This window comes from Podarcis muralis, chromosome 14 (genome assembly GCF_964188315.1).
Source record: "Podarcis muralis chromosome 14, rPodMur119.hap1.1, whole genome shotgun sequence".
Classification (NCBI taxonomy): Eukaryota; Metazoa; Chordata; class Lepidosauria; order Squamata; family Lacertidae; genus Podarcis; species Podarcis muralis.
The window spans coordinates 55,538,432-55,608,949 of record NC_135668.1 but is presented as its reverse complement, the minus strand read 5'-3'; the positions used below and the strand labels follow the sequence as shown (position 1 = coordinate 55,608,949).

Genomic DNA, 70,518 nt, shown 5'->3' with positions numbered 1-70,518 from the left:
TCTGTGTGCAATGACAACTGCTATCCTGGTTACAGCAGGAAAAAGAAGGAGGGAGAGAAATTTTGCTGCTATAATTGTGCTCCATGTCCAGAAGGGATGATCTCTAACCAGAAAGGTAGGAGTTACAGATAGGTAGCCGTGTTGGTCTGCCATAGTCAAAACAAAAAAAATTCCTTCCAGTAGCACCTTAAAGACCAACCAAGTTAGTTCTTGGTATGAGCTTTCGTGTGCATGCACACTTCTTCAGATACACTGAAGAAGCCACAGTCAGTCAACAACTAGCTCTGGTCTAAGCACCTGTCTCTGGGAGTTTTCTGATTGGCAGAATGAGCAGGTGAGAGCTTTTGCACCATCTGGAGGCTGACATCATTGTGTAGACATTTTCTGAAGAGTAAGTAGTTGCTACAGGGTTTAAAGAGAGAGAGAGAATGCAAAACTGGGCAAAAAGTAACAAAATGAATTTCAGTAGGAACAAATGTAATCTTCGACTTTAGATACAGTAAGCAATGCTAAGGATCTGACTTGGTATAGCACGGGTTCCTATCTTCCTAGTCTCCATCTAGTATTTTCATAACATACAAAATAAAAATGTTGTTGTTGTTGTTTAGTCGTTTAGTCGTGTCCGACTCTTCGTGACCCCATGGACCAGAGCACGCCAGGCACTCCTGTCTTCCACCGCCTCCCGCAGTTTGGTCAGGCTCATGTTTATAGCTTCAAGAACACTGTCCAACCATCTCGTCCTCTGTCGTCCCCTTCTCCTTGTGCCCTCCATCTTTCCCAACATCAGGGTCTTTTCCAGGGAGTCTTCTCTTCTCATGAGGTGGCCAAAGTCTTGGAGCCTCAGCTTCAGGATCTGTCCTTCCAGTGAGCACTCAGGGCTGATTTCCTCCAGAATGGAGAGGTTGGATCTTCTTGCAGTCCATGGGACTCTCAAGAGTCTCCTCCAGCACCAGAATTCAAAAGCATCAATTCTTCGGCGATCAGCCTTCTTGATGGTCCCGCTCTCACTTCCATACATCACTACTGGGAAAACCATAGCTTTTACTATATGGACCTTTGTTGGCAAGGTGATGTCTTTACTTTTTAAGATGTGAAAATAATAAAACAAAATAATACAAAAACCAAATAATAATACCTATCATTTATAGAAAAGCTTTTGGTTTTTCATTGCAGCACACACATTATTCTAGAACCTTAATACAAGTGGCCGGTAGCCAAGTTCAGGTGGGTGGGTGGAGTCTGAAAGGAGAGAAGACAGGAATAAGTGGAGAGGAGGAAAAGTCAAAGCTGGTGGAAGGGCAGAGATAGGGGGCTGTTGGACAAAAACTTTCCACTGGTTAGCATGAATATAAAACTCTAAAGGCTGAATTTTCTAATTTTGCATACCAGGCAATTGTAATGGACAAACACATGGTGCTCTTTCTCCTTTTAATATTATTACCGTATTTCACCACTTAATGGTCGCCACTGCATAATATTCGCACCCGCTTTCTTTGCTCCCTAAAATCAGTTCCAGAGCATTAACTGCATAATAGTGGCAGGACATCCTCAGCGCGCTTTCTCTGTGCCAGCCAAAGGCACAAGGGGAGTGGGCGGGGTGTGTGTGTGTGAAGCTGCCATTAGCAACATAAACAGAAGTCTGTTCATGAATAAAAAATGTTTCCTCGCATAATGGTCGTGCCTCAGGTTCTTTCTCACGCAATTGTCGCACCCCCCCTTTTTTGTAAAGAAAAATCAGCATGAAAAATGTGGCCATTATGTGGTGAAATACTGTCTTCCCACAGCATTTTTTTGGGAGGGAGGGAGAATCCTAAAGCTGGGTGAAAATTTTGCCAAAACACACATAGAAAATAAATGAGAGTTGTCAGTTCTGAATCAAATATTTCCTGGCTTATAGGTGCTTCTAATCTGCTCAAATTCAGTTACTCCCTGAATCAGCTGAAACATTTCTATGTGCCATCCTTTTTTCAGACATGGATGTTTGTTTCATATGTCCAGAAGACCAATATCCCAACCAGGATAAAAACCAATGTATTCCCCGGATTCTAATCTACCTCTCTTACAAAGAACCTTTAGGAATCTTTCTCACCGTGTTGGCCGTTTCGTTCTCTGTGATCACAGTTTTAATACTTGCAGTCTTTAGGAAGCACCAAGACACTCCCATGGTCAAAGCCAACAATCGGACCCTCACCTACATTCTCCTCATCTCCCTCCTTCTTTGCTTCCTCTGCTCTTTGCTCTTCATTGGGCAGCCTGGAAAGGCAACCTGTCTTCTCCGACAAATGGCTTTTGGCATTGTTTTCTCCTTCTCCATTTCCACTGTTTTGGCAAAAACCATCACTGTGGTTCTAGCATTCATAGCAACCAAACCAGGATCCAGGATGAGGAAATGGGTGGGGAAAAGACTGGCGTATGGTATTGTTCTTTCTGGCTCATTGATTGAAGTGGCCATTTGCATGGTTTGGCTGGCTCATTCTCCTCCATTCCCCGATGCAGACATGCACTCTGTGAATGGGGAGATCATCATGGAATGCAATGAGGGCTCCGCTTCCATGTTCTACTCTGTCCTGGGATACATGGGCTTCCTGGGCCTTGCCAGTTTCACCGTGGCTTTCTTTGCCAGGAAGTTACCTGACAGTTTCAATGAAGCCAAATTCATCACCTTCAGCATGTTGGTGTTTTGCAGTGTGTGGCTGTCCTTTGTTCCAGCATACCTGAGCTCGAAAGGAAAATACATGGTAGCTGTGGAGATCTTCTCCATCTTGTCCTCCAGTGCTGGGTTGTTGGGTTCTATTTTCTTTCCCAAATGCTATATCATTATTCTGAGGCCTGAGCTGAACAGCAAAGAACATTTAATAAGGAGATCATAGTTGTTGCTGTTGTTTAAGTGGCATTGTTTCTGTATTCTTCATTAATACATAGTTCACCGGACATGGCAAATTGACCATGGAGATCATTACATCTTTGATTGACACCAGTACTTCAAGCGCTTAAAAATAATAATATTGCTATTATATTAATGTAGAAAAGGTTCAAACTTGTATGAGAGTTTCTTTCATCTGTAAAATAAAGCTTTAACACATTAACTTTTGCAAAATAATATTTCTCAAAAGCACATTCTTGAGTTAAGACATTTGTTCACAGAATCTAAGACAGTTTAGAGAGCCAGTGTGGTGTAGTGGTTAAGAGCGGTAGATTCGTAATCTGGGGAATCGGGTTCGCGTCTCCGCTCCTCCACATGCAGCTGCTGGGTGACCTTGGGCTAGTCACACTTCTCTCTAGTCTCTCAGCCCCACTCACCTCACAGAGTGTTTGTTGTGGGGGAGGAAGGGAAAGGAGAATGTTAGCCGCTTTGAGACTCCTTCGGGTAGTGATAAAGCGGGATATCAAATCCAAACTCTTCTTCTTCTTCTTTCTGAGCCAATTGCAGACATGGGCAAAATTTGGTCCAATGAGGGACAGGCATCCATATCAGATGAGGACAGAGCTGATATCTCAGACTTAAGAGCTTAACTTGAGTTTCATTTGAACCAGCAATGAGGACTAAATTGTGCATATCGATGCCTATCTGAATGTGCCATTGTATCCCATGAAATTCACAAGTAGAAGGCTGCTTCTCCTTTACTGGCTTGGGAGAGAAATAGCCTTTGCTGGTTTAAATACCTCATACTGTGCTGAAAGCTGTTCCCAAATTTCCTGGTTTTATGAGTCATCTGTGAAAAAGACTCCTGTCTTCTCCTCATTACTGTTTATAGTTTTCTCCTTGTAATTTTCCTTTTTAATTCAGAGCATTTCCACATACTTCATGTAAACAAACTTGGGTTTGGTTCTGAAAGTATGCCAGAGAGGGGATCACAAGGATCTTGGCTCATAACAATGCTTTGCAAATTCTGGTTTGTAGTCCCTTATCAATAATGATAACAGTAATTTATTACTTGTACCCAGCCCATCTGGCTGGGTTACCCAAGCCACTCTGGGTGGCTTCCAACAGAATATAAGAGAATACACAATACATCAAACATTAAAAGCTTCCTGATCCAGGGGTGCCTTCAGATATTTATGGGAGGTCATATAAATGCTTATCTCTTTGACTTCTGATGGGAGGGCACCACTACGCATAAGGCCCCATGCCGGGTTCCCTAACTTCATTTCTTGCAGTGAGGGAACCGCCAGAAGGCTCACAGAGCTGGACCTCAGTGTCCAGGCTGAATGAAGGAGACATTCCTTCAGGTATCCAGGGCTGAGGCAATTTAGGGCTTTAAAGGTCAGCACCAACACTTTGAATTGTGCTTGATCTTTCAGGACCAATGTTATATGGTCCCAGTCACCAGTCTGGCTACCACATTCTGGATTAGTTGCAGTTTCAAAGGTAGTGTAGTGGTGTTAGGAAATCAACTAAAGCATCCATGACAGATGGCCATCCAACCTCTGCTTTAAAAGCTCCAAAGGAGGAGAGGAAGTCTGTTCCACTGTCAAACAGAGCTTACTGTCAAAATTTCTTCCTGATATTTGGTCAGAATTGTGGAGAGAATCAGAACTTACAGGGTTAAGAAGTTCTGAGTGACGTCTCACATTCTGAGGCGTGGCTTTGTCCACAGAGGGGAGTGTTTTCTCTGTGTTCATTGTTGTTTCGCTTTTGCGGAGAGAGACAGCAAGATGAGCGCTCTCTCGCCAGGGAAGATTTAAGAGTTGTTTTTCTACACGAATAAAGACTGGAAAGAGATAAGAAGGAACGCTTGCGTGCAGCCTGATTTATTCCACACACACACACACACACACAGAGCAACAGTTTCTACGCTGCGTACACTCTGCTACAGGTAGCTGACGCGAGTGCTGAGAGGAGCGCGCAGAGAAAGCGTGTGGACCGCAGCAAAAGGCTACGCACATTCCATAGGTTATGGACGATCAGAAAACGCTTTGAAGCTGTTGCCAAGACGTGCCTGTGTGTGTTGAAGCCAGCTGAGAAGACGCTGGGAGCCAGCTGGAGTCCTGCCAAGTGTTTGAAGGCAGTGGAACTCGCTGGAGAAGCTGATCTGCTGAACCGGGCGCTGGAGAGCTGCTGCTGTTTATGTGAGTACGCTGGGCCCCGGGGGAGAAGATGGCAGACAGCCATGAATCGTTCGCAGTCCCATTTGAGAAATTGGACGGAAAGAACTGGGAGGAGTGGAGTAGGAAGCTGAAGGCCTGGCTGGTAGCCAAGGGTTTGTGGGAAGCAGTCCAACAGCTTCCACTACCCCCACCAGCGGCCGGTGCTGCGGCGGCAGAAGTTGCAGCTGCACACGCTTCGCAGAGAAAGAATCAAAAGGCCCTGGGAGCTATCGTGCTGAGTTTGGAGGGCTCGCAGCTACCTTTGGTGGAGGGGCTGGAGACTGCTTATGAAGCTTATCGGGCACTGGAAAGAGTGCACCACAGGACCACAGCTGGGGCAAAGATACATACTACCAGACGCCTGTTTGAGATGAAGCTGCGTCCTGGAGACAGCATCAGAAAGCATGTAACTGAGATGCTCTCTGTGTTCAACCAGTTGAGGCTGTTGCAAGTTAACTTTTCTGAGGAACTGAAAGTTTATATCTTTCTCAGCTCTTTGGACAAAAGTTATGACAATCTGTGTCTAACTTTGGAGTCGATGGATCCGCAAGCGCTTACGCTGTCGTATGTGACAGGTCGTTTGAGTGACGAAGAAGAATGGCGTATCAGAGAGGGTAAAGCTGGCCCAGGAGGCTCCTCAGGTTGCAGAGGGGCCAGGCCAGCGGAATGCTCCGTTCAGGCTTTTTCCACTCGTCGCTGCTACATTTGCAATTCTCCTGACCATCTGCGTCGCTCCTGCCCCCAGAGAGCGAAGGAGACTGGGCAGGAAGCTTCCAAGGTCGCTTCCCATGGGAACCAGCCAGGTTTCCATGGCAACCAGTCCAGGAGGGGAGGCAGGCGTGGGAAACCTCAGAGAGTACATGACTCAGAGGGTGAAGACGGCGCTTATCAGCTAACTGCATCCATGGCGATTTTAAAGGACAGCTCCAGTGAGGACAAAGTGATGCGCTGGATTGTAGACTCTGGAGCGAACAGGCACCTAATTACACCTAGAGACACCTAGTGTCGAGATGTGGAACTGCAAACCTGTTTCAGCTGGGAAAACAGTTTGTTTTGCAGATGGGTCACAAATGCCTTTGTCTAATGTTGGAAATGTTTATGTTTCTGTTTTGCAGGCGCAGCTGGAAGTCTTCGTGGCGCCAGGGATAAAACATTGTCTTTTATCTGTACCTTGTCTCTTACAGGAGGGGTATAAGGTTTGCTTTGAAAAGAATGTCTGCACAATTTCCAGAGGGGGGAAGCAACTTGTCAGTGTTGCAAAAGGGCAGAACGGCCTCTTTGTTCTGGAAACACCTCTGGAGGGTGAAGGGAATGCTGGGAAAGCACAGGCAAAGTGTGCAACCGTTCACACTCATGTTTCATGTGCTTGCGTGTGGCACAAGAGAATGTCACATGGTTCTTGTGAAGATATCCAGATGTTGCCGGAGTGCACTAAAGGATGCAAAATAGAGGAGTGTGGCAGATCCCTAAAGTGTAGGGCATGCAGAAAAGCAAAGGTAAAAGGGTACAGTTATCCCAGGGTGGAGAGGGTAACCACAAAACCTTTTGAGCTTGTGCATGCAGACCTTTTTGGGCCCATGCCAAAGCCAAGTCTGGGCGGGGCCAGGTTTGTGCTGACGCTTTCAGATTATTTTACCCAGAACTCATGGGTATACACACTGAAAGCTAAGGAAGAGGCAACGCAACTGATCAAAGATTGGATTGCGGAGGTGGAACAACGGTTCTCCACCAAGGTGCAGGGGTTCAAGAGTGACCGAGGTTCAGAGGTCACTGGGTCTGCTCTAAAGCGTTTCTTTCACCAGAAAGGGATACGTCACAAGGTGACTTCTCCTCAGGAAAAGGGAGTGGCAGAGCTTAGGAGTAAAGCTCTGGTTCAAGCAACAGAGGTTCTACTGTATGACTCTGGTTTGCCTCAAGGTGTTTGGGCTGAATCGATTAAAGCTGTCAATTTCACGAATAATAGGTCCGACAATTCAGTAGTAGGTGAAACCCCGTATTTTGTACTCCACGGAGAGAAACCGCAGGTGCATTTCCTCCGTGTGTTTGGGACGAAAGCCTTGGTGCTGGTACCAAAGTCTCTGCAAGAGCAGGGTGGTCCAAGGGTCCAGAAAATGATCTTCAGTGGGTATGAACCTGCGACAAAGGGGTGGAGGTTTGCATATCCAGAAGGTGATCAGACCAAGCTTATGATCAGTAAACATGCTGAGTTCTGTGAGCAAGATGATTGGGCAAGGCGCAAAGCGAGCACTGACGTTCACTCAGATTGTCTGTCTGATTCTGAGGAGGAGGGAGAGCCAGAGGCTGAACCTGATGATGAGGACCAGGTCCATGACCAGGGTCAAGAACAGGATTGGGCGTCTCCACAGGTTGTTAAAGGAGAGTCCAAGAGTGAGCCTTCATCTCCTGTTAGCATAATGCAGAGAGCTCACAGACAGGTCAAGTCAGAGGGGGAGTCGTCTGATGGAGAAGACACACTTGCTGGCCCCAGTGGGTCAGAAGGAGCATCAGAGTTTGTGCCCAGGCGATCCTCTCGGGCAACGAAGGGGGTTCCACCTGAGAGGTTTCAGGTCACCAATGCGTGGGTTGGTTTCGCACAGTGCGAACCTGGGAGTTTTGAGGAGGTTCAACAATTGCCTGACAAAGACGCCAGGAAGGGGCGAAAGGCAATGGGGAAGGTGTTGAACTCTCAGAGGTCTGTAAATATGTGTTCACAGTTCCCCTCAGAATGCAAGGCGAGAGGGGATGTGGAGAGAATCAGAACTTACAGGGTTAAGAAGTTCTGAGTGACGTCTCACATTCTGAGGCGTGGCTTTGTCCACAGAGGGGAGTGTTTTCTCTGTGTTTATTGTTGTTTCGCTTTTGCGGAGAGAGACAACAAGATGAGCGCTCTCTCGCCGGGGAAGATTTAAGAGTTGTTTTTCTACACGAATAAAGACTGGAAAGAGATAAGAAGGAACGCTTGCGTGCAGCCTGATTTATTCCACACACACACACACACAGCAACAGTTTCTACGCTGTGTACACTCTGCTACAGGTAGCTGACGCGAGTGCTGAGAGGAGCGCGCAGAGAAAGCGCGTGGACCGCAGCAAAAGGCTACGCACATTCCTTTCTTGCAGCTTGAGTCCGTTGGTTTGGGTTCTAGCCCCCAGAGAAAACAATGTTGCTTCATCTTCAATGTGACAGCCCTTTAAATATTTGAAGTTGGCTATCATGTCTTTTCTCAGTCTCCTCTCTTCTAAGCTAAACTTCCATTCCTCATCAGGCTTGGTTTCCAGGCCCTTGGTCATCTTGGCTGCCCTCCTCTGCACACCTTCCAGCCTGTCAACATCCTTCTTAAACTGTGGTGCCCAGAACTGGACACAGTATTCCAGGTGTGGTCTGACCAAGGTGGAATAGAGTGGGACTATGACTTACCTTGGTCAGGATGGTGTGCTTCTGTTGATGCAACCTAGAAAAGCATTAGCGCCTTTTTTGCTGCTATGTCACACTGTGGACTCATGTTAAGTTTGCAGACCAATAAGTCCTCTGGATCATTTTCACATGTACTAGTGAGCACTCTTTGGGTTTGGTCAGTCATCATCTAGTCCATATTTTACCAGCTTATAGGAAAGAATATTATGGGGGACTAGATACACTATGTCCACAGCATTCCCCGGTCCACCAAGCTTGTAACTCTATTAAAAAAAAGAAATGAGATTTGTCTGGCATGACTAGTTTTTGAGAAAGCCATGCTGGGTCTTAGTAATCACAGCATCCTTTTCTAAGTGCTCCCAGACCAATTACTGTACCTGTTCTAGAGTCTTTCCTGGTATCGACATCAAACTGACTAGTCGGTCGTTATTTGAGTCTTCTTTCTTCCCCCTTTTGAAGAAGGAGACAACATTTGCTCACCTCCAGCCCACAGAAACCTCACCTGCTCTCTAAGAATTCTCAAAGATCATAGATAAAGGCTCTGAAATTACATCTGTAAGCTCCTTTAGCACCCTTCTGTGCAGCTCATCAGGTCCTGGAGATTTACATTCATTTGAAGTAGCTAGTTGTTCCCTGACCACCTCTTCTCCTCTCTTGGCCTACAGCTGCCTCCTTACATCATTAATAAGAATAGTAGTAGTAGTCGTAGTAGTAATAATAATTTATTATTTGTACCCCGCCCATCTGGCTGGGTTTCCCCAGCCACTCTGGGCAGCTTCCAACAAAGATTAAAAATACATTAAATTATGTTATCATGAGGTTGGGCACTGCTTTCCTTTTGGGTGAAGAGAGAGGCAAAGTAAATGTCAAGCACTTCTGCCTCTTCTCTGTCACCCAGTAGAATTTCTTCATCTTCTCCACCCAGAGAGGCTCCCAGTTGCTTGTTCTTCCTCTTGTTTCAGACATAGCCGAAGACACATTTATTATTATTTCATTTATTATCATTTTTAACTTCTCTTCATCTAGTTATGAGAGTTTGTTGTTTTCTATGGCAGCAGTTATCAAGATGAATGTATTGCCTAGAATGCTATTTTTATTTCAAACTTTGCAAATCCTCGACAAGATGGATTGTTTTAAGAGGTGGCAGAAAGACATATCGAAATTTGTCTGGCAGGGCAAAAAGCCCAGAATTAAATTTAAAATCCTGACAGATGCTAAAGAAAGAGGGGGATTTGCCCTGCCGGACCTAAAACTGTATTATGAAGCAGCAGCGTTCTGCTGGCTGAAAGACTGGATGCTCCTCGAGAATACAGACATTTTGGACTTGGAGGGTTTCAATAATGCATTTGGTTGGCATGCATATCTATGGTATGACAAAATTAAGGCACATAGGGCCTTTAAGAATCATATTGTCAGAAAAGCACTGTACAATGTTTGGTTAAGATATAAAGATTTGTTAGAAAATAAAACCCCTAGATGGTTGTCACCCTTGGAGGCCAAGGCACTCAAAAAGCCCAATATGGAGGCCAAATGGCCAAAGTATTGGGAAATTTTGGAACAAGATGGAGACAAATTGAAATTACAGAGTCATGAGAAAATGAAACTTAAAGTACGTGATTGGCTCCATTATTATCAAATAATGGAGGTTTATAAACAAGATAGGAAAATTGGCTTCCAGGTGGAGAAATCAAAACTAGAAACTGAATTGTTAGAACCCAATACTAAGAACTTGTCAAGAATGTACAATTTGCTGCTGAAATGGAATACGCAAGATGAAACAGTTAAATCGGCTATGATTAAGTGGGCACAGGACATCGGTCATAACATAATGTTTGCTGACTGGGAATGGTTGTGGAATACAGGTATAAAATTTACGGCCTGTAATGCTTTAAAGAAAAATATCATGAAAATGATCTATAGGTGGTACATGACCCCAGTCAAGCTAGCAAAAATCTATCACCTGCCTGACAATAAGTGTTGGAAATGTAAAGAAACTGAAGGTACTTTCTACCACCTTTGGTGGACGTGCCCGAAGATTAAGGCTTTCTGGGATATGATATATAATGAAATGAAAAAGGTACTTAAATGTACCTTTCCTAAAAAATCAGAGGCCTTTCTCTTGGGCATTGTCGGCCAATTGGTGTCAAAGAAAGATAGAATTTTCTTTATGTATGCTACGACAGCAGCAAGAATACTTATCGCAAAGTACTGGAAGATACAAGATCTACCCACTCTGGAAGAGTGGCAAATGAAAGTGATGGACTATATGACACTGGCTGAGATGACTGGCAGAATCCGCGATCAGGGGAAGGAGACAGCGGAAGAAGAATGGAAGAAATTTAAAATTTATCTTAAGGACTATTATAAACTTGATGAATGCTAGAATGTTGAGGTTATGAGAAAGAAAGGGTGACAGTGATATAAGATTAGACTGAAGGAAAGATTAAAAGGACAGAGGCTTGACAGAAATATTTAGAAGTTGCTAAAAAACTCTGGACATTGGGATGCAGAAAGGGGAGGTATGGGGGAGTCTGTGAAATAAGGTTTAGGAAAAAAAGGTTACGAAATTATACACGTTTGTATGTCTTTTTATATGTTTGTATTGTTTTAAAAATATTGTAAAACCAATAAAAAATTTTATATATATATAAAAAAAAGAATTTCTTCATCTTCTCCACCCAGAGAGGCTCCCAGTTGCTTGTTCTTCCTCTTGTTTCAGACATAGCTGAAGACACATTTATTATTATTTCATTTATTATCATTTTTAACTTCTCTTCATCTAGTTATGAGAGTTTGTTGTTTTCTATGGCAGCCTAATTGGCATTTTATGGAGCCTTTCACTCCAGTGAATTGATGCCAAACCGCAAGAGGTCTCTGGCAGAGCTTTTTGGAGATGTGGTGATCACTCCACAGGGGTGCAATTGCATTGGAGGCAGACTAAGGCCGACCAAAGCGGCTTGGGAGCTACTGTTGAGTTGGCCAGTTGCCTACACCCCTGTATTTGTAGTGACCATTAAGGGATACGCTGACTCAGCCCGCGGGCAATGGCCCCTTCTTAATTCAGGTGGATTGGTCCCCACTTACACAGCACTGGCTTGTCTGTACTTAGGAGGGCCTGGTTGGCCGTGGACAGCAACCCGAGATCTTACAGCAGGCACTCATTCTGAACTGGGGCAGCAACAGTTGCGGCTCAGGCCAGGTTTTCTGGCCAAGGTATTCAAGCCATTGCCTTTGGCAGTAAGCAGCCTTCAAGAGTTATGCTTGCTTCTATGATCTATGGCTGTTAACGGTTTTCTTCACTTCAGCTGATCTGCTGGGGCTGCTGAACCTTGCCATTATCTTATTCTTTGGCCATTCAGTTTTGTTTTGGGCCCACAAGCAAGCTTCCATGTCTGAGTTTGGGATGCAGTTGTAGTTCCCTGTCCCAGAAGTGGTAGTAGTGATTATTATTATTATTATTTATATGTCACCCATCTGACTGGGTTTCTCCAGCCGCTCTGGGTGGCTTCCAGCAAGTGAAAGCATCAAATGATGCTGTTTTGGTCTGAGCTTTTGGGAAAGTGGGTCTGACAGGGGCCCCATCGCCCTAATAAGGCTGAGGGAAGGAAGATCATACATAGGATTAAAACTTGTGTTCCAGGAGATGGAGTGCATACATTTCCCAAAGCTGCATTAAGTTTGGGGTTATATTATGTTGTTCACCTGTCTGTAGAGGATAACATTATTTTTCTGGAGGCTCTGCAAAGAGCTCTTTTTGAGCTTTTGTATCTTTGTGGGTGGAGGAGAACAAGCAGAAGCTGATTGCCTCCTGTGGTGTTTGGTCCAGGTAGGTGAATTTTGGATATTTTGGGAAATATCTAACATCAAGCTGCCCAGACTGGTGTTTGGGCCTGTCAGGGACATCGGGGTGAATGTTCCCCAATGGGGCCATGGTGCACATGTCAGGTTCATCCACCCCAGGAGCACACAGTGGGGGGAGGAGTTTCCTCAGACCTTGCTGCAGGATCACAGCTGGCGCAGGAGATGGGAGAGTTGGGATCCTCTTTGGCTTCGGTTAATTTGGTTGAATGATTCTGATTGCACATTCTATAGTTGTTTTATTTTAATCAATGTAACCTGGAACCCATCCTTCTTGTCTCGAGTCTTCTTGGGTATGTTGGCATTTTTTTAAAAAATATAGTTTATATTGGTGGTAGGGGGCGCGAGAGATGTACCACTCAAGCACACCACTTCGGTTTCTCTTAAGCTTGCTGTGATTTATTTATTTGGCCAAGCCTTTGGTAGGTAAGTAATTATCATGATCACCATCATCATTAAAATTTGCATGCCACCTTTCATTCATAGCTCTCAGGGCAGTTCACAACATAAAAATGCAATATAAAAAACACAGAATACACAATAAAACCAAGAACAAAAGCAAACCCATAATGCCCTTCTCCTCACCCCCTCCCATGACACACTATTTTATTGTATTGTATTTACATGTTACATGCTTCAGTGGTTAATGCTCAGACTGTTGACCTGAGCGAAGGCTGTGGGTGTGGTTGCATGTGTGGGCATAGGGGCATCCATTGAGAACCTTGTTGAGGAAACCCCAGCTTTTTAACATCTTTATGCGCCCCCTCGCCCAGCTTGTCCGGAGTTTTGGGCTGGGCTGCCATCAGTATGCTGATGACACCCAACTCTATCTGTTGATGGATGGCCATCCTGACTCGGCCCCAGACACACTGATCAGATGCTTGGAAGCTGTGGCTGGATGGTTACGTGGGAGCCGGTTGAAGTTAAATCCTTCGAAGACAGAGGTCCTTTGGCTGGGACGGGATGATATGGGAATGAGGGGGCAACTCCCATCTCTTGCGGGGGTGCAATTAGTGCCAGCACCGTCCGTTAAGAGTTTGGGTGTAATCTTCGATACCTCCCTCTCCATGGAGGCGCAGATTGCAGCTATTACAAAGGCGGCATTTTTTCATCTCCGCCAAGCTAAGCAGTTGGCTCCTTACCTCTCTCGCCCTGACCTAGCTACTGTGATCCACGCGACGGTCACCTCCAGACTGGATTATTGTAACTCGCTCTACGTGGGGCTGCCCTTGAGACTGACCCAAAAACTCCAGCGGGTGCAGAATGCCGCAGCGAGACTCCTTACGAGGTCTTCGCTTAGAGATCACATTCATCCGGTGCTATACCAGTTGCACTGGCTCCCGGTGGAGTACAGGATCAGGTTTAAGGTGCTGGTTTTAACCTTCAAAGCCCTATACGGCCTAGGGCCCTCGTACCTACGGGACCGCCTCTCCTGGTATGCCCCACAGAGGAACCTACGGTCTTCAAACAAAAACACCTTGAAGGTCCCAGGCCACAGAGAGGTTAGGCTGGCCTCAACTAGAGCCAGGGCCTTTTCGGCTGCGGCTCCAACCTGGTGGAATGCTCTGTCACAAGAGACAAGGGCCCTGCAGGACTTGACATCTTTCCGTAGGGCCTGCAAGACAGAGCTGTTCCGCCAGGCCTTTGGTTTGGGCGCAGCCTGACTCCCTCCTTTGGCAACCTTTACAAAACTTTATGGCTGCCATCAATCTTGATTTTAATTAATTTTTATAATGTTTTTAATGTCGCACTATTTTGGTGTTGTTAGCCGCCCTGAGCCCGGCTTCGGCTGGGGAGGGCGGGATATAAATAAAATTTATTATTATTATTATTATTATTTTAATGTAGATTAAATGGAATGAAGAGAAGCAAGTGTCAGGGATGAGAGGCTCAGGCACAGAGAGCCAGTTTTTGATGGGAAGAGACTCTCCTTTTTCTTTTCACTTGAGTTAAATCAAACTAAATATGGAAATCATCAAAGCCCATTGCTATCTCAGTTCAGCAAGGGAGCACCACAACTGGAAAGAGTTTTCACTTGCACAGTTAGTATCCCTTTGAGGAAGATTATACACTGTATGTTAAAGCAGTGTTTCCCAACCTTGTGCCTCCAGATGTTTTTGGCCTACAACTCCCATCATCCCTGACTAGCAAGACCAGTGGCAAGGGATGATGGGAATTGTAGGCCAAAAACAGCTGGAGGCACAAGGTTGGGAAACACTGTGTTAAAGGGATAAAGCTTTATTTCATACATGAAAACATATGAAAAGGGGGGGGGGGGAGTAAGACCCAGGTAACTACCGACCAGTGAGCTTGACATCGATAACAGGGAAGGTCCTGGAACAGGTAATTCAACAGTCAGTCTGTGAGCATTTAGAAAAGGATGCTGTGATTACTAAGACCCAGCATGGGTTTCTCAAAAATAAGTCATGCCAGACCAATCTCATTTCTTTTTTTGAAGGAATTAGAAACTTGGTGAATCAGGCAAATGCTGTGGACATAGTGCATCTTGATTTCAGTAAGGCCCTTGACGAAGTCCCCCATGATATTCTCGTGAGGAAGCTGGTAAAATGTGGGTTGAATGAGGTAACTGTTAGGTGGATTTGTAGCTGGCTGACTGAAGGAACCCAAACCCAACTCATTAATGGTTCCTCATCATCCTAGAAAAAAAGTGATAAGTGGGGTGCCACAGGGTTCTGTCCTGGGCCCGTTGTTGTTCAACGCCTTTATGAATGACTTGGATGAAGGAATTGAAGGGAGGCTCATCAAATTTGCAGATGACACCAAGCTGGGAGGGGTAGCTAATGCCGCAGAGGACAGAATCAGAATTCAAAATAACCTGAACAGATTGGGGAACTCAGCACAAGCTAACAAGATGAATTTCAATATTGACAAATGCCAGGTTCTGCATTTAGGCAGGAAGAATCAGATGCACAAATATAGGATGGGGAACACCTGGCTTACTAGCAGTACATGTGAAAAGGATCTAGGGGTCTTGGTAGACCACAAGCTTCACATGAAGCAGCAAAAATTTATAAGCTTAAATTCTTTACTTTTCTCTCCTTGTCAAATGTTCCTTGTTGTTCAGCTCAGGTCTTAAGATAATGATGTAGCATTTGGGGGAAAAAATGCAACCCAGCAATCCAGCACTGGAGCATAAGATGGAGAAGATCTCCACAGCCACCATGTATTTCCCTTTGGTGCTCAGGTACGTTGGAATAAAGGACAACCAAACACTGCAAAACACCAACATGCTGAAAGTGATGAACTTGGCTTCATTGAAACTGTCAGGCAACTTCCTGGCAAAGTAAGCCACTGTGAAACTGGCAATGCCCAGGAAGCCCATGTATCCCAAGACACAGTAAAACATGGAAGCTGATCCCTCATTACATTGCACGATGATTTCCTCTTTCAGGGAGTTCATGTCCTCATCTGGGAACGGAGGAGAAGTAATCAGCCAAATTATGCAAATGTTTGCTTGAATAAATAAACCAGAAAGGACAATGGAATTGGCCAGTCCTTTCCCCACCCATTGTCTCATTCTGGATCCTGGTTTTGTGGCCATGAATGCCAGAACCACCGTGATGGTTTTTGCCAAAACAGAGGAAAGGGACAGAGAGAAGATCATGCCAAAAGCCGTTTGTCGGAGAAGGCAGGTTGCCTTTCCAGGCTGTCCAATGAAGAGGAAGGAGCAGAGGAAGCAAAGCAGGAGGGAAATGAGGAGGACATAAGTGAGGGTCCGGTTGTTGGCTTTGACTATGGGAGTGTCCCTGTGCTTCATGAAAATCCCAAGTACTGAGGTTGTAATCAAAGAGAAAGAAACAACCAAGATGGCCAGAGTGATTCCTAAAGGTTCTTTGTAGGAGAGGTAGCTGGACACCTTGGGAATGCACTGATTTTGGTCTTTATTTGGGTACTCCTCTTCCGGACATTTGACACAGGCAGCCATGTCTGAAAAGAAGAAAGCGCTATTAAAACATTTCAAGACTTAACTGAATTTGAACACCGTAAAATGGTCACATGTTGGACTGAGACTAAATTATTCAGATCTGAATACATCCATGAATGTTCCAGACCAGATTTGACAAGACATTGCCTAAGATTCTCCCCATCTGATGTGGGAAGAATAAAGCTGCCATAAGCAGAAATAGAAGCAGTAACACAATCACAAAAAGGAGGAAGTTTTGTTGTTGTTTCTATTCGAAAGCTACTTCTTCCCCAGCAGGGGATGGTCTTGCAAAATTTATATTAATAGTTGCTCCCAGACTTTGAAGGTTCATTCCTAGAGAAGTTAGAATGGCTCCCTCCTAGTCACTCTGCTGGGGGGTGAATACTTTTCTATTCTTACAAGCCTTTGGGAAATGACAGGGTTTTTTTCTTTTTAACAAATTGCTTTTAATAGTGCTGTGCTGTTTTGTTTTTATTATCTGTATTTTAATAGAATTGCAGTTCACTTATTTGCAATGATTTTTTAAAAATATGTTTTTAGCTCTTTGCATTTTATCTGTCTTATTTTCATTTGTGTAAACTGCCTTGAGTACTGATCTGGGAAAGAGGCGGGATATAAATAATAAATAATTAAAATAATAATAAATCAAAGGAAAACAGCAAAGAGCCTGTTTGCTCCTCCAAATGGCTAAAGTCGAAATATATAAATAGAACTACCTAATGAATCTATGAAGAATTTGAAGAGTTTCCCTTCTGTATTTCATAATAGCTGCCATGGTTCCTGATGTTCTGATTCCAAAGGTTGTGGATGAAACTAAAATATGCATTTGTCTCATACGACTTTGGCCTGATCCATGAAGAGCGCATGGTCACCCCTCCTGCTCAGTCCATTGCTCTAAGGAATTTTTGTAATGCCTACCCATACAGATTAGCAGTTACAATTCTGATTTCATAGCCCTATCCATTGAAGTGCTTGGGAGAATCAAGAATTCCCCATTGTAGAAAAGGAACATCTCAGAGGCAGTTTAGCTGTGTCACCAACAACAGTTTGCAGAAACTGGTGGCTAAAGACATCTAACTCCCCATGCTGCATAAAAAGCTTTGTTTTCTCATTCTGCATACCAAAGTGTTTTAAAAGTGGACACTCAACAAGGCTAGATTATTCTTTTTCTGCCCATTTCCCCAGTTACTATACATTATTCTCTTACCCATCTGGTGAGAGATCAACCCTTCAGGACAAGGAGCACAATCATAGCAACAAAATTTCTCCCCTTCCTTCTTTTTCCTGCTGTAGCCAGGATAGCAGTAGTCATTGCACACAGAAAGGGGCACCACCTGTCCAAAAACATAAAACTGAGATCAACATCATTTGCCAGCACACCTGGAAGAAGACTCAAGAGACTCCATCATGGTGGAAATGTCTATATTAGATATAAGAGCTGGCAATCCGATAAGCTAGTTATTTAAGTATAGGCAGCTGTTTTGAAGTACCATCTAGGAGCGAAGCACCTTCCAGCCCTAGGCATGTAACAGACACATTCTGCCACACAAGAATTATCTCCCTTCTTGCTAAGTGAGTCTTACATCTGTGAACCCAACATGCACACACAGCCCCCACTATTCAGCATTCACAATCCAGGACTAGGGAGTAGCCCCAAGGGACCCCCAAATGCTGCAAAAGGTGACTCTAGAGTAGCCCTAGACAAATATTGCCTCGGGGTGCCTATCGATTAAGCGCTTAAATTCCCTACCTGAATGTCAAAACAAAAAAGTAAACACACAAAAAGCCAATCACAGACCCTTACAGTGTAGAGCAGGCAAAAGGGAGGGATCCCAATGGCCGATGGCAGCATCTTTTGGCAATTCCCACTCTGCCCCCATAAGGGGAGACCAGTAAGAAAAACCCACCCTGGAGAGAGAGGTAGGATGGGAACTGGAAATGCTCAGGAGAAGATCGAGAGGACAGAGCTGCCCACCAAAATCCCCAGACACACACACAACCTCTGGGGAGAGACCAGCTGGTGTCTTCTCACAAGAATGGGGTGTGTTTGGGGGGGAGCAAATTTGCCCCCACTAGGAGCAGAGGAGCATTTTTTATTTTTCTCCTCATGACCAAAATTTCTAACTTTTTATTAAAGTTTATTCAGAAAGAAAGCAGAATTTGTTTTTGCTTTTTGCTTTGTTTTCAATAATCAGTTCATGAACTAGCAGGTATTTTGAGCAGCCTCAGTTCAGGAGTGGTCTCCTAAGCATTGCTATTGGCCATAAAAGAAAATACTCGATTTTTGGAGAGGTCAGGACTGCTTAGATGAATTTGTTGCATTGTTTACTGAGACTTGTTCTGGGAATGTGATCTATGTTGCATGAGGCTGGGTTATAGTCCGGGCTTTTTATCAGCCAGAACTCACAAGAACTCAGTTCTAGCACTGCTCAGGTGGGCCCCATTGCCCTTCGAAGAGAACAGGGAGGGCGTTCAGGGTGTGTTCCAGTGCCACTTTTTCTAGAAAAACAGCACTGGTTGTAGTACCTCCTCACTGCCCACAGCTGGTTTACCAAGAAGGAAAGAAACTGTAGTTTAAAAATGCAATGCTACTCAGAACAATTCAGCACCTGAAGGCAATAAGAAACCTAGATGCTAAAAATGGAACGATTACTGGTTATTTCATACATCCCAGCATCTGCAGCTTCATCTCACCTGGTTAAAACTTCTATGCCACTTGATTTGCTCATCATTAATTGTTAACTCTTTGCCTGAAGGATCCCGAGGAGCCAATCTTCCAACTTTTACTCTAACGAAAGATCCGTTGGGGAACGTGACCCAGTTTGTTACATCAAAATCTGCAATCAGTTCTCCATTTTCATCAAAAGCTACACTCTCGCCGACGCTGTTGTTGAACAAGATGCTCCCTATATAGTTATGCAGCTTGAGTGAATGAGAAAAGGAAACACAATGGGAATAAAAGGTTAAAAGCTCTGCAATGAAATGGGCAAATGTCTAGCTTCCCTAACTCTGGATTGTTCCTGATCAAGGTTGTATCTGGAGCCGGCTTCTTCTCCCACCCTGACCCCCTCCACACCCACTGGAACAGTAAGGAACGGAGTATGAAAACCCCCTCCCCTTGTTCCATGGCTGATCATGAGTTTGTACTATATTACCACAGTCATAGTGAGTAACCACAATGCAGGGCTAGGAAGAAGCAGTGATTCAGGCAAAGAACTGTGAAACTGATGCAGTAATTTGAGGAGAAATGGCCCTGTGAAGTTGTCTTAAAAATAAATAAAATAATGCATCATTGAGGTGTTGTTGTTTTTGCAAGACATTATCTGAAGAAAGTTAAGAGATGAAATCCCAGCATAAAACAATGCTTTCATATTACATCAGATTTAGCAACAGAGTTACATTTGATGGCACCCTGTGACTTGATATTAACAGGTATATTGGTTCTTGGTACTGCCATTCTAAGGAGAGATATTTTAACTGCCCTGTCCATTTAGTCCAGTGTCCTGCTTCCCACAATGGCATCTGAGTGCATCACAGCATGTTTTGCGGTCAATAAACTTTTTCAGATTTTTGTCTCTGCACCTTCAGGATATCCAGAAATCCCAAAATGTTTGGTGCCACTCTGTGATGGACCCAGAAGACCATGCTTTGCTCACAGATAGGTATTCCCCATCCATCTCCACTGCCTGTATCCACTCCTCTTGGATTTTCAGAGGAGAAGATATAGAAGCTGCCAGGCTCTGGAATGAAGACATGCCAAGCTGCCCAGAGTCAAGCCACAAGGAACTTTGCTACAACAGTCCAGGATTTTTGCCATCCTGATGGCAGAATACAGGGTGTTTCTAAAGTCCTTGTGCAACTTTAAATGTTAACAGAGTGGCAAGGTGTGCCACCTTGCTGAAAGAAGGTGCTACTATGATGTTGGTTGTTTAGTTTCAATAATTATTTATTTAGAAATATAATACCCAATGTTCTTCCAAAAATGGAAATAAGCAAAGTCAGATTCAAGATTAAAGTTTTTCTAATGATTAGGCAAGATCAAGAAAGTTTAAGGATATACTCAAGTATATTTTATGGCGTACTTGAAAGTTTTGAAAACTAGACTTTTGCTTTCAATGTGCAATTACCTGCCAAGGCTGCAAACTTTGATATGTCAGCCTCCCTCCTTCCACTGAACGACTAGGCTTGGGACTGGATTCACGTAGGACATGCAAAGCATGTGCCACAGCATAAGCAGCATTGTAGACATTGTAGCTGTGGCCAGTCATGCCCATTTCAAAAAGAGTACTAGGAAGACTCTCCAACTTCTCTTGGCCAGTGCAGGCTTTCTTTCCCTCCACATTCCCACCAGATTTTCTTAATGAGCAGCTGAATGACTGCTCCCAGAAATTCTGAATGAAGCCATCTCCTTTTGCCCAAGAAGGTTCAATGATCTCAAGAAGACTTTGGAATCCAAGTGGCTCCCTTGAGCGAACCGTGATGGATAGGGTACCATGGAAGCTTCCAATATCCCAAAGCCTTTGCATAGATGTTGCACAGAAATCCCATTGGGATGTAACAATCCAGACTTTTCCCACTGGTGGCAATTCATACAATGTTGCGAAAAACAGCAACATTCTCAAAACTGGCATGGCCGGATCCTCTCCATATACAAAACATGCACTGACTTTTCTATCCTGAAGAATTGAGTATTTTTCCAGTTGTGCTAATACCATGTTCATCAGCTCTTCCATAAATGTCCTCTTTGCTGTTCGCAGTATGAAGGCATAGCAGATGCCATTCTGATCAAGCAATGGAAGCACTGTGTGCAAAAACCTGTCCCCATTGTCATCATCCACAGCAAAGAGCCCAATCCATGTCCATCTGAAATGGCGAAGGAGCCTGACTACCCCAATGTACTGGTGGGCTTCCTTTGGGACCATCTGATATAAGGAAGAAAACAATGTTTTGTCATCCTGCACTGGGGTAAATGATCCATATGTGAGCTGAAAGGAAGGAGGGTGTGTTGTATGGATTAAAAAAGCATAAAAATATGAGCCATTGTTGTAAAATGCCCATGCATCAATGAATATGTCTCACCTGTGGGATCTTGTAGGTGGCAAAAATGCTAGCCATGTTGGCAGAGGTTTCAGTAGCAAGTCCGCCAATGACAGCTATCAGTTTACTCTGAGTATCACACTTGTAGTTGGGAACAAACCTGTGTTGTGTGGAAAGGAGGCTCAGGCTGGCTTTGTATGTCTTCCTTGCCACATAGTAGCTGTTGAGGATGTGGAAACCCAAAGAGATGTTGGGTAGGATTTGGGGGTTCTCATTGATCTCTTTGACAGCAAGCAGCAAAGCCAGGATGTGCTGGTAGTTCTTAGGAACGGACCTGGAATGAGATTTACAGTCTGTTTCATGAGGCAAAGGAAAGGGCATTTCTTGCTTTCACTGTTACACCTCTGACTACTCTCGTGGTTGAGCTGGAACTTTAAAAAGTCTGAAAATGCTGGGATATACAGTTATTGGAAGATATAATCTATTAGCAGGTCCTTTTAGATGAAATATATAAGGAAGATTTCTTAAAACACTTTTTCCTCTGTATGAAAAGATTCTGAGTAAAGAGCCATTGCCTGCTACATTACGGGGAACTAGCACAGTATATCTAGACCAGGGGTGGCTAACCTGCATCATGTTGCCAGGATCTAGCCCAGCATACTGTTGGATGTTGTCTGAAAGACAAAGGCATATCTTGATTTCAGCCTCACACCACCCACTGCTTTCATGATTGAGCTGAAGTTTAAAACATTATGAAGACATGAAGATAAGGGTTAAGTAGGGGAAGGGTTAACGAAATATGGAAATAAGTGTCTGAAAATGGTTGTAGCTCCATGGTAGAGAATATGCTCTGCAACGTAGAATTTGCTTTCTGCCTCCATTCTGTGTGACTGGACCTGCACTCAGTCAGGAAACATTGCTGGGGTGAAAGCTTCCTGAATAATAGCTGAGATTAGCTGAGATTCCTGCATTGCATGGGGGTAGGACCAGATGACCATTGGGTCCCTTCCAGCTGTAAGATTCTATGATTCTTATACATTACAGTATTGTACAATATAATCTTATGAAATGAATCATTTATTTTTTAAAAAACACCCATATGGACTGATGTGAATGGAAGAGATAGCTGAAGCTAAAGGCAAGAGTCAACTAATGGTTGACTGGTGCCTCAAAGACTCACTAAGGTCACAATTCACTGTTGTCTTGTTCTAGAGACGTCCCCTAAGTTCCATTCATGTCCATCAGCCTTGGGTATGAAATATTCTCATAATGTAAATAAGAGGCAGGCAAAATAATTGTTTGGCTCCAGTTATTTCTGGAATAGAGCTTTCCTCACACTGAAAAGTGAATCTTACTAATGAAGCATCAAACCACATTATAATCTAAGGTAATAGAAGACATGGGAGAAATAAAGGGTTCCTTACACAGGTTCACCAATGGACATCTGCGTGGGCACTTCTGTGAACGAGGGACTGTCTTGAAAGAGGAAGACCTGAGAAACAATCTCTCCGATGACAAAATCACCCGGCTGATAATATTTGTGAGGTATAGGCAGAGGATCATCATATAGGCTGCAATTAATAGAATGCACCTTGCCCACGCTATAAGGGAGCATTACAAGAAGCAGCACTATTGCTGCTGTGATCCTGGTTAGGAAATGTGTCCTCAGGACGGAGACGACCACAGTTTGCATTCTCCCCTTGATGCATTCTTTGGAAGCATGAGTTTCGTTGCAGGCTTTCATGAATGGCGGAGGACTCAGCATGTACAGATTGAAAGCCTGGTCTCCACACTTAGGCCCCTTTCAAATGGGCAAAAATGTTCCAATCCCCGCCTTGCAAAATATGGAAGTAGCAGAAGAATGACCAGTATGAAAAGTATTACAAAACACTAGTCCAAAATAACATGGGGGGCACTAAGGTGTACGTGGCTGGATTTGAGATGTGTTATCTCCAAACTGGATGGTTAGCTGCAAAAAAAGAAGGAATGGGGCACATAATTACTCACTGTGCAATCTTTTTGTTTTAGATTATAGCAGAATCAGCTGGCCAAAGCACACCCTAACATACAAGGAGGCAAAAGACAGAGCACTTTGTAACCCCAGCCTCATTTATGAAAAACATGTGGAGTTTATAGTATTTCCACATGCTGTTATTGTTGATCTTGTTAGTGGACTCTGGAAATCTACTGAGATTCAGGAAGGAAAGCAGTAATTTTGACAATGATTTTGTGAGATAATCACATCCTCAGTGGATTGGTAACTTTTGAGGTGTCACAATAAGGCGACAGAGGAACCAGAGACCAAATTGCAAACATGCGCTGGATTATGGAGAAAGCTAGAGAGTTCCAGAAAGACATCTACTTTTGCTTCATTGACTATGCAAAAGCCTTTGACTGTGTTGACCACAGCAAACTATGGCAAGTTCTTAAAGAAATGGGAGTGCCTGATCACCTCATCTGTCTCCTGAGAAATCTCTATGTGGGACAAGAAGCTACAGTTAGAACTGGATATGGAACAACTGATTGGTTCAAAATTGGGAAAGGAGTACCACTGTATATTGGCTGTATATTGTCTCCCTGTTTATTTAACTTACATGCAGAATTCAGCATGCAAAAGGATGAATCCCAAACTGAAATTAAGATTGCTGGAAGAAATATCAACAACCTCAGATATGCAGATGACACAACCTTGATGGCAGAAAGTGAGGAGGAATTAAAGAACCTTTTAATGAGGGTGAAAGAGGAGAGGGCAAAATATGGTCTGAAGCTCAACATCAAAAAAACGAAGATCATGGCCACTGGTCCCATCACCTCCTGGCAAATAGAAGGGGAAGAAATGGAGGCAGTGAGAGATTTTACTTTCTTGGGCTACATGATCACTGCAGATAGTGACAGTAGTCACGAAATTAAAAGATGGCTGCTTCTTGGGAGAAAAGCAATGACAAACCTAGACAGCATCTTAAAAAGGAGGACATCACCTGGCCGACAAAGGTCCATATGGTTAAAGCTATGGTTTTCCCACTAGTGATGTAAAGAAGTGAGAGCTGGACCATAAAGAAGGCTGATAGCTGAAGAATTGATGCTTTTGAATTCTGGTGCTGAAGGAGACTCTTGAGAGTCTCATGGACTGCAAGAATATCAAACCCTTCCATTCTGAAGGAAATCAGCCCTGAGTGCTCACTGGAAGGACAGATCGTGAAGCTGGGGCTCCAATACTTTGGCCACCTCATGAGAAGAGAAGACTCCCTGGAAAAAACCCTGATGTTGGGAAACTTGGAGGGCACAAGGAGAAGGAGACGACAGAGGACAAGATGGCTGGACAGTGTTCTCAAAGCGACTAACATGAGCTTGACCAAAGTGTGGGAGGCAGTGGAAGACAGGAGGGCCTGGCGTGCTCTGGTCCATGGGGTCACGAAGAGGCCAACACAACTGAACAACAACAAATAATGCGACAAAACAGTTTAGATGCCCATTAACAAAAACCCTACAAGTGTTATTTTCTCCTTTGAAGAGGAAGAGACATGCCCTGATAGATGCAGGCTACCTTTGGCCAAGGAAAGAGCAGAATCAGTCACAGACAAAATCATGTACAGTGGTACCTCAGGTTACAGATGCTTCAGGTTACAGACTCTGCTAACCCAGAAATAGTACCTCGGGTTAAGAACTTTGCTTCAGGATGACAACAGAAATTGCAAGGTGGCAGCAGGAGGCCCCATTAGCAAAAGTGGTACCTCAGGTTAAGAACAGTTTCAGCTTAAGAATGGACCTCCAGAATGAATTAAGTTCTTAACCCGAGTTACTACTGTATATTTCATATACAAATATGGTCCTGGTGAGACATGACTTGGTTACATCAGGACTGATCTGTTGCAATACAGGCTGTGTGGGCTGCCAGTTAATTATGTTTGGGAAGTCAACTGGTATAATAATATTACAGAGGCTAGAATTTTGAATAAAACCAGAAATTGAGGTTAGGTGACTCAGTTTTTGCAACAGTTTCCCTAACTTGGGAAGTGGTTTAGAATCACTAAAACTACTTAATATTGAGTGTGGCCAGTCTTCAAGCAGACTGATACGTCAATGTGAGCTTCTTCCATCTAGTATGGTGAAACCAGCATTAAAACGGATGATCTCCTTGTACTCCACTTTCACTACTATCTCTTGGGAGGTTAGATTGCAATACATAGAGCATTCCCCAATTTCCAGGTGGCCATACAAAATAAAATTCAGCATTTATAAAATAATATGCCAGTGAAAAGTTAGTCTAGAATTTTGCCCTTGATATGTGAATTTATCTGTGGATTATCCCCCATCCAGTGGGCGATGAGCATAAAACAGCCTATATGGAGTTTGAAATGTTATAAACCAAAACTCTGGCCTGCTAACCCTGTCATGGTCTGTTATAATTTATTTCCCTCCAAATTATTTTTATTAATTATTACAAATCAAATCAAACCAAATTAATTTAATACAATTTCTTAAGATCAGGTTTCCCACTCCTGTTACAAACGTATCATCATCATCATTTCCTCACATTGCTGCATCATTTCTTACTTAGAGTCCAGTTGACACCCTTCACTTGCTGTTAAACCATTCTTCCAGCTGGCTGCTTTTTTCACCTTGCAAACAGCACCTCCGCTATCCCTTTCACGTGTGTCTAGTCCTTCATATACATTGTGGTTCCAGACCTTGTGTGCGGGGAAAGTTAATGACTATCTTCCACTGTTCAATTATTTGCAGTGTTTATATGGATGGTATAATGTTTACCGATCAGCGTACGAGCTGCAGCCATAAATAACTCACAGAATGCATATGCAAACGCTATTAAAATTCTGCTCTGGAGTTCTTCCTCAGCACACAGTTAAAACAAACTCTTTTCTCAAATTCAGCCTCTTTGCCACATCTGGTTGATAGCAGTTCATTCTCCCCTTGCATTCAACAGCAGTCCAGGGGAGGTCCCACCCATCTGCCAATCATCTGACATCTTAAAGATGCCGCATGATTGCCAAATGGGCTCTCCAGCCCACCGATTAATGCTGGCCCAGGATGGTGGGGGAACATATTGCCAAAGCAGGATTAAACTCCACACACACACACACACACACACACAGGCCGATGTGCACTTCCGTCCTCCATTCTGTGGGGTTAGGGTACATCAGCCAATTTTCCACGGGGACTCACTGGCACCTCAAGGCTAAGGGAGCTGCCCAGGGTTTGGTGCTGAAATTTCCCCAAGAACAGCACTTTCTCATACTCTGAACTTAGGGCACATGAGCTACTTGGCCGTCACTGCACCACCCAAATGAGAAGCACCATCAACTTCATCATTATTTGGGGCAGGGATAAAAGGGCGACAGGGTGTATTCTGCATCCTCACTGCAGCTTTTCAAAACCTCCCCCCTTTCCATTCCCAGCCACTCTATCCAATGCAAGAGTCTGCAACCCAAAGGGAAAACTCAGCCCTCCACATACTCAGAATAAGGAGGGATTGAACTCCTTCACATCAGCTGTGGCACGGTGTGTGTGTGTGTGTGTGTGTGTGTGTGTCCGTCCCACTTTCTGCAGGATTTGGAAGAGCCAGCCAGTTCCCAGGTGGGACTCGCTGGCACACCCAAACCAAGCAGGATTGAAAGTTTCATCTTGCTTTCTGCAGGGTTTGGCCATGCCAGCCAGTTCTTAGCAGGAATAGCGGGCATGACATAACCAAGTACAATTGAGCTTCCTGCAAGTCAGTCGATGTTGGGGTGTGAAGGAGAGGTCCCCCCGCCACCTCTAATCCAGTTTATGACAATTCACCCCTTGTCTGCTCCAACTGAGCCTGCCAGTCCAAGATGAACCCTGACAGCTCTGAAACTGTCCAGCCAGAAACACTCAGGATTGTATCTAATGCTAGTAGGTCTGCTTAGACCCACTGAAAATAATGCTCATTTTTGGGACTGGGTCTACTCTGAGTATAACTAGCATTGGATACAGCCTGTGAATCAGGGCCCATGAGGGTTGTGGCCTGGGGAGAGTTTCAAGGACCAGACAGAGTCCAGTTCAGTCCCTGGGGCTACTTCCCCAGCCTTGGCCTAATGCATGAAAGCAACAGAATCCAACATTTCATGGAAGATGATTTTGGTCTTTTGCACATACATAAAGCACTTTTGTCATTTTAGGAATGGCCTAGCTGGATTAGAAGAGACCATGATCTAGGTTGGCAATCCTTCATAAAAGGATTTTCTGATCTACATTAAATCAAAGTTCCTTTCTGCCTTAGTAAGTGCCCTAGTGTCAAACTGTCTAACTGAATGCTGCTCTTGCCACCTGGAGCGCTCTCTCCTAGGGGCATCTCCCCAGAGCAAAAGCCACGTCAAGACCCTGTAATTAGACATAATTGATGGAGAGCCCTCATTGTCATCACATATGCCGTGTGCAGTTGCAATTAGGAGCAATTGTCACAGATCCAGCAAACATAATTGTACTTGACATTCAGTATTGCAACTAGTTAGTTTATTTTAAACTTTGCTGTGCAATTTTCTGTCCTGCATTGTAAACAGCGTTTAGATTTTACATGGTATTAATGGCAACCTGTGTTTATCTGGACGCGGTACTTTCCACCTTGCGCCAAATCCCAAGGGGGCAACTCCCCAAAGCACAAGGCAAGGCAAAGCTGTGATTGTCAGGGAGCCAGCAGAAAGCGCAATTAAAGCCGGCAGCCAGCTTTCTAATTATGAAATAAACTTTGGCAAGCAGCTGATAATCAAGTTCCTGCAGAGAAAGAAACCTGCTCTTCTCTCTCTGGTGTCTCTGACATGTCATATCAACATCTCACTGGGGCCAGAAGCACCCTGGCAGAGCTGATCAACAACACAAAAAGTTTCTCACTCAGCCAGGCAAATATCCTATGTGTATCCCATCACACTGGAATGCTTAAAATTTGAACACTAAGTTTGGACTTGTCCATTAAAGTGGGGCTGTCTCTGAAAAGTATTTGGAAACCGCATCTAGCCTGGGATGCTGTGGTCGGGCTGTGGACCAGGGCCAGTTTCCTGGAGAAGGGGACTCCACTGCTCAAACGATCTCATTGGCTGCCAGTACATTTGCAGGCACAATTCAAAGTACCCATAATGATACTTCATGTTCTAAGCAGCATAGGACCAGGATTTTGGAAAGACCATCTCCTCCTAGATCAACGTAGCTGCACAATCACCCCCCCCCCTTTTACTACCATGATTACAAGGTGGTTGTAAAAGGTTAATATTCCGTATTAGGGGATCCTGAGTACACATAAAATCTCACTCTTTTAGCTATGACATCATCACTGAACATCTGTGTTCCTTGCAAGACAGCTCTTCAGCATAAAGTACAGATTTACACAGCATCACCAAGTAGGATTGCCATCTTTTTACCCGTGTGCCATGTTCTCTGCTTTTCGAGAATCTTCAAATATTGCAGGTGACAATGTTTGTGAAAAACATCACCTGCTGATTTATACAGAGCACACAACTCTGAATGTCACAGGAGCATGTTAGTACTCTCCTGAGTTAATTGTGGGATGTATAATCTAGGTCTGTGCATGGATTCTGGTCAAATCTCATATTCCAGACAAAATGGGGCCAATGTGTTGAGCCGGGATTTGGCCTGAGTGTGCTGAGGCAGCCCTGTATTGTGCCCACCCAGAGAGATCTAGGGCTGCCCTGAGGTTGGCAGGTGGGTGGCAAGGAGGGAGTGAAGACACAGGTGGGCAGCCTGACCCTGGCTTCTTTCCCCCTCCCGACTGCAGGTTTAACTAATTAAAGACTGAGCAAGTCCCCTGACTTGGTTTGGGGCCCAGATCCAGGTTGGTCTTGGGTTGGGTAGGGGCCACTCTCAAGTGCTGGATTGGGACTTAGATCAGGTCAGCAACTGATTCTGAGATATGGCACACAACGTGGACTGTTGTTTTGCTGAACTGCTGCAAGTGATTACTTGCATAGCATAATCCTCTGAGTTCACTCAGAGCCCTGTAATCATTACAAATTCCTAGGTTTCATGATCAATATTGCCAAATCCCAAGTGGATTTTTTTCCCAGGTCATAAACACAATTAATAATACAGTCAGGAAAAACATATATATAATGAAACTGTGCCACTCAAAGTTAGTGAAAAACTTCTTTTTTAATAAACAACAACTACTGCTGGTGGTGGTCATGTCAAATATGTCATCAAAATGGAAGCACCTCTGTAGGAATCTGCCTGGAAGCACCCCAAACTTTGTTACTAAACTGTAACTGCAAAAACAAAACTGCCCATTAACCTTATTCCACACCCAGTAAGTGTGGGACGCCTTTGCCTGGCAGTGCTGGGACCATAGATTGCAGTAAAATGCTGGGCAAGGCTTTGCCCAATATCTTGTCCATGTGATGGGCTGATGAGCCCTTGGAAAGGGGTGAGGAAAGCGGGATCGAGTCTTCATCCTCCACCAGGCAGCAGTGGAGCGGCACATATACCGTGCACCCAGGGGCGGGGTGACCCACCCATGGGGCCAATTGTGGTGCGGCAATGATCCGCCAGGGGGAATTTTGTCACACCCCTCTGGGGTGACACCCAGGGTGGCCTGCCCCCACTGCACCCTCCTTCCTATGCCCCTGCCACCAGATGCTGCTGCTGTGCCATCAGGCTCTGGCACTGATGGAAGTGAGTCTTCTTCCTAAGAGGAGGAAGCCATGAAGAAGAATTTGAGCTTTTGGCACACAAAGGCCACTATCCCAAGATTATCAGGGAATGCTTGGCATAGGGGTTTGGAGCTTACCTCGGCCCTGGCATTCATACTGGCCTTTGTTTGGCACCCTGAGGGAGAGTGACTATGCTGCCACTTCAAAACTGATGCTTCCGATGCAGCCTCATGCCTCTGTGATGTCAGCTGTACAGATTCACAGATTCACAGAATCATAGAATTAAGAGTTGGAAGAGGCCTCATTGGCCATCTGGTCCAACCCCCTGCAATGCCAGAATATGACTCAGAGTTATCAGGGTTCCTAAATGTTCAAAGACTGATCAATGGGGCAGGGCCACTAGCATCTTGCTCTGACTCTGTCCTGTTGTGGCCCATGTCCTCTCTGGGACATGCGTGGGATTTTGAACTTGCAGCCCACTGTTGGCAGCCAGCTGTTCAATCACCAGAATGGATCAGGGTTAACCAGGTTTCAGGTGGCTGGGGTACTTGGAGTAGCCCTGGGGCCTTGAGGCAGCCCCCTAAGGAGTATGGGACTCACTCTTTTCGAATTGGCACTGCTACTTCTGCTGCTTCCTGGGGGCTTATTGATGAGCAGATAGTGGCCATGGTCCATTGGCAATTGGGTGCATTCCAAAGCTAGGTCCTACCCTCCCTAGGGGCACCATGCTGCCAGTAATTCCACTTCTTTTTCAGGCTGTAAACAGGTGTGGATCATTGGTCACAGTGTAGTGTACTGGGCAGAACAACATGCAGGGTTGAAGCTGTGGTCTCACCAGCTCTGCTTCCAGCTCTTTGGGTTAAGCTGCTAGTCACTCAGCTTAGCAAGTTCTATCTGTGTACATGGAAGACTATTGACTTAGAGTTGGCCATTTATAAAGACGTTGTTCGATTGTCTGACAGCCTCATGAAAGTGAGCGTCACATGGTCATATTGGTTGCAACAATGCCTTTGGAGGGGACCTTGGACCTCGCAGAAGGTGGATATGGGACAATGGCGACTCACCAAGGCAGTGGCACGTGTTGTAATGGCACAGGGGGCCTGGTAATCTGTCACCCCCGATCAAGTTGGGCTTGCAGACTTGTTTCACCTGGCTGGAGTTCACCTGTTAGAAAGTGACATTTGTTGGAAGATTTTTGTTCAGGCCTTTTGGATTGGTTGTGGGGGCAGGTTGGTGAGAGTTGGACCACAGTAGGTCCTCCCTTGTAGCAGAATTGGCAATGGATCAACATAGTATGGGGGGATCAATATAGTATAGGGTGATCTATAAGGGGCTTGGGGGGGTTGACCACAGCACTCCCAAACTTGGGTTGGGGTATCCGCCTGGTTGGAATCTGCATCCTGGTTGCCCAGTGAGACCTTGTTTGCTTGGCTTGAACCGTGGGAAGGTTCAACACTGGCTGATTCCCATGGAACAGGTTTGGGGTGGTCCAAACCCGGCGGATCCATTCCATCAACATGACGTTTGTGGAATGAGGGACTGATCCTAGGACTCAATGCCATGCCAACCCTTAACCTGCCTGCTGCTGTCAATCAAGATTTGGCCTGATTCTATCCCATCACAGTTGTATAGTATGGTTATTTTGCTGCTCTCATGGGTCTCATGTATACATCTGTAGTATTTCACTATATATTTCTATTAGTTTCTCCTCATCTAATGGATCAGATTTATGCATCTGAACAAAATGAATATTTCAATGACATAATATTAATACATTCACCTCATTATGCCCAGGATAATAAATATTCAAAGAAATCTGGAAGTTAATGTATCATTTCATTTTTTCAGACATGGACCATTGCTTCAAATGCCCAGATCAATTTTCAAACAAGGATTGAGTTCAATGCATTCCCAATAACCCAATTTTCTCTCATTCTCAGAACCTATGGGGATCACTTGATATTTTTTGGCTCTGCCTTTTTCCCCGAGTTTGGCTTTGGTGCTGGAGTCTTCCCTAAGCCCTGGAATGCTCCCATTGTCAAAGCCAGAATTCGGATCTCACCTACATTCTGCTCTTCCTCCCTGATGCTCTGCTTTCTCTGCTCCTTGCTGTTCCTTGGCTGGCCTTACGTAGTAACCTACTAAACAGGACAAACTGCATTTGGAATAACCCTCTTGGTGGTGGTTTCATGGATACGAGCAATAACGATAATGGTGGTTGTGGCTTTCATGGCCACCAAACCAGGATCCAGGATGAGGAAATGGGTGGGGGAAAGACTGACCAACTCTATTTTTCTTGGCTGCTCAGTCATTCTTTGTGCTATATGGCTCTTTATTGCTCCCCCACTTCCAAGCTTTGCCATGCACCCTTGAGCAGAAGAAATAATAGTGGAATGGAATGAATGGTGGCTTATAATGATTTATTGGGTCTAGGGGGCTTGGGACTTCTGACCATTGCCTGATCTATTGCGGCTTTCCTTACCAGGAATATTTAGCCCCAACATATTATAAAACCACAGTAAAACATTAAACATTAAAAACTAATGAAAATAATAAGGAGTTGTCAGGCAGTTTCAATGAAGCTCTGCTCTTCACTCTGGTCACAGCCTTGGTCCTTGGCGTCTTCTCTAAGAACGGGGACACTCCCATTGTCAAAGCCAACAACCGGGACCTCACCTACACTCTGCTCCTTGCCCTCTTGCTCTGCTTCCTCCGCTCCTTGCTCTTCATTGGCCAGCCTCACCCAGTGAGCTGCTCTTTATGACAAACGGCCTTTGGCATCATATTCTCCATTGTGGTGTCTTGTGTCTTGGCCAAAACCTTCATGGCCACAAAACCTGGATCCAGGATGAGGAAATGGGTGGGTGTCAGGGACTGGGTAAAAGAAGTGGTGGAGACCGCCTGCCCCTCCTGACCGTTCCAGGGAGAAAGGAAGAGGAAACAGTATAGATTTGCAACAGGGGTTTGTGGGAGGTCACAGCTCACAGGCAGATGAGGGGAAAAGTTGGGAAATAATGGGAGAGCCAGAGCAGCAGCTGGCTGACATGTTGTCACTAGAAAGCATCCCAGACCCTCCATCTCCCAGAACCTGATGATCTTTAAAAGTAGGGGAGCACAGAGCTCAAAGACAGAGGGCACGTAGCAGCACCCGTAGAGGAGGTGATGATGATGACCAATGAGAAAGTGGGAGATGGAGGGGTGGAGATTCACACGGGACAATACCATTATCCAAGAGGATGGGTTCCATAGCCTCTCTCTGTAAAGTTTGAAATAAAAAAGACTGTAAGAAACTTTTCCTTGTCTTTATATTTTCCTGGGCAACCAGCCAGGAGCTGCTGACAGCATCCAGACAGTGCGGATAATATCTCGCAAGCTCTGTTCTTCCTGGTTGCTGCTCAGTTCAAACCAGTATTTGTGCTGCCTGGCTGTGCACCACTCCTCCCAAACATGCTCTCTTTTGGGCAGCGGGGAAGGCGTGACTTGGGTTCAGGTTTGGGCCCCGGGGTCCGGCACAGCTGCGGGTGGTTCGGGTTTGGTGGGGGCGGGGGTGAGTGGGTGACCGCTGAAAAGAAGCTCAACAATTTGGGGGCTCAACAAATGTCCAGATTTTTACTTCTTGAAATGCGGCAACCCTAGGCTATATATCTGCCAGTTGCAACCCAACTTCTGATTTAAGAAAAAAGGATAATTAAAAGGCTGAAAGCCAAACAAAAAGCATGTGGGGGCCCACCTTCCCCTATCGGATTTCCCTGTATGAGTTTCCAGCGCATTTAACTGAATTGATTCTTTGACACTTCTATATCCAGCCTGAGATCACTCAGTTGGAGGCAGCATGCTTGCATGCGACACTCACAATTACCAGGGCACAGTTCAATAACAAATGCATATGACTATTTTGCTCTTACTGTTTTCCCTTACAGAGCACAATACTCTAAGGAAAGCACTATGGAACAAGTGCTAATTATTTCAAAATGCGGGTTTCATCATCTTGCCAAATCCCACATATATTCTATCAGGCCATAAACACAAGGTGTATATAAAATAAACCCTGTGTTATTCAGAGCCCCAGTGAGAAATTCTGAACACACAGGTTTTCATGGATCAAATCTTTGGCACATCCCCTTTATCAAAATAATCCAGTGCCATTAAACCTAATGCAATTCATGGTGGATGAGAGAGAAATCTGTCTTTCTGCATAACTGTTGGTCAAGATGAGAGGAACATTTCTGCTGCTGATTCTTCTCTTCCTGTGGCTCCAGATGCCTCCAACTGAGTGCAAGGAAGACTCTGAGAGATGCGCCATGACGGATCCATTCCAGCTTCCATACCAGTATTATCAGAGAGGGGACCTAATCATTGGAGGAATTGTTAATACTTGTGGCTATTTTTCTGAAGATATAGATTTCCAGGACCACCCAAAGACAAAGTTTACAGATGAACTTTAGTAAGGATATCACTCTCACCTTCATAATGTACATTTCTCTTTGCTACAGCTACACTACACAAACCATGGCATGCTCAGAAAATATTTTCATATGACTTTTTCCAAGTATAAAGGTTAAAAATACATTTTCTCCTATTGTGATCATGGCATCATCTTCTGTGTTGCTTTATTCCTCATCTAGAAGTTTCTGTCTTCTGCCTCTTCTGCTTTCTCATCACTTGATCTCATGTTTCTCAGCTGATCTCATGCTTGATCCTCTTCCTCCCTCTGTGTTTCCTTTCCCACCATCATTTAATCTGACAGCCATAGATGCTCTGATATCATAGATTTTGGATTATATTCCTTGCTATACAATGTAAACAATACTGTGCAATTAAAACACCAGTGTTGCAATCTTCTTCTTTTTCTTTGCAAATTAAAGGGTTATATCTAATGGACTTGTATGCAGAGTAGGCCCACTGAAATTAATACAACCATCCTCCTGCCCAGCAGCTGCATACAAGAAGCAATTGCTGTTTGCTTTAGTAACCTGTGAGGAGACATGATTTAGAGCTCCAGTGGTGCACCTCCAGATAAAAAACTAACTTATGTACATGTGTATCTTGCAGGTTGTGAATGTTCTGCTCAAAATTAAACACCTGTTAGATGCTCTATTTCTAAAGCTGACTGAATACTATCCATGGGTTTCAATTATCAACTGTTAGGCCACACAATGCATATGATATACAATTAAATTGGCTTTTTGATCCGAATATATTGCTTGAATCCCTTTCCTAAAATTTTCATCAAAGTTCATTTTCTCTAGAACTTTTTTCATGAATTTTCATGAGACATTATCAAACACTTTCTCAGCATCTAAAAACATCAACGCTGCCTGGTTTTTATTTCTTACTTCCAGGTATTCTATAACATCTATAATATTTCTGATATTGTTATTTATTTGTCTACTTGGAAGAAACCCTGCCTCACTGTCCATGGGTTTCAATTATCAACTGTTAGGAGACACAATGCATATCTGTTGTTTGCTTATTTGTTTTATTTAATCTTTTGGAATTTGCCTGAAAAAGCCAGGAAGTAAGCTACATGCTTAAAAAGTAGAGGAGAATATCTCTGACATATAGTATACCTCTTTTATTAGTGGAGCACCAAAGTACTACCAGAATACCCTCTCCCTGGTGTTTGCTGTGAAAGAAATTAATGAGAACCCTAATATTGTACCGAATATGAGCTTTGGGTTCCACCTCTATGATAGCTACTTAAATGCAAGGATGACTTATCAGAACACCCTGAAACTTCTGTCCACCACAGAAAGGATTGTCCCCAACTTCAAATGTGACAAGAAAAGAAATATGATAGCTGTTATTGGAGCACTTGACTCTGACATCTCACTTCACATGACTACCATCTTAGGCATCTACAAGATCCCACAGGTATAGTGAGTGTGTGGGCAGTGGAGCTTTTCTGCCTCTGGTACAATAATTCTCTTCTGGGTTCTCCATACTTTCTTTTACTTTGGTTCCCTTTTCTGAAAAAGAAGAAAGAGAGAAAAATATATTACTGATAGAACAGCATCTGATTTGCTCATTTTTTCCTCGTAAAACTTCCTACCTGGAAAGATAAAGAGTTCTCACTGTTACTCATGGTGTCCATATACAGTTGTGGCTGTAGGGGAAGGGCTTGGATGACTGCCTGACCTCCTGTCACTTGTGTCCCTGAAGCTTGTCTGGAAGTAGAGGGGGATTGGGAAGCGGGAGGAAGGTTAGTACAGTGCCAATGCACCAGTAGGAGTTCCCCTTCTCCCAGTGAGCTGCATTTTGGTTCAGAAATGCTGCCCATCTGACTGAGTTTCCCCAGCCACTCTGGTCAGCTCCCAACAAAATAAAACAAGTAAATTTGTACAACAATTTGAAGCGAATTTCTCCCTGTTCCTGGAATTGTCTCATCAGAAATGGCTGTTGCTTGTCCATATGTTGCTCACTAGCCTGAGCCACTATAGCTCAATGGCCAAGGATGACCACTTGGACTTGGAGTTCAGGAAGTTCTGGGGGGCCATAGGTTCCTCACTCATGAAATAAAACATGATGTGGAAAAGGGTTTCCGGACAGACAATCCACCCACACTTTCATTGAGCTTTATTTCCTTCCTTCCAAAGTTGCAGAACTTGCAGGAAGATGTCGAGATCTTGTGCTCCTTTAGTGGGGTTCTTCATCTTCCCAAGTAGTTGGAGTCAAGATAGGTAAAATACCCCATGGAGAGGGGGGATGCAAAATAATCTGAATATCATCAGGCCTGTTGCAACACTTTGTTTTATGGCAACAAGGATAAGACAGGCTGCAGTTACAGGGATGGCTGCCGAATGAATACAGATTTTAACCTCCAGAATACAGATTTAATCCAAAGGAATGTTACCTAATTTAAATAAATTTATAGGGAATTTTTTTATTACATCAGCTTCTTCATGTGGATGTGGCATATGCTGCTTTTGTTAACTTTGCTGTCTAGTCTTTGACCACAATAAAGATTGATTGATTGATTGATTGATTGATCGATCGATCGATCTATGGGGGGGTTGCAAAATAATCAACCACTGAAGAATAAAATGAATATTCCTCAAATGTCTGCTGCTTTCCATGAAATTAGTTGACATTATCTATGAAACCGAATTAGTTAATCAAAAGGATGATTTTGGGAGGAAATTGACATTATTGTTGGCATTAGGGAACAAAAGATTTGAGCATTTCATCCTCATAGATCTAATATAACTTAAGAAATATTTCACTTTCTACATAATTCATTGTAAATGATAAAACTGACCAAGATGTCATTGATGCGTAATGAATTCAGTGTTTTATGTTATAACACCTCCAAAACAAGGAACTTGTGCTTACAGCCAGTGTGGTGTAGTGGTTAAGAGCCGTGGACCCGTAATCTGGTGAACCAGGTTCGCGTCTCCGCTCCTTCACATGCAGCTGCTGGGTGACCTTGGGCTAGTCACACTTCTCTGAAGTCTCTCAGCCCCACTCACCTCACAGAGTGTTTGTTGCGGGGGAGGAAGGGAAAGGAGAATGTTAGCCGCTTTGAGACTCCTTCGGGTAGTGATAAAGTGGGATATCAAATCCAAACTCTTGTTACATTCATTCAAATTCCTCCGATATGCAGAATCTAAAGAATATATTTTTACCTTCAATGAATTCACTCAGGTTCCACTTGCATGGGATGAATCCTAACTGTTTGCTATAACTCTCCCATTTTTGTGAGATTGATTTCTTCCTTAGATTGCTTATTGTGCATTAGCTCCAGTGAGGAGGACCGAGTTGCATCTCCAAACCTTCTTCCGGACGGTGCCCAATGAGAAATATCAATATGCAGGGATTGTCAAGCTACTTCTTCATTTCCAATGGACGTGGGTTGGACTTGTTGCTTCAGATGATGAAAATGGAGAGAAGTTTATGCAAATCTTAGAGCCAATGCTTTCCCAGCATGGAGTCTGCACAGCCTTCAAGGAAAAAATACCAGCCATATCACAAGGGATGGATCATTTCATTTCACTGGATCCCATTCGGGCTAAGTCCTCTTCCCTGGTGATCTCAGAAGTCAATATATTGGTTGTATGTGCAGAATCTCAGACCATCATTGTTGTGAAGTGGTTGAAATATTTCTTTTCATTATCTGAAGATATTGCAGAGAATTCAGCAGGCACAGTGTGGATTTTGACGGCCCAATGGGCCTTCTCATCAGATACATTGCAAAGGTATTATGATATTCAAGTCTTTGATGGTGCCCTGTCTTTTGCAATTCACACAGAAATAGTTCAGGGATTTAAAGAATTCCTTCAGACTCTAAACCCCAACTCTCCAAATGGAGATGGGTTCCTCCAGGCTTTTTGGGAACAGGCATTCAACTGCTTATTTTCTGTTTCCAATGACCCCAATGAAAGCACAGACACATGCACTGGCAAAGAGAGTCTGGAGAGCCTTCCTGGGCATACTTTTGAAATGACCATGACTGGTCAAAGTTACAGCACCTATAATGCAGTTTATGCTATTGTATATACTTTGCACAAGATTCTCTCATCCAGACCAAAACACAGAATGACGTCAGGCAGAGGTGGACTCGATCCTTCAAATCTGCAACCTTGGCAGGTAAGATTTCATATTCGGAATAAATCTTTGCTTGGTGCTAAACTAATGGGTGAAGACACACCGTCCATAGACTGAATACACATGGAAGAAAAACATCTCTTACAGCATTTACCTTTCCCACACAAAACAAATGTTCTTTTCAGTGCTTCCCTGTTTTCCCTTGCCTTCAAGTTGGAGCCAGAATCAATATATTCCCTTTACATCCCCTTTAAGTTGCAGAGGTGGAAGTATCTCCTGCTGCACTTCCTCTCACAGAAATGCCCCCTCTTTGTAGAACTCAAGAATGTTGTGGAAGGAGCTGCGTGTTCTGCTGTCCTATGTGTTTGTGATGCTGATATGTCAGGAGTGGTGGAGAAGGAGGCATGTTAAAGTGGGACTCATGTGTTAATATCAGAAAGATGGTATGTTTTTCAGCAGCATCTCATCCCCTTCCCCTTGCCCTCCCAGAAGGTCTTCCTTTCTTACCAGGCCCTCAGCAAGTCCAGGGAGGGCCCTGGGTGTGCAGCCCTTGCCCTTGCTTGCTGGGCTTCCCTCCCAGAGCTAGGTGAGCAAGGCCTAGGGATTCCATGCCAGCCTCAGGGAAGGAGACACAAGGCCAAAGGGCGCCTCCAAGGGGCCAGGAAAGAAGGTGCCTCCTTGCTTCCCAGGCAGTGGGGAGGTCATGACAGGGCTCTGGGAGCATCCCAGGGCCCTCCTGCAACCTTCCCAGAGCCCAGGAAGCCCCTCTCCACCTTGTGGATGGCAGTTGCAGGGGTTGCTGACCTTGCATGATTTTGCCTCTGCACATGGATCCTCTGAGCTGAACGTTTAAATGCTTAAGTTCCAGGTCAACTGTACTTCCCAGAAATCTGTATGTGCTCCAAAGGTGGACCACCCCATTTTTTACTGCTTTCCATTGTGTGACATATATTGATTGATACTTTTCATATGCCTTGTTTTATTCTGCCTAGCTTCCCTCTTTCCTGAGGAGCATCTCCTTCAACAACAGTGCTGGGGACTTTGTGTCTTTTGATGAGAATGGGGAATTGGCAGCTGGATTTGACGTTATTAACTGGGTTACTTTCCCCAACCAAACCTTCTCACGAGTGAAAGTAGGAAAGATAGAATCACAGGAATTGCACTATTCCTACTTCAGCATGGATGAAGAAGCCATCACATGGCACAAAGCATTCAATCAGGTGGGAGTAGACTCTTGGTTTTCTAAAAAGGGACCATTTTTATTAATATTAAGAATATAAATTCAAGAATAAGGTCTCATATTAATAACATTCTTAAGTTCAGTTACTGCATGAAGGGATTACTACAAGAGAGTAAGATCTCCTGCCAGGCTTAGCTAGGTCACATTAATGTAAGAGGGAAAGTAAAGGGAAGGTCAAAGACCTCTGGACAGTCACGTGCAGTCAACAGCTTTGCAGGTCATGTAGGCAGCATGACTAAATTGTTTCTGGCGCAATGGAATACTATTTACCTCCCCAATGCAGTGCTACCTATTTATCTAACGATATTGCATTTCAAAAGTTTTCCCCTCAGTGTATAGCAAGCAGTGAATTTCATATTGGTTTTCCAGAGGTTTTCCCAATCCTTCATTAAGATATTATAGCCAAACTCCTGAGCCCATTTTGTCATTTACCTCCTCCTCCTAGACTTCCCAGTCAATGAGGAGATGTACATTTTGGAAAGTATTTTAGCTTTTGAATTAATCAGATCATTCTCTAATCTAGATGGTTCTATTGCAAATTCTTTTCTTTTATCTACTTTAAATGTCTCATACAATTGATGGTATTGGAGTCAATTGGAGCCTAATGTATATGCTTCCTGCTTTGCCTTCTCTGTCAACTCCCTGGATTTCAGAATCAGTGGTCTTTCCCTGTCTTCTTTACATCCACCATCTTATACAGATGAAATATTCAATTTCCCTTCCCCTTGATTCCCAATATTTATAAGGCAATTTATTCACACATAAACCACGTTTCTGGAATAACATAAATCTGCCAAATGATCTCATCTCTTTGGTTTAAACTGTGCTCTTTACCATGCAAAAGGGAGCTTCCTCTTCTCCTCTCTTTCTGGCTAGGTGCTGCCCCTTGGTTTGTGCAATGATCGGTGCCAGCCAGGCTACAGCCGGAAAAAGAAGGAGGGGCTGCCATTTTGTTGCTATGACTGTGCTTCATGTCCAGATGGGATGATTTCAAATCAAACAGGTAGGAGACATCAGCTGCTCTTTTATAAAATGCTTCCTAGTCTATTTCAACAGTTTCCCCTTTATAACAGTTCAGTACTCACTCCTAAACAGAACAGCAGTTGCACGCAGATCTGCAAGAAAGAAGACAGACACAGAGAGTTGGGCAAACGAGAGCCACAACTTTAACCTTTCCAAAGTAGATCTGTGAAAATAGGTGTGAATCATGTCCAGTGTTCTCTGCCTGCTCCCCACCTGCCACAGCTTGCGGAGTCAGTGAAGACTTGCCTAATCTTCCATCCCCATAGTTTGGCTCTTCCAATGGCCCCATATTAACAGTTGTCAATACTTTGCTTCCTAAATTCCTGGTGATTTGAATGATACCACCTATATGGTTTATGAAGAAAAAGTACCCGTTGCATTTTACTGGTTTCCACTTATATCTGATACTTGTTTCCAACTAATTAATGGCTCAGTATTATGTTTTGGGAGCAGAAGCGATAGTTCTTTCAAAGGAAAATTGAAATGCTATTGGAAATGGAGGACTGCATTTCATTACAAAAAAAGGTTGCCTTGTTTATTCAAACTCATATATCATTTATTTGATTTTTTTAGATACGGATCATTGTTTCAAATGCCAAGAAGGTCACTTTCCAAACCAGAACAGAGATCAATGCATTCCCAAGACCCACAATTTCCTTTCCTACACAGAGCCTTTGGGATTCACATTAGCTGCCTTGGCTCTGCTCTTCGCTCTGGTCACAGCCTTGGTCCTTGGCGTCTTCTCTAAGAACGGGGACACTCCCATTGTCAAAGCCAACAACCGGGACCTCACCTACACTCTGCTCCTTGCCCTCTTGCTCTGCTTCCTCTGCTCCTTGCTCTTCATTGGCCAGCCTCACCCAGTGAGCTGCTCTTTACGACAAACGGCCTTTGGCATCATCTTCTCCATTGCGGTGTCTTGTGTCTTGGCCAAAACCATCACGGTGGTTCTGGCCTTCATGGCCACCAGACCAGGATCCAGGATAAGGAAATGGGTTGGGAAATCTCTGGCCAACTCTGTTCTTCTTGGTTGCTGCTCACTTCAAGCCAGTATTTGTGCTGTTTGGCTCTGTACGGCTCCTCCCTTCCCAGATGTGGACATGAACTCTCTGGCAGAGGAAATCATCGTGGAATGCAACGAAGGCTCTGCCCCCATGTTTTATTGTGTCCTGGGGTACCTGGGAATCCTGGCCAGTGTCAGCTTCACGGTGGCTTTCCTGGCCAGGAAGTTGCCAGACAGTTTCAATGAAGCCAAGTTCATCACTTTCAGCATGTTGGTGTTCTGCAGCGTTTGGCTGTCCTTTGTTCCCTCTTATCTGAGCACCAAAGGAAAGCAGATGGTGGCTGTGGAGATCTTCTGCATCTTGGCCTCCAGTGCAGGCTTGCTCGCTTGCATCTTCTCCCCCAAATTGTACATAATCCTTCTGAGGCCCGACTTGAACAGCAAAGACCACTTGATTCTGAGGAGCAAATAGGAGTCAACTTGCGTTGATGCCTTTAATTGTTGCATTATTAGAACAAGCAGACATTTATGTGGTGGCCACCAGAGAGCTACTAGGCTGACAGAGGGCTTGAGAGATCCCTAAAGGGACAGCATTTAATGGGCAGCTTGTGTCCTAAGTTGGGGGAGGTCATAGCCTCAAAGAATTGGAAGGTACCCCAATGTAATGATCCCATGGTATGCAACCAGTCCAGTAAGCAATAATGAGACTCCGTCAGTTTTATGTAGGTTTATTTTCCTGCTCCCTCTCAGTAACGTTATTTGCTTAATCTGAATCATTCCAACAGGAATGACGCTGGAACCCTGCCTTTCTTCTCCTCCCCTTCCACAGTCCTCGGATCTTCTCCCATCTCCTGCTACGGGGACTGAAAGATTGACCTGTCTCTTCCCCAGAAGACACTGTCTCAGACTCCGGCTTATCTGATGGTTCCCTGGCCACGCTTTGGCCGGCTTCCAACTCTTCCTCTCCTAGGAGCTAACAGCTTCTCCCCTGGGAAGGAGGAGCAGTGGGCTGCCTTGCCTGGACTCTAACTGTTCTCTCTCATCTGCAGAGTCAGCCTCTTGTTCAGTTTCCAAGGCTGATCCTTCTGCTGCTCCCTGGGGGGCCACATTCCTGACACCCAACGTCATCTACTCCAACCCCCTGCAGTGCAGGAACCACTGACAATCCCTGACAAATGTGAGGAGAGAGAGACTTTCTGTTCCTCATCAGGCAATGGTGTTTCCATCTGCACCACCCAGCCTTTCCCAGACTGTGACTTTGAGAACAGCAGCAGCAGCAGCTGGGAAGAGGGGAATTCAGGGATATGTTATAAGAATAGTTTTATAAGTTGTGTGTCTTTGTTTCCCAATTTGATCCTTTTACATGGTTTTGTATGTTTTGTGGTATTCTATGGATTGTGATTTGCTGTTATTTTTATTGATTATAGATTGGTAATTCTTTAATGTGGTACATGTGAACTGCTTAATTATTATTTGCTGATGTTTAATCTTATTGTTTACTATTAGATTCTGGTGGATTGTTGAATGTTGCTTTGTTCAATATAAGTTTTTTTAAAAAAAGTTGTGATTTTTTATATTGCATCAGATTGTTACTATTAATGTTTGCTGTTATGTGTTGGAAGCCGCAACCCAGCCAAATGGGCAGGATATAAATAAAATATTATTATATATTATCTGTCAGGGGCTCAGGAGCAGAGGCAAAGGAAAGGGAGGAAATAGAGAGCGAGGGGGAGGAATCCGAAGGAAATGTTAGCGATGACAGCGGCCCGAGGTCTCTGAGTCTTTCCAGCGAATCGGAAGATTCACAGAAAGGGGCTCCCATGGTCAGAGCAAGGGGGGTGCCTAGGGGGACACCCCAGGAAGAAGGGGCCAGAGGGGACTCAGAGAGCAGCAGTTGGAAATCAGGACCAGCTTCCCCACCAGAGCGCAGTAGGGGGGAGGAGTCCCAGGTATCGGGATCAGGTGGCTCACCGCCAGCGGGAGGAGATGAGTCAGGATTGGCCACGCCTCCATCGGAGAGCGAGGAAACGGTCAAGAGGAAGGTTGGAGGCTGGGCGCGCGTGCCAAGTTCAAATGTACAGGAGGGCGGCGCAGTTGGTAGCCCGGATAGGGAGCCAGGTCCTAAAGCCCGCCGAAAGGAGGGAGAGGAGTCAGGGGGGTCAGCGTCAGCATCAGAAGAGTCCAGAAAGGAGGGGACCCCGGGGGCAGAAGGACCCAGAGGAGAAAGGAGAGACGGAAGAGGTGGAGTAAGGTTAGAGTCTTAAACTGGTGTACAGGGGGTGGAGACTCAGATGGAGCTTCGCCGGTCTAGCTTCTAAGACGTAGAGCTGCGCGCTGCGGCTTGAAAATGGAAACTGTACTTCAATAAAGACTTTTGTACATTGCTACCGGCTAGCGTTGGTCCTCTGTGAGCTGGGACCTGGAGGCAGCTCTGACATTATCATTTATTTATTTTTTTAAATTTTTATTAGGGTTTTCACATTACAAAATAGAAAAAGAAAAAAGAAAAAATACAAAATAAAAATAGTTAAAAACAATCAATCTTTTCATCACATTATTTTTCATTTACTTGTTTCCCGGACCTCCTCATACCTCCCTTTTTTGTATTCCAATTCAATTTATTAGCTCAGCAGTTTCTTTCCCTCTTTATTCTACCCTGATCTTTAATCTTAAGTTGTTATAACATTAAATTTTTACTTATAAAAAACCATTTTTTCATATTCTTTTATACCATTACAGCTAGAAACCACTTAATTTCAATCCAACATCATTCTAGCATTCATTAATTTTACAATATCTCTGTAAATAGTCTTTAAATTTCTTCCAGTCTTCTTCCACCGACTCTTCTCCCTGGTCACGGATTCTGCCAGTCATTTCCGCCAATTCCATGTAGTCCATCACCTTCATCTGCCATTCTTCCAGAGTGGGTATGTCTTGTGTCTTCCAATACTTTGCAATAAGTATTCTTGCTGCTGTTGTAGCGTACATAAAGAAAGTTCTATCCTTCTTTAACACCGATTGGCCGACTATGCCCAGGAGAAAGGCCTCTGGTTTCTTCAAGAAGGTATATTTAAATACCTTTTTCAATTCATTATATATCGTCTCCCAGAAAGCCTTAATCCTTGGGCACGTCCACCAAAGGTGAAAGAATGTACCTTCAGTTTCTTTACATTTCCAACATTTATTATCGGGCAAATGATAGATTTTTGCAAGCTTGACTGGGGTCATGTACCACCTGTATATCATTTTCATAATATTCTCTCTTAGGGCATTGCATGCCGTAAACTTCATACCTGTGGTCCAAAGTAACTAGCTTTTCCATTTCGCCCCCCAGTCTCAAAAGGAAAACAGTTTCTATTTCATTTATTTCCTGATACTTTGAAATCAGGAGAAGCCAGTCAGTAATATTGTGTCTTAATTGTATCCTCAGACGCAGAGTTAACTGTCAAAAGAAAAAGTACTTTCAGCAACAGCACGTTTCCCAATACGGCATTTTTACTGTTCACTGAGAGCCGGTCACAGGGATTTGAGCAGTGGATTTTAGCTGCTCTTGCTCTCTCTTTTTGCAGGGAAATACAGTTCCAATCCTTTCCCCCCTCCTCCCCTGCATCAATGGGGGAAAATCGCTTGTTTGATGTTCGGATTGTAATCCTTAGGAACGTCCTTTAAGGTTTCCGCTTACAAGTTCATTGCTTTACTCCATTTACAAGAACGAAAGGCAGACTTCCTGTTTATGCCTCTCCGCATTCGGTGCCAAATCGTTTATACAGTTCCTTTAATTCCGAAATTGGCCTACTCACGGATCGTTGTTTTAGTGCCAAATTTTCAGGAAGAAGGCAGCGCTCTCCGGCAACGGCTACGCGGCTTCACTCCACGGAAGAAGCAGACGACTCACAGCACAGCGCCACTTCCCCGCTCCGCTCCGGAGCCCTTAACTTGACTCCTTCGTCGATTGGGGGGTGCAAAAGGTGCCCGCCGAGTCCCACGGTCACAGGCTTCACCCGCCTGTGATTTTTGAAGGGTCCCCGCTGCGCCGTAGCGGTGCAGACCCGATTTCCGCAGAGCTGGTCCCCTCCAAGTTAGAGGGAATCCGCCATTGCCGATGGCGCCACCCCGGAAGTCATATATTATCATTATATTTATTGAAAGTAAACAGGCCAAGGAAATCCCTTGTGTATTCTTATCTTTTTCATACTCAAATACTCATTGTTCACAATCTGTTCTCAAAGTGGTTCACACAAAAATCTAAGCCTAAACACACTAATACTTAAGAAGATTGGGAGAACTCGCTGGATCCAACCCATGGTGCATTTAGTTCAGCATCCTGTTCTCACAGGGACCTGTGGAGAGAATCAGAACTTACAGGGTTAAGAAGTTCTGAGTGACGTCTCACATTCTGAGGCGTGGCTTTGTTCACAGAGGGGAGTGTTTCTCTGTGTGTCAGTGTTCTTCCGTTTCTACTAGCGGTGAGAAGCAAGATGAGTGCTCTCTCGCCAGGTGATTTAAGAGTTGTTTTTCTACACGATTAAAGACTGAAAGAGATAAGCGATAACGCTTGCGTGCAGCCTGATTTATTACACACACACACACAGCAACAGTTTCTACGCTGCGTAAACTCTGCTACAGGTAGCTGACGGAGAGCTATCCACGGGGGTCCTGTGAGGAGCGTGCAGAGGAAGCATGTGGACTCCATCCAAGAGCTATCCAATCGCATAGGTTATGGAAGGTCAGCAAAAGCTTTGAAGCTGTTGCCAAGACGTGCCGGTATGTGTTGAAGCCAGCTGGAGAGACGCTGGAGCCAGCTGGGAGTCCTGCCTACCGTTTTGAAGGCAGAGGAGCTCGCTGGGAGGAGCTGATCTGCTGAGCCGGGTGCCGGAGAGCTGCTGCTGGTTACGTGAGTACGCTGGGCCCCGGGGAGAAGATGGCAGATGGCCAGGAGCTGTACGAAGTACCGTCTGAAAAGCTCACTACCCAGTCATGGCATAACTCGGCTAGAAAAGTAAAAGGGTGTAGTTATCCCAGGGTGGAGAGGGTAACCACGAAACCTTTTGAGCTTGTGCACACAGACCTTTTTGGGCCCATGCCAAAGCCAAGTCTGGGCGGGGCCAGGTTTGTGCTGACACTGCAGGATGATTTCAGCCGAGTCAGCTGGTCTTATCCGCTGAAAATGAAAGAAGATGCACCGCAACTGATCAAAGACTGGGTTGCAGAGGTGGAACTAAGGTTCTCCACCAAGGTGAAGGGGGTCAAGAATGACCGAGGTGCAGAGGTCACTGGGTCTGCTCTGCAGACTTTCTTTCGCCAGAAAGGGATACGTCACAAGGTGACGGGTGCTACTGCTCCTCAGGAGAGGGGAGTGGCAGAGCTTAGAAGTAAAGCTCTGGTTCAAGCAACAGAGGTTTTACTGTGTGACTCTGGTTTGCCTCAAAGTTTTTGGGGAGAGGCGATGAGGACGATCTGTTTCACGATGAACAGGTCCTACAATTCAGTGGTAGGTGAAACCCCGTATTTTGTGCTCCACGGAGAGAAACTGAAGGTGCATTTCTTCCGTGTATTCGGGACGCAGGCCTGGGTGCCTGTGCCAAAGGCTCAACAAAAGGAGGGTGGCCCAAGGTCCCAGAAAATGATCTTCTGTGGGTATGAACCTGCGACAAAGGGGTGGAGGTTTGCATATCCAGAAGGTGATCAGACCAAGCTTCTGATCAGTAAACATGCTGAGTTCTGTGAGCAAGATGATTGGGCAAGGCGCAAAGCGAGCCCTGACGTTCACTCAGATTGTCTGTCTGATTCTGAGGAGGAGGGAGAGCCAGAGGCTGAACCTGATGATGAGGACCAGGTCCATGACCAGGGTCAAGAACAGGATTGGGCGTCTCCACAGGTTGTTAAAGGAGAGCCCAAGAGTTAGCCTTCATCTCCTGTTAGCATAACGCAGAAAGTTCACAGACGCAGTAAGTCAGAGGGGGAGTCGTCTGATGTAGAGGACACACTTGCTGGCCCCAGTGGGTCAGAAGGAGCACCTGAGTTTGTGCTCAGGCGGTCCACTCGAGTGACGAAGGGAGTTCCACCTGAGAGGTTTCAGGTCACCACTGCGTGGGTTGGTTTCGCACAGTGCGAACCTGGGAGTTGTGAGGAGGTTCAACAGTTGCCTGGAAAAGACGCCAGGAAGGGGCGAAAGGCAATGGGAAGGGTGTTGAACTCTAAGAGGTCTGAAAAGGTGTGTTCACAGTTTCCCTCAGAATGCAAGCCGAGAGGGTGTGTGGAGAGAATCAGAACTTACATGGTTAAGAAGTTCTGAGTGACGTCTCACATTCTGAGGCGTGGCTTTGTTCACAGAGGGGAGTGTTTCTCTGTGTGTCAGTGTTCTTCCGTTTCTACTAGCGGTGAGAAGCAAGATGAGTGGCTCTCGCCGGGTGATTTAAGAGTTGTTTTTCTACACGATTAAAGACTGAGATAAGCGAGAACGCTTGCGTGCAGCCTGATTTATTACACACACACACACACACACACAGCAACAGTTTCTACGCTGCATAAACTCTGCTACAGGTAGCTGACGGAGAGCTATCCATGGGGGTCCTGTGAGGAGTGCGCAGAGGAAGCGTGTAGACTCCATCCAAGAGCTATCCAATCGCATAGGACCAACCAGATTATCTTTATTATTATTGTTGTTATTATTATTATTATTATTATTATTATTATTATTATTATTATTATTATTTTCAATTTGTATACCACCCTTCATTTAGTAGTAGTCGTAGTAGTAGTATTCCCTGCCCATCTGATTGGGTTGCCCCAGCTACTCCTGGTGGCTTCCAGTATATATAAAAACATAATAAAACATCACATACTAGAAGGCTTCCCGATACTGGGCTGCCTTCAGATGTCTTCTAAAGGTTATATAGTCATTCATCTCCTTGACTTCTGAAGGGAGGGCGTTCCACAGTGAAGGAGCCACTATCGAGAAGGCCCTCTGCCTGCTTCCCTGTAACCTCACTTCTTGCAGTGTTAGGGACTGGCCAGAGGAGCCTGACCCTTCCAGGGAGGGGGAAGAGGATGACAGTTTAGAGTTACAACAGGGGTTTGAGGGAGGCCACAGAGGGTGGTAAAAAGAGAAACATTCCCTTGTCTTTGTGCATTCTTGGGCAACCAGCCCAGAGTTGCCGACAGCTGCCTGACATGCAGTGAGGGAACCGCCAGGAGGCTCTCAGAGCTAGACCTCAGTGTCCAGGCTGAACGATGGAGGCCCCTTCAAGTATACACCCATAGATCTCAGGGTTCTTCACCACATGGACTTCCAATGTTAAAACCACAACCTACTACACAATAACATTAAGAACAACAACAAACCAATAATCTTCCCATTTAAAAGGGCGATGGAGGTCAACCAGCCAAAGCCCTGGTTGAAGAGGAAAGTTTTTACCTTCTAGTCTAACCTAGAGGTTACCAGAGCAAAGACAACATTAGTTAGGCTTTGCCTGGCCATGAGCTGAAGCTGATGGAAGACGCTCTGCACCATGGAGGCCATCTGAGCTTCAAGCAGAAGCTGTGAACCTGATCCTTCAGAGGGGGTTCAGCCCCATCAAGAGCAGACAACCTCCCATCCACCAGGTTTAAGGAACCACCCACAAACTGTGCCTCACTCTAGTCTGGATTGAGCTTCAGATTCTTCAGACTCTTACCCTGTCCATTACCAAGACAACAATCCAGCACACAAACTGCCACTCTTTCAGGTGAAAAGGAGAAGTAGAGCTGTGTGTGATCAGCATATTACTGACAAGATGCTCAAAAACTCTAGATCACCCTCCTCAGAAGTCGCATGTAGATGTTAAACAACATTGGAGATAAAATTGAACTCTGCAGAGCCCCACATGGAAGGCTCCATGTGACACTCCCCAAGCATCACCCTCTGAAAACGACCACCCAAGGAGGACTTGGAACTACTAGGAAGCAGTGCTGCTCACCCCCAACTCAGACTGATGCACAAGGACCCCATAGTTGATAGCACTAAAAAGATCAAAGAGAATTAACTGGGACACATTCACTCCATCTCTGTCCTAACAGAAGTTATCATAGAAGGCCGCAAAAGCAATTTTCATGCCCAAACTGGGCCTAAACGTAGACTTAAAGGGCTCTAGAAAATGGTTTTCATGCAAGAGAGCCTGGCTCTGCCCAAGAAGAGGAGATTAGTGACTGGCCAGTCATTCCTTAGGTTTTTCAAGGGAGGGTTTCTTGAGAAGTGGTCTTATCACTACCTCATGTAAGCAAGCAGAGGCCGTCCCCTTGCACAAGGAGGCCTTAACTGTTGTAGAGTAGCGATACTGAGCTGCTTGTGTTGCACACAAAGCCTGCCTTTTCTCATGGATAAACTAAAAACCACATGAGACAGTGAGTGGAAAAGGAGTCCTTCTGTATTTTATTTCTGTGCAGAAAGGTCCAACAGGGATAACACCCAAAGTAACTGGACTCAGGACAAAGAATTCCATACCAATTTATACATAGATAGTATACATTCTATACATTCCATTAAGTTTAAATTTCATATCCAATCAAAACTTAGTTCCCCTCACCCCATTTCCTTATAAGGCACTTGTCAGGGGCTCAGGAGCAGAGGCGCAGGGGAGAGGGGAAATGGACAGCGAAGGGGAAGAATCTGAGGGCAGCGGAGGGCAGAATGACAGTGACCCGAGAGATTCCATAAGCCTCTCCAGTGAATCAGAAGATTCCCAGAAGGGGGCGCCGATGGCCAGGGCAAGGGGGGTCCCAGGGGGGACATACCAGGAGCAGGGGGCCAGCGGAGACTCCCAAAGCAGTAGCTGGAAATCAGGGCCAGCTTCCCCACCAGAGCCCCATAGGTCAGAGTCAGCGTCTCCTCCGGCAAGCAGGGAGGAGGAGTCAGGCCCAGCTGGCATCCCCGAAGAGGGGAGCAGCAACAGGAGCAGTATAACGGTCAGAAGGAAGGTGGCAGGCTGGGCGCGCGCGCCAAGTTCAAATGTACAGGCGCGCGGGACAGCAGAAAACCTGGATTGGGAACCAGGTCCTAAAGCTCGCCGGAGGGAGGGGGAAGACTCGGGGGATTCAGCGTCAGAAGAGTCTAGGAAGGGCAAGACCTCGGCGGACAAGCGGACCCAGAGGAAAAGGGAGCAGAGGAAGAGGTGGAGCAAGGCTAGAGTCTTAAACTGGTGTCTGGGGGGAGGAGACTCAGACGGAGCTTCAGCGGTCTAGGGTTTAAGATGTAGAGCTGCGCGCCGCGGCTGTAAAAGAGAAACTGAACTTCAATAAAGACTGTTTTATATAACGACTGACTGGCGTTGGTCCTCTGTGAGCTGGGACCTGAGGCAGCTCTGACAGCACTTAACCTTTTTTTGCTCTAAAGTTACTACACTGGATAGCATGCGTACTAATTATCAACTTAAATAAAGAGGGCATCGTGTGACTGGTCAACAGCTTAGATAAAGGGAACATCGTGTGATGGTCAGAGCATTTGGTAATTCTACTTTTCTTGGAAGCTTAATCCCACAACTTCTTGCTTTAAACCCAACCGTGTGTCTCTCCCTCTTCCACATATGCTCTCGGCCTGTACTTTAGGAGAGAGGCCATGCAGCTATTTGAAGAAATCTGCTTTCAATTTCCGTCCTTCTCTCTGCTTCACTTCAGAGTCTTCATTCACCGCTGCTCTGCTCTCTCTCTATTCATCTTGAGAAGGAACATCAAGAGTGTTTCTTCTCAATAGTGTCCAGAGAAGATCCCAAGACTTCTCTCCCAGCTGTGTTCATCGCATAGCCATCTTCCTGCGCTGTGACATCACAGTGAAGTCACTGTGACTTGGTGCTTCTTATGTGACAATCACAGTGAAGTCACAGTGTTATGGTGAAGTCACAGTGACTTGGTGCTTCTTATGTGACAAGTTAACCAATCACACAAGAGCCACTAGAGAACCTACTAGAATTGTCTGTTTAACCAATCAAAACTAAAAGTGCTTTTTGTAACCACACAGCAATATATATTTGAACATTCCTATCTTAGCATATGAAACCTCCCAAGGGAGTCTGTTGCACTGCTGAAGGGCTCTTGCTGTCAGAAAAGTTCTTCCTGGTGTTTCGTCAGAATCGCCTTTCATGTAACTTGAAGCCATTGCTTTGTGTCTTGTCCTCCAGAGCAGGAGAAAATAATAATAATAATAATAATAATAATAATAATATCTTTATTGTCATTGCCCCCTCTCGGGGACAACGAAGTTTGTTCCATCAGTGGCGTAGCGTGGGTTGTCAGCACCCGGGGCAAGGCAAGTAATTTGCGCCCCCTAACCCGTGGATTTGCGCCCCCTAACCCGTGGATTTGTGCCCCCTAACCCTAACCCCCAGATGTTGCGCCCGGTGCGGCCGGGCCCCCCTGCACCCCCCACGCTATGCCACTGTGTTCCATCTTCCATGTGACAGCCCTTCAAACATCTGAAGATGGCTGTCATATCCCCTCTCAGACCCCTCATTTCCAAGCTAAGCTTACGCAGCTCCTTCAAGCACTCCTCATCAGGCTTGGTTTCCAGGCCCTTGATCATCTTGGCTGCCCTCCTCTGCACACGTTCCAGCTTGCCAATGTCCTTCTTAAATTGTGGCACCAAGAACTGGACACAGTATTCCAGGTGTGGTCTGAACAAGGCAGAGTAGAGTGGGACTTGATCTAGGGACTAGAGTTCTGTTGATTCAGCCTAGAATAGCATTAGCTTTTTTTGCTGCAGCATCACGTTGTTGACTCATATTCTGGTCTACTAAGCAGCGATCATTTTTGATAAGGGCTGGCAGAGGCTATTAAGGAGTTTTCATTGTCAGCTTTCTTGCTGGTTCCTTGAATTAATAAAGGGTTCCATTCAAACTAAACACTGTGTTTGTTCATTTCGGATCTTGAGCTTTTAGGGAGCTTTTAAAAATAAAAAATAAAATAAAATAATTTCTGCCTTGTTACTGCGCTGGATTGCTCTGCAACTCAATTTATTAGATTGCTTGCTGGCATAATGGCAAAGGAGTCTATTTAACTAGCCCGCCCCTGTTTTCTTTTCCCGTGTGGTGTCAGCTCCCTTAAAAAACGTTGACAACTCTGGGCAACCCTGGCGGGGGAGGGGGGCTGGGCGGATCTTTGCATCCACCGCCGCATATGCTTAAGACGGCCCTGCCTATACCGAACACTATTCCCCCCTCCTGGCCCAGCTGGCTGTCCTCTCCTTGGTGGTTTTTATTAGCCAGCAGGGGCAAGGGGCAAATACAAACGGAACACAAAGCGTGTTCTCCTTAAAGAGAGAGCACGTGTTGCGGATGGGGCCAGACAAAACATCCTCAGTTGCCTGCCAGGCTGTTGCAAGGGATTGAATTGATTGGTGATTGTTGTTGCTGGGGTAAATTGGATGTTACCAATTAAGGGGTGGAGTCAGAGGTTATTTATACTGGGTCCACAGCTTGTTCCTTTCTCTTTCGCTGTGGACACCGGATCAGCACCGGAGTGATTGCAGCGAGAGATTGGTTGTATTAATCTTCCTTGGTTTTCTTCCTCTTCTCTCACCTTCCTTTGTTTCCTTATTGATTCCTTAATTCCCTTTCTTTCCTTTTCCTAGTCTTTCACCTGACTTATCCCTCTTGGCCTATCTCTCCCCTTGGGCAGTGGGCAGGTTCCTGGCCCGGGTGGCCGTAGGCCCGGTGCCCGGCAGGGCTACAGGGCCGGGGCCAGGGGATCTATCTGGGGCTGCGTCGTTGGGAGGGCGCAGGGCTGTGGGGCCCCTTAGAGCCGCGCGTGGGTTTCCTGCCCACCGCGTGGAGGTGACGTTCTCTGGGGACCGCTCTGCGGCCTAGAGGGCGTTTGGGCCTTCCCCCTTCTGCTTCCCCTCATTTCCCGGGCTTTCTGGGCGCCGGGTTGGGGCGACTTACCTTGGCCTTCTCTGCCGCTCGTTGGGCGCTGCGGGGCGGCGGCTTCGGGCGCTCGCCGGGCGGCGACGCTCCCGCGGTCGATCGCGGCCGGGGGGGGGGGTCCGCGCCTGCTGTGCCGCGCCGGGAGCCGCTGGCTTGCCGCGCGGGGGGCCTGCGGGCTCCGGGTGTCGCCCGGTGGCCGGGGGGAGCGGCTGGGGCCTTCCTTCTTCCCCCTCCGCCCCTATCGGGATAGCGCGGGGGCGGCTGTAGGTTCCTGCTGGCCCCCGCTTTCGGCGTGGGTTGGGGGGCTCGATTGAGGCTCGGCAGGCCGGCGCGCGGGGCGCTTGGCCTGCGGGGGGGGGAGCGCTTGGAGGCCCGCCATTTTAGGCTTTTGGCGGGAGCGCCATCTTGCCCCCTCCTAGTGAGTGGCGACATCTTCTGGCCAGACCCTGTAATTGCAGGGCTGGTTGCTATTGCAGCAGCTGCAGTGTTAGTCGACCCTCGGTGGTGGCCTCTAGTGGTGGATTGCATATTTGCAGGTGGCTTCTTTTCCTTGCTTTGCTGTTTGCCGACTGAGCTGTGGTTATAAGGTTGCTGAACCTTAAACATTACTGGATTGGATTGTCTATTCCGGCTGGTGAATTTAACTTATTTTAGCTCAACTATTTAATTTTAATTTAATTTTAAATTTATTTTAATTTTATTTTATTTTATTTTATTTTTTATTTTATTTTATTTTATTTTATTTTATTATTTTATTATTTTATTTATTTTACTTTATTCCTATTATAGTCGTGTCTTAACCTGTTGGTTGCTAATTTGGTATTTAATTTTTTTTTTTTTTTTTATTTCCCACCAGTACTAGGAATGGCTCCTAAGAAGGCGGCAAGGAAGGCTGCACCTACCACCTCCGCAAAGCGGCCTATAAAAGGCCCGTCCCAGGCCCTGCGTTCTCCTGTACCTGGCCAGTCGTTGAGACGTCTTCAATCCATGGTCTCTGGCTTGGCTGGGGACCCGGTGGCTCTGGCAAGGGCAGAGGCTGAGATGGAGGGCCTGATGCGTCGTTGCTCAACCCCTTCGACGTCATCAGCGACGCCGGCTCCTCTTGGGGGTGCTTCTTCGCCTGGATCGTCATCTAGCGACGATGATAGAGTATATTTGTCAGCCGGTGCTTCTTTGCCTGACATGGAACCGGCCCGGTCCCAGGTTTCGCCTGGGTCCCGGGTCGTCATGCAAAGGGGGCGGGGGAGTACCAGGGTTGGGGCCAGGAGACGGACATCGACGTGGGGCCGTGCTGAGCGGGCCTCTCCTGGGCAGTCTGCAGTTACACTGAGTCCGTCTCTGGGGCATTCACAGGTGGTCTCCTTTCAGTCAGTTCCAGGTGCTGTACAGTCCCCGGCCTTACCTGTGTTGCAGTCTGGAGCTGTGCAGCAAGGCGATGTTTCAGAGTCATCGGTTGAGGACAGCCTCCCTCTTCCTCCAAGGGCCTCTTCCGGTGGACGCCGCCGCCGCAAGAAGAGCTCCAAGAGGCGCTCCAAGCGCAAACGGAAGGACACGTCGTCGTCTTCTACAGGTACTTCTTCGCTGAGCTCTAGCAGTGACGAGGAGGCTTCCCTGAAGCTTTACTGGGGCTTTGGTGAGGCCTCTGGGCTCCCCAAGTGGGTTTGGGAGCGGAGGGCTAACTCACACCGTGCTAAGTATGGGGCGGTGCAGGACTGTCAGGCAGGGGTCTTGGTGCCTGACGTTAAAGTCTCCACCAATTCGGCTAGGGACTTGATTCCTGGTGCCCATTTGTCTAACAAATTGAGGTCCAGGATTCTGAACGGTCGTTATGTCGATATCTTTAGCCTAGCCCCCCCACTTGAGGGTCAAGAGCCTTTGGAGAAGGACCATGCTGCTTCAAGGAAGCGGGCATCTATAGCTAAAGCGGATAGGACTTTTGAGCGTTGGTTGGACAGTTTTCAAGTTTTCGCTGGCGTAGTTTCCGCTGCTTATCCTAGGAGGTCTTTGCATTTATGGGTCTACCTGTCCATAGTCCGCTCGGCCTTCACAATGGCCGGAGAGACCGCTGCATTGGCTTATGATCAGAATTTTAGGCGTAGAGTGGCCAAGATCCCCACTGCCCGCTGGGATCGTAAAGACCTGGATGTTTGGACCACTTACGTTGCCCCTCGCATCGACAAGAAGGCCCCTGATCAGCAGAAGTTTAAGGCGCTCCCTCAAAGGGCAGGTCGCCGGTTGTATTGTTGGGATTTCAACAAGGGTGCCTGCCAGCGGCAGCCCTGCAGGTACTCACACCTTTGTGAGAAGTGCTCAGGGGGCCACTCGGCGTCGGTTTGTACAGGGGCGCGGCGACCCTTTCGCAAGGGTGGGGGCTCTCAGCAGCCCCCAAAAGCCGCTCCCCAGGGGCCGGTCACTGGAGCCGGAAAGTAGTGCCCTGTTCTCATTAGCCTACACTCCGGTGAGGCTGCAGCCGCTGTTGTCCTTGTTGGATTCATATCCTGACAAGGAGGCAGCGTCCTATTTGAGTGAGGGTTTTTCTTTGGGATTCAGAATTCCGGTAGCATCACCCCCGATAGCAGGGAATTTGGTTAACCAGAAATCTGTAAAAGACATGCCAGAAGTGGCGCGGAAAAAGATTGACAAAGAACTGGCTTTGCATCGTATGGCTGGTCCTTTCTCAACTCCTCCTTTTCCTAATTTGCATGTGTCACCCTTGGGTATAGTTCCCAAGAAAGCCCCGGGGGAATTTCGCCTCATTCATAATCTTTCTCATCCCAGAGGCACGTCTGTAAATGACGTAATTCCTCCGGAACTTTGTTCGGTGCGCTATGCTTCTCTTGATCACGCGATCAAGATGATACGGAAGTTTGGGCCTGGTGCCCTTCTGGCAAAATGCGACATAGAGTCAGCATTTCGGCTGCTTCCGATCCATCCGGCTGATTTCTGGCTGCTAGGTTTTCAGTTCGAAGGCGGATTTTATTTTGATAAGGCCATGCCTATGGGCTGCTCTGTAGCCTGTGCAGCTTTTGAGCGCTTTAGTTCCTTTTTGGAGTGGGCTTTGCGTGCTAGAACTGGCCTGGATGGGGTTACTCATTATCTTGATGATTTTTTGGTCGCCTCAGCGAGCAATACGGGGGACTGCGTTGTATTGTTGCAGGCATTTGCTTCCTTAACGGAAGAGCTGGGTGTTCCGTTGGCAGCGGAAAAGACTGAGGGTCCCTCAACGCAGCTTACTTATTTGGGTATCTTGTTGGATACCGTGGCCCAAACATCCAGCTTGCCGGCGGATAAGATAATCACCTTACGACGTGTCATTGAGGAATTAGTTCCCTTGAGGAAGGTCACCCTACGACAGCTGCAGTCGCTGTTGGGTCATTTGAATTTCGCCTGCAGGGTGGTCGCCCCTGGGCGGCCGTTCTGCTCCCGCTTGGCTAGACTCACATCGGGCCTACAGGCCCCGCAGCATAGGGTGCGCCTGTCTAGTCAGGTGCGTGCGGACCTCAGCATCTGGATGGAATTCCTGGAGGAATTCAATGGTGTGTCTTTGTGGCAGGACGTTTTGAACCTCCACAATGACTTCCAGGTGCATTCGGATGCAGCTGGGTCACTTGGTTTTGGTTTGTTTTGGGATGGTAGATGGTGTGCTGAACGTTGGCCTCTCGCTTGGCGTGGGAAAGCTATAACTCGTGATTTAACTTTTCTTGAGTTTTTTCCCATTGTTGTGGCCGTGCACTTGTGGGTTGAGCACTTCAAGGACCACCGAGTATGTTTTTGGTCCGATAACCAAGCGGTGGTCAAAATACTAGCCAAGCAGGCATCACGTTCTCCAAGGGTATCGGCCCTCCTACGGGTTTTTGTTCTACATTGTTTGCGTTTTAATATTGTATTTTCTGCTCGGTTTGTTCCGGGCATATCTAATGAGATTGCTGACGCTCTGTCCCGTTTTCAGATGGAGCGATTCAGATCCCTGGCGCCAGTGGCTCGAGACCGTCCGGAAATTTTCCCGGATCATCTCTGGAACCTTGGCAGCACTTAGTTTTACAGGGAGTAGCTGCATCTGTTGCCCCCTCTACTTTGAGGTCTTATAAAAAGGCATGGGCAGATTTTTTATTATTTAATGGACAGACGGTTGGGGAGATTACTATCCCCCATTCTTCCTCTCAGGTGCTTAAGTATTTGGCACATCTATTCCAGATGCGCCGGGCGGCCAGGACGCTGCGACTTCATTCTGCAGCGATTTCCTTCCTTAGCAGGGCATTTTTCAACAAGGATCCGTGTGGGAAGTTTGTAGTGCGCAGAGCTTTGGAAGGGTGGGGGCGTCTCACTCCCCCTAAGCCTATTCCTAGACGGCCTATCACATTAGAGCTGCTGGCGCAGATGCATACTAAATTGCGTAGCATCTGTTGGTCTAAATTCGAGGCCCGTCTGTTTTCTGCAGCTTTCTCATTGGCTTTCTTTGGGGCCCTGAGAGTAGGAGAGGTGGTCCTTGAGCAAAAGCGGGATGGAGGTTCCAGGGGCTTGTTGTTGCAGGACGTGAGTATGTCTCCGTCCGACTTGCAAATTAATGTTAGGAACTCAAAGACGGATCAGTTGGGTAGGGGAGCCATTGTCAGGCTCCCGGCGTCTGGGGAAGGTGGCCCTTGTCCGGTAAGGGACCTTAAGCGGTACCTGGCCTTGCGACCAGTGGGTGACGGGCCCCTGTTTATTCATGAAGATGGGCATCCATTAGCACGGCATCAATTCACTAAGGTGATGCGAAAAGCCATTGCAGCATGTGGGCTTGAGGCTTCGGAGTTTGCTCCTCACTCCTTCCGGATCGGTGCTGCAACTACAGCTGCCCATTGGGGTTTATCAGTAAAAAGGATAAAGGACTTGGGCCGATGGAGATCGGATGCTTTCAAAACGTATGTGCGGAGGTAGTGTGGCTGTGTACTTACATTTCTGTTTTAACCCTAGGTCCGGGCACTATCCGTATCTGGATAGTGGGCCACAGTATTGTGCATTGGGCCGCTGACAGAGCTCGTCAGTCTGGATTGGGAGATGGCCTGGGCCTTCCACAACACGTGCAGGTGTCCTGGATCTCCAGAAGGGGGATGCGTTGGAGGGAATTCTTGCCACTCATGAAAAGGCGTGTCCTCCTGTTTGGCCCACCTTCAGCGATTGTGGTGCAGCTTGGGGAAAATGATATGGTCTCTTTTCCTTGCTATACGCTGCGTACTGTTATTTTACAGGACCTAAGGGAGCTGGCGGCTATGGTGCCTACTGCTAAATTAATTTGGTCACAGTTGCTTCAGCGCCGCATTTGGCGGGGCAGTCCTTGCCCAGCATCCACTGAGAAAGTTAGGAAGCGGATTAATTCCGCGGTGGGCAAGTTGGTGGTGAGCTTGGGCGGATTGGTGATTCCTCACCCTCGTATTTCCTTTAAGGAGGAAGTATTATACAGGGCTGATGGGGTTCATCTTTCCATGTCGGGGAATGATGTATGGTTGGATGCGGTGGTGTCCAAGTTGAGGGTGTGGTTGGCTTTGTGAGTGGTTGGCGGCGAGCATAAGGGCTCGGGTGGCGGTTAGGCATTGGTTAAATTGGTTGGTGGAGGGGTATGGATTGGCTGTGCCTACCCCTCCAATGCTGCTGCGGAATGGGAATTCCGTTAAAGGAATTCTGGGGCTTACCATCCCCTTGTCCAAACCCCTGGAATCGGGTGCGGGCCGTGTAAGACCCCAAGGCGCAGGCAGGGAGGAACTGAAGGGTCTGTAACGCAGCCCCAGTTGCCCTGCTTGTTCCTCCACACTGACTTACGCTGGAATCCGGGAGTCAGTGCTATCCCCAAAGCGGGGGGGGGGGGGGGGGAGATAGCTAGTCATAACCAATGCCTACGCAACCACTCACAATTTTGTGTGATAATAAAAGTTGTGGCCAAAATTATGCCAAAAACCTTAAACAAAAATTATGTGTGATGTGTGAGTTATTGGGGTAGGGATGGTTTGGGGGACCTCAGCACGCAAAACTCACTGTTATAGGTAAACGTAACTGTTGATGGAAACACAACTGTGTAAAGTGTAACTGGATAAAGCATGAAACTACTGAAAGGGCAACTGCCATAACTAGGCTGGAAAATGTAAAAACAGTAATAACCAGAATGTATCCTTTCTGCAATATGATTGCAATCTGTCAGCTTTGACAAATTTAACAGATATGCAGTGCCACCTACTGGGTCCACGGCAAAAGCCACCAATTCAACTGCTTTATTGAATGGTTCATTCAGAAAACAGTGCAGGCCATTCATAAAGAATTGGCAGTTCATTCATAAATATGTCCGCTGTATTATCACAGCTACAGGAACTAACTGTTTCAAATTGCTTTCAGGCATAAATGCTGTGACAGTTGGCTACTGCTGTTTGCTGTGTCCTAATCAAACAAAAAGTAACTACATCAAAACTTTTGGATCTGGTTCTCTTAAGCCCTGTGCTCAAATCAACATAGCTCCTTAATGCTTCCATCTCCAGAAAGCTTGGAAATTGGGAGTTCTGTGATGTGGGTGTGTAGCAATGAGGGATTACCAACAGGGAATTCTCTGAATGTCTCTGAGCTATAGCACCCAGACCTATGCAGACGATTGGGGGCAGCCCAGTATACTTGCTCCAGACCTTGGAGGGCTAAGCTGGCCAGGCGCCTGCTGGACTTAAACTTTCATGCCAATCCCTGTGCCTCCCAGCCATCCTAGGCCTCAGACAAACTCTGAATGGTACTGATAACACCTGGGACTCTTAGGAGGGGTCCCAGACCTGCTGGGAGCCGGAAGGTCCCTGCCCTGCCCCTCTCCACCTGCCTTGGGCTGGCCTGGCCTGACAGGCTCCATAAAGGACTGCTGCTGTGGCTGCTGCTGCTCAACAGAGAGGGCTCCTTTTCAAATTGTTTTTATTTTTTATCTCTGTCATTTTAAATTGTTATTGATATTAATGACGTATTTTTAGTTTTAGATTCTAGATTTATGTGGAAATTGATTTCCATTTGGTTGTGTACCTTCTGATGTGTTTCATTTGTTGTTTATGACTTTTGTTATGTTGGTAATTATGTAAATCTTGTCATGTTTTAAGCTGCCTTGAGCATTGTTTTAACTATGGAAAGGCAGCATACATATAAAATGATGATGACGACGACGACGATGATGATGATGATGATGATGATGATAACGGAATGCCCAGCTCCTTGGTTTTTCTTTCTTCTCTGAAGGAATCGCTGCATGCATGTCCATCAGTCTGTCCCTGCAACCACAACACAACACAACACAACACAACACAACACAACACAACACAATACAACACCCTCCATTCCGGCTTTCAGTTCTTCATTCAGCTGGAAAGGTTCATAAGAACTCAGGTTGGCTTTCAGTTCTTCATGGAGCTGGGAACCCAGGTTAGGAACCCTTGCTTAGGAGCCACACTGAGAAGAGCTTGAGAGAACTTTTAACACCTTGCCAACCTTTCGTTCACCATTAGAGCCTTTCCCTTGGTTGCTTCCATCACCATTGACATCTTACAGTCTGCAAGTCCAAGAATGCAAGTCCAGATCTACCTCTCTTTTAAATTGGATACAGTGAAGGCAGTGAAGGTCCTGTGTGAGTGTCTGGAAGTGGTTGCAGGATGGATGGCGGCTAACAGATTGAGGGTGAATCCTGACAAGACAGGAGAACTGTTCTTGGGGGACAGGGGGAGGGGTGGTGTGGAGGGCTCCCTGGTCCTGAATGGGGCAACTGTGCCCCTGAATGACCAGGTGTGCAGCCTGGGAGTCATTTTGGACTCACTGCTGTTCATTGAGGTGCAGGTCAATTCTGTGTCCAGGGCAGCTGTCTACCAGCTCCATCTGGTACACAGACTGAGACCCTACCTGCCTGCGGACTGCCTTGCCAGAGTGGTGCATGCTCTAGTTATCTCCCACTTGGACTACTGCCATGCGCTCTATGTGGGGCTACCTTTGACGGTGACCCAGAAAGTACAATTAATCCAAAATGTGGCGGCTAGACTGGTGACTGGGAGCGGCCGCTGAGGCCACATAACACCGGTCTTGAAAGACCTACATTGGCTCCCAGTACGTTTCCGAGCACAATTCAAAGTGTTGGTGCTGACCTTCAAAGCCCTAAATGGCCTTGGCCCAGTAGACCTGAAGTAGCATCACCACTCCCATCGTTCAGCCCAGACACTGAGGTCCAGCTCAGAGGGCCTTCTGGGGGTACCCTCACTGTGAGAAGTGAAGTTACAGGGAACCAGGCAGAGGACCTTCTTGGTGGTGACACCCGCCATGTGGAACACCCTCCCATCAGATGTCAAAGAAATAAACAAGTATCAGACTTTTAGAAGACATCTAAAGGCAGCCCTGTTTAGGGAAGGTTTTAATATTTGATGAATCATTGTATTTTAATATTCTGCTGGAAGCCGCCCAAAGTGGGTGGTGCAACCCAGCCAGATGGGCAGTGTATGAATAATAAATTATTATTATATTTTAGTGTTTAACCACGCAAGAATGGAACTGCTCCAAGAATGCTCATAGGGAATCTGGACCTCACACTGCTGGGTAACAGTGAAAGCCCAAGAAAGATCTGGTATATTATTTCCCCTTGCCCCATAAACAGGTAATTATTAGAACTTAAACCTTCAGACTGTCACTGTTGCTCACTTTCTAAATTGCAGGCTTTTCCATTCTCACTGGCTTTTCCATTCTCATCTGCCACAACCACATGTCTCTTATGTTTCAAGTTGCACCCCTGCATTTAGGCTGTCATTGTCACCTGCTGGGGCCCTCATGTTGCTCTCTTACTTTAGATGACAGAATAAATTTCTCCATATGCATTTCTCTACATCTTTACATATAACTAGTCAGATTAAGCTGTTGGTTCATGCAAGAAGGGTTTCATGAACTGTTTAGAAACACAAATGTCTTGCATATACTAACCATTTTTCTATTTTGTGAATAAATGTAATACCCTGTACTGCACTTGTAACTGGAGTCTGCATTATTCTATCTGTTTCCTCCCTCCCCTTAATTGCTGTGCAAGGATACACCACTTCTTGTTGTTGTTTTTGCTGCTGCTGCACCTGTTGTTACACCCCTAAGGTCCAAAATCTTAAAAATCAGGTCTATGTTGGTGACACATGTACACTTGAGGAATATGGTGCATGTGTGATTGAGGAAGAGTTTTGGAATAACTAGGGAGCTCCCTTCAGATTACCGGTTTGCAGGTGGGCTGCTTGCTTTCCTGTGACTCGCCATTCCCAGTGCACGTCTCAACGAGAAATATGTATGATTATTTTGCTCTTATTATTTTGTCTCACAGAGCACAATGCTCAACGGAGATTACTGTGGAACGAGTAATTATCTTAAACTGATTATCTTATTATCTTAAACATCATCCATCTTGCCAAATCCCATGTCAGGCCATGAACACAGTACTTTCAGAGTCCAAAAGCATATATTACGTAAACCCTGTATCATTCAGAGCTTCAGTCAGAAATTCTAAACAAAGAGGATCTCATGGGTCAGATATTTGGCACATCCCTTTATCAGATTAATCCAGATCTATTAAACCTAATGCAATTATTGGTGGATGAGAGAGAAATCTGCCTTTCTTCATAACTGTTGGCTAAGATGAGAGGAGCATTTCTACTGCTGCTCCTTTTCTTCCTGTGGCTCCAGATGCCTCCAACTGAGTGCAAGGAAGACTCTGACAGATGCACCATGACAGATCCTTTCCAGCTTCCATTCCAGTATTATCAGAGAGGGGACCTAACCATTGGAGGAATTGTTAATACTTTTGCATATGCATCTGAAGAAAGAAAATTCCAGGACCATCCAAACATGAAGTTTACAGATGAACTTTTGTAAGGAAATCACTCTCTCCTTCATAATGTACACTTCTATGCTGCTATAAGCTACAACTACACCACACAAACCACGGCATGCTCAGAAAACATTTGACTTCTTGACTTTTTTCCATGTATGAAGGTTAAAATTACATTTTCTTCTCTTTATATTGTGATCATGGCATCTTCTTCTGTGTTGCTTTATTCCTCATATGGAGGTTTCTATCTTCTGCCTCTTCTGCTTTCTCCTCACCTGATCTCTTGTTTCTCCCTTGATCTCATGCTTGATCCTCTTCCTCCCTCTGTCTGTCCTTCCACACCATGCAGGGATGGTTGAGCTTTGCAGCAAACTTGATCCCCACATTCACAATCACCATCATTAAATCTGAAAGTCACAGATGCTGTGAGACAGGAATATTATATATTTTGGATTATATTCCCAGCTGTACCATTTAAACAACATTGGGTAAAAATCACTGAAGTGCTGCAAACTTTTTTAAAAAAACAAAGTATCTAACTGAGATATATGTGAAGTAGACCAAGTGAAATTAATACCTCTGAGTTTGTCTGATCTATTAATCATAAGTGCTAAGAGAATAACTTATATTTTTGTGTGTTGCGGGATGTGAATGTTCTGCACAAAATTAAATGCTTTTTAGATGCTGTTTTCCAAAAGCTGACTGAATACAAACCATAGATTTCCACTAAAAAGTGTTAGGAGTTACAATGCATATGGGTTTTTTGCTTATTTGTGTTATTTAATCTTTCGGAATTTGCTGGAAAAAAGCCAGAAAAGATGAATGCCTCTGACACATTGTACAACTCTTTTATTAGTTCAACACTGAAGGCTTACCAGAATACCCTCTCCCTGGTGTTTGCTGTGAAAGAAATCAATGAGAATCCTAATATCGTACCGAATATGAGCTTTGGGTTCCACCTCTATGATAGCTTCTTAAATGCAAGGATGACTTATCAGAACACCCTGAAACTTCTGTCCACCACAGAAAGGATTGTCCCCAACTTCAAGTGTGACAAGAAAAGAAATATGATAGCTGTTATTGGAGCATTTGAGTCTGACATCTCCCTTCATATGACCACAATCTTAGGCATCTACAAGATTCCACAGGTATAATAATAATAATAATAATAATAATAATAATAATAATAATATGCAAGGAATGTAGTCTGATAAACAGCCTCAGCTTAAAGCAACGGCTGTAAGATCTAGGGGAAAGTGAGTTGTTAGTAAGACTAAGGACTCAGCTAGATTGGTAAAGGAAAAGCATTCTATATTCATTGTATATGCAATATAAAACTGTGACACCAGATGGCTCTGTGGAGTCCCGTCTTTCCCTACTGGATTTCCCTGTATGAGTTTACAATGTGTTTAACTGAATTGCTTCTTTGACGCTTCTAGATCCAGCCAAGATCACTCCGTTGGGGGCTGCATGCTTGCCTGTGACACTCACAATTACCAGGGCACAGTTCAATAACAAATGCATATGATTATTTTGCTCTTACTGTTTTCTCTTACAGAGCACAATGCTCTAAGGAGATCAGTTTGGAACAAGTAATTATTTCAAATTGCTGGGTTTCACCATCCATCTTGCCGAAGCCCACATACATTCTATCAGGCCTTAAACACAAAGTGTTTAAAAAATAAACCCTCTGTGAATCAGACTCCCAGTGAGAAATTCTGAACACACAGGTTTTCATGGATCAAATCTTTGGCACATCCCCTTTATCAAAATAATCCAGAGCCATTTAACCTAATGCAATTCTTAGTGGATGACAGAGAAATCTGCTTTTCTGCATAACTGTTGGTCAAGATGAGAGGAACATTTCTGCTACTACTCCTTCTCTTCCTCTGGCTCCAGATGCCTCCAACTGAGTGCAAGGAAGACTCTGAAAGGTGCACCATGACGGATCCTTTCCAGTATCCATACCAGTATTATCAGAGATGGGACTTACCCATTGAAGGAATTGGAAAATATTTTTTCTTCTCTTTGTATTGTGATTTCGGCATCTTCTTCTGTATTGCCTTATTCCTCATCTGGAGGTTCCTGTCTTCTGCCTCTTCTGCTTTCTCATCACATGATCCCATGTTTTTCTCCTGATCTCATGCTTTATCCCCATCCTTCCATTGTGTTTCTTTTCACATCAGGGATGTATGGTTTTACTTTGCAGCAAAGCTTGATTCCCACATTCACAATCAGCATCATTTAATCTGACAGTCACAGATGCTGTGAGATCATAGATTTTGGATAATATTCCCTGCTATAAAATGTAAACAATATTGTGCAATAAAAATAGCAGTGTTGCAACCCTTTTTTTTCTTTGCACAACAAAGGTTTATATCTAAGCCATACCCAGAGTAGGCTCACTGAAATTAATACAACCATCCTCTTGTCCAGTAGCACACAAGGAAGCAATTGCTGTTTGCTTTAGCAACCTGTGAGGGGCCATGATTTAAACCTCCTGTGGTCCATCTCCACATAAGAGAATAACTTACGTACATGTGTATCTTGCAGGATGTGAAAGTTCTGCACAAAATTAGATGCTCTGTTCCTAAAGCTGACTGAATATTTTCCATGGGTTTCAATTATCAACTGTTAGGAGACACAATGCATATGAATTACAATTAAATTGTCTTTTTGATCTGAATATATTGCTTGAATCCCTTTCCGAAAATTTTCACCAAAGTTCATTTTCTCTAGAACTATTTTCATGAATTTCCATGAGACATTATCAAATGCTTTCTCAGCATCTAGAAACATCAACGCTGCCTGTTTTTCATTTCTTACTTCCAGATATTCTATAATATCTATAATATTTCTGATATTGTCCTTCATTTGTCTGCCTGGAAGAAACCCTGCCTCACTGTCCATGGGTTTCAATTATCAACTGTTAGGAGACACAATGCATATCTGTTGTTTGCTTATTTGTTTTATTTAATCCTTTGGAATTTGCCTGACAAAGCCAGAATATAACCTGTGTACTTAAAAAGTAGAGGAGGAGGATATCTCTGACACATGGCAAAACTATTTTATTAGTGGAGCACCAAAGTACTACCAGAATATTCTCTCCCTGGTTTTTAGCTGTGATCGAAATCAATGAGAACCCTAATATTGTACTGAATATGAGCTTTGGGTTCCACCTCTATGAGAGCTACTTAAATGCAAGGATGACTTATCAGAACACCCTGAAACTTCTGTCCACCGCAGAAAGGATTGTCCCCAACTTCAAATGTGACAAGAAAAGAAATATGATAGCTGTTATTGGGGCAGTTAACTCTGACGTCTCCCTTCACATGACCACGATCTTAGGCATCTACAAGATCCCACAGATATAGTGAGTGTGTGGGCAGTCGAGCCTTTCTACCTCTGGTACAATAATTCTCTTCTGGGTTCTCTATACTTTCTTTTGCTTTGGTTCCCTTTTCTGAAAAAGAAGTAAGAGAGAAAAATATATAACTGATAGAAAAGCGTCTGGCTTTGCACATTTTTTTCAGTAAAACGTCCTACCTGCAAAGATAAAGAATTCTCACTGATATTCATGGTGTCCATGTTGGGCAGAGAGCCCTGAAGTCGTGGCTGTAGGGAAAGGGCTTGGATGACTGCCTGACCTCCTGTCACATGTGTCCCTGCAGCTTGTCTGGAAGTAGAGGGGGATTGGGAAGCGGGAGGGAGGTTAGTACAGTGCCATTGCACCAGTAGGAGTCCTGCTCCTCCCAGTAAGCTGCATTTTGGTTCACAAATTGTTTCAGGAATTGTGAACTAGGAATAATAATAATAATAATAATAATAATAATAATAATAATAATAATAATAATTTTATATGCTGTCCATCTGACTGGGTGCCCTCAGCCACTCTGTTCGGCTACCACCAAAAAAAAAATCATCATGAGTTCCACTTCAGGTAAATCTAATATCTCTTAAGAAATATTTCACTTTCTACATACTTCATGGTAAATGATAAAGCTGACCAAGATGTTGTCATTGATGGGTAATGGATTCAGTGTTTTATGTTATAACACCTCTAAAACAGGGAACTTGTGCTTACATTCATTCAAGTTTGTCCAATATACCAACTAAAGAATATATTTTTACCTTCAATAAATTCTCATGGGTACCACTTCAGGCAGTTATGTGGGATGAATCCTAACCGTTTGCTGTAATTCTATCACTGCAATCAATTGTGAGGTTGACTTCTTCCTTAGATTGCTTATTGTGTATTAGCTCCAGTGAGGAGGACCGAGTTGCAGCTCCATACCTTCTTCCGGACGGTGCCCAATGAGAAATATCAATATACAGGGATTGTCAAGCTACTTCTTCATTTCCAATGGACGTGGGTCGGACTTGTTGCTTCGGATGATGAAAATGGAGAGAAGTTTATGCAAATTTTGGTGCCAATGCTTTCCCAGCATGGAGTCTGCACAGCCTTCAAGGAAAAACTACCATCCTTATCTCAAGGGATAGAATATTTCATCTCACTGGATCTCATTCAGGCTAAGTTCTCTTTCCTGATGGACTCAGACATCAATATATTAGTGCTATGTGCAGAACCTCAAACTACTGCAGCTGTGAAGTGGTTGACATATTTTTATTCATTAGATGAAGAAATTGCAGAGAATTCAGCAGGCACAGTGTGGATTTTGACAGCCCAATGGGCCTTCTCAGCAGAAACAATGCAAAGGTATTACGATATTCAAGTCTTTGATGGTGCCCTGTCTTTTGCAATTCACACAGAAAAAGTCCAAGGATTTAAAGAATTCCTTCAGACACTAAATCCTAACTCTCCAAATGGAGATGGGTTCCTCCAGGCTTTTTGGGAACAGGCATTCAACTGTTTGTTTTCTGTTTCCAATGACCCCACTGAAAGCAGAGACACATGCACTGGCAAAGAGAGTCTGGAGAGCCTTCCTGGGCATATTTTTGAAATGACCATGACTGGTCAAAGTTACAGCACCTATAATGCGGTTTATGCCATTGCATATACTTTGCACAAGATTCTCTCATCCAGACCAAAACACAGAATGACTTCAGGCAGAGGTGGACTCCATCCTTCAAATCTGCAACATTGGCAGGTAAGATATCAAGGGGCTCTGGGAAGGAGGCATGAGGGCGCTTCCCTCCCAAGGCCAGGTGAGCAAGGCAGTGCACTCCATTCCAGCCTCAGGGAAGGAGACACAAGACCACTGGCTGTGTCCCAGAGGCCAGAAAACAAGGTGCCCCCTTGCTTCCCATGCTGTGGGGAGGTCATTACAAGGCTCCAGGAGCATCCCAGGGTCCTCCGAAGGTGGACCACACAATTCTGGACTCCTTTCCATTGTGTGACATTGTATTGATTGATACTTTTCCTTTGCCTTGTTTTATTCTGTCCAGCTTCCCTCTTTCCTGAGGAGCATCTCCTTCAACAACAGTGCTGGGGACTTTGTGTCTTTTGATGAGAATGGGGAATTGGCAGCCGGATTTGACGTTATTAACTGGGTTACTTTCCCCAACCAAACCTTCTCACGAGTGAAAGTAGGAAAGATAGAACCACAGGAATTGCACTATTCCTACTTCAGCATGGTTGAAGAAGACATCACATGGCACAAAGCATTCAATCAGGTGGGAGTGGACTCTTGGTTTTGTAAAAAGGGAGCATTTTATTAATATTAAGAATACAAATGCAAGAATAAGGTCTGATATTAATAACATACTTAACTCCAGTAAATGCATGAAGGGGTTCTTACAATAGAGTAAGCTCTCCTGCCAGGCTTAGTTAGCTCACATTAATGTCAGAGTAAAGGGGAAGGGAAGGTCAAGGACCCCTGGAAGGTTAAGCCCCGTCAAAGGCGACTATGGGGTGCAGCACTCATCTCACTTTTCAGGCACAGGGGCCTGACATTTGTCCATAGACATCTTTCTGGGTCATGTGGCCAGCATGACTAAACTGCTTCTGGTGCTATGGAACACCGTGACTTCAGAGCGCACAGAAACACCCTTTACCTGCCCACCACAGTGGTACCTATTTATAAACTTGCACTGGTGTGCTTTTGAACTGCTAGATTGGCAGGAGCTGGGACAGAGTAACAGGAGCTCAACCCGATAGGGGGATTGAAACCAACAACCTTCCGGAGGCTCAGGGGTTTGGACCACAGCATCACCCACATCCCTAATGTAGGAGTAAATCAGTGATCTTTCCCTGTCCTCTTTCCATCCACCATCTTATACAGATGAAAAATTAAGTTTCCCTTCTGCTTCTACCCCAATATTTATATTACAATTTATTCACGCATACACCACCATTCTGGAATAAGATGAATCTGCCAAATGATCTCATCTCTTTGGTTCAAATTGTGTTCTTTACCATGCAAAGGGAGCTTCCTCTTCTCCTCTCTTTCTGGCTAGGTGCTGCCCCTTGGTTTGTGTAATGATCGGTGCCAGCCAGGCTACAGCCGGAAAAAGAAGGAGGGGCTGCCATTTTGTTGCTATGACTGCGCTTCATGTCCAGATGGGATGATTTCAAATCAAACGGGTAGGAGACATCATCTGCTCTTTTATAATTTGCTTTCTAGTCTAGTTCAACACTTTCCCCTTATTAACAGTTCAGTGCTCCTAAACAGGACAGCAGTTGCACTCAGATCTGGAAAAAAGAAGACAGACACAGAGACTGGGGCAAACTAAAGCCACATCTTTAATATTGAGCAAGTAGATCTGTGAAAATAGGTGTGAATCATGTCCTGTGTTTTCTGCCTGCTCCCCACCTGCCACAGCTTGTGGAGTCAGGGAAGACTTGCCTAACCCTCCATCCCCAGAGTTTTAGGGCTGAGAGCCAGAAACACAAAATCAAATTCTGCTGCTCCAAGATATCATAGTTGGTTTCTCACTTTTCAGCAGAGACGAGTCTTTGCTCGTTCAATGACACCATATGTACAGTCATCAATACGTTGCATCTGAAACTCCTGGTGATGTGATTGATACCACCTCTATGGTTTA

At 45.3% G+C, this 70,518-nt stretch overlaps 6 protein-coding genes across 6 annotated transcripts in view; 4 read left to right on the top strand and 2 right to left on the bottom strand.

The window, feature by feature from the left end:
• Window positions 1-2,870, top strand: part of LOC144325503 (vomeronasal type-2 receptor 26-like) — a 10,737-nt gene extending 7,867 nt beyond the window's left edge. The window contains exons 7-8 of the mRNA XM_077918944.1: window positions 1-115; window positions 1,972-2,870. The exon at window positions 1-115 is cut by the window's left edge and continues 12 nt beyond it. Coding sequence (XP_077775070.1) covers window positions 1-115; window positions 1,972-2,870 — 1,014 coding nt within the window. The remainder of the gene's footprint in view (window positions 116-1,971) is intronic.
• An 11,842-nt stretch (window positions 2,871-14,712) lies between these two features.
• On the bottom strand, window positions 14,713-17,601 carry LOC114584725 (vomeronasal type-2 receptor 26-like). The gene is made up of 2 exons (XM_028706775.2): window positions 17,512-17,601; window positions 14,713-16,306 (listed from the first exon to the last, which is right to left on the bottom strand). The coding sequence occupies exons 1-2, from the start codon at window positions 17,513-17,515 to the stop codon at window positions 15,405-15,407; spliced, it is 906 nt and encodes a 301-aa protein (XP_028562608.2). The 5' UTR covers window positions 17,516-17,601; the 3' UTR covers window positions 14,713-15,404.
• Window positions 17,602-21,353: 3,752 nt separating this feature from the next.
• Window positions 21,354-23,191, bottom strand: LOC144325518 (vomeronasal type-2 receptor 26-like). Its single transcript, XM_077919017.1, has 2 exons — window positions 22,766-23,191; window positions 21,354-21,675 (listed from the first exon to the last, which is right to left on the bottom strand). The coding sequence occupies exons 1-2, from the start codon at window positions 23,104-23,106 to the stop codon at window positions 21,366-21,368; spliced, it is 651 nt and encodes a 216-aa protein (XP_077775143.1). The 5' UTR covers window positions 23,107-23,191; the 3' UTR covers window positions 21,354-21,365.
• Window positions 23,192-39,517: 16,326 nt separating this feature from the next.
• LOC114583973 (vomeronasal type-2 receptor 26-like) lies at window positions 39,518-42,318 on the top strand. The gene is made up of 3 exons (XM_028705370.2): window positions 39,518-39,741; window positions 40,638-40,764; window positions 41,358-42,318. The coding sequence occupies exons 1-3, from the start codon at window positions 39,700-39,702 to the stop codon at window positions 42,257-42,259; spliced, it is 1,071 nt and encodes a 356-aa protein (XP_028561203.2). The 5' UTR covers window positions 39,518-39,699; the 3' UTR covers window positions 42,260-42,318.
• Window positions 42,319-56,289: 13,971 nt separating this feature from the next.
• Window positions 56,290-66,887, top strand: LOC144325502 (uncharacterized). The gene is made up of 2 exons (XM_077918943.1): window positions 56,290-57,214; window positions 66,634-66,887. The coding sequence occupies exons 1-2, from the start codon at window positions 56,290-56,292 to the stop codon at window positions 66,885-66,887; spliced, it is 1,179 nt and encodes a 392-aa protein (XP_077775069.1).
• Window positions 66,888-69,105: 2,218 nt separating this feature from the next.
• LOC144325461 (vomeronasal type-2 receptor 26-like) overlaps window positions 69,106-70,518 on the top strand; it is a 2,533-nt gene continuing 1,120 nt past the window's right edge. Inside the window, exons 1-2 of the mRNA XM_077918776.1 lie at window positions 69,106-69,147; window positions 69,931-70,057. Coding sequence (XP_077774902.1) covers window positions 69,106-69,147; window positions 69,931-70,057 — 169 coding nt within the window. The remainder of the gene's footprint in view (window positions 69,148-69,930; window positions 70,058-70,518) is intronic.

Bases quoted from the DNA above. Each gene is read 5' to 3' on its own strand.
- LOC144325518 (XM_077919017.1), bottom strand. From the start codon at position 23,106: ATGCTGAGTCCTCCGCCATTCATGAAAGCCTGCAACGAAACTCATGCT. The intron at 21,676-22,765 runs GTAAGGAACCCT...ATCTCATTCCAG, and splicing joins ATGTCCATTGGTGAACCTGT to GTCCGTTCCTAAGAACTACC.
- LOC114583973 (XM_028705370.2), top strand. From the start codon at position 39,700: ATGGATGAAGAAGCCATCACATGGCACAAAGCATTCAATCAG. The intron at 39,742-40,637 runs GTGGGAGTAGAC...CTTTCTGGCTAG, and splicing joins GGCACAAAGCATTCAATCAG to GTGCTGCCCCTTGGTTTGTG. The intron at 40,765-41,357 runs GTAGGAGACATC...TGATTTTTTTAG, and splicing joins GATGATTTCAAATCAAACAG to ATACGGATCATTGTTTCAAA.
- LOC144325502 (XM_077918943.1), top strand. From the start codon at position 56,290: ATGCCAGAAGTGGCGCGGAAAAAGATTGACAAAGAACTGGCTTTGCAT. The intron at 57,215-66,633 runs GTGTGTCTTTGT...CCTGGTTTTTAG, and splicing joins ATTCCTGGAGGAATTCAATG to CTGTGATCGAAATCAATGAG.